This window comes from Sardina pilchardus, chromosome 15 (assembly GCF_963854185.1).
Source record: "Sardina pilchardus chromosome 15, fSarPil1.1, whole genome shotgun sequence".
NCBI lineage: Eukaryota > Metazoa > Chordata > Actinopteri > Clupeiformes > Clupeidae > Sardina > Sardina pilchardus.
This window is the reverse complement of record NC_085008.1, coordinates 23,115,438-23,187,526: the sequence shown is the minus strand read 5'-3', so window position 1 is coordinate 23,187,526 and position 72,089 is coordinate 23,115,438. Positions and strand designations below refer to the sequence as shown.

The 72,089-nt window shown below is 44.4% G+C and overlaps 5 protein-coding genes across 5 annotated transcripts in view; 2 read left to right on the top strand and 3 right to left on the bottom strand.

The window, feature by feature from the left end:
• Positions 1 to 13,649, bottom strand: part of zbtb7a (zinc finger and BTB domain containing 7a) — a gene marked incomplete at its 5' end in the record, with an annotated part of 24,401 nt that extends 10,752 nt beyond the window's left edge. Inside the window, 2 exons of the mRNA XM_062555307.1 lie at positions 1,650 to 2,261; positions 13,491 to 13,649. Coding sequence (XP_062411291.1) covers positions 1,650 to 2,261; positions 13,491 to 13,649 — 771 coding nt within the window. The remainder of the gene's footprint in view (positions 1 to 1,649; positions 2,262 to 13,490) is intronic.
• A 3,497-nt stretch (positions 13,650 to 17,146) lies between these two features.
• map2k2a (mitogen-activated protein kinase kinase 2a) lies at positions 17,147 to 25,997 on the bottom strand. Its single transcript, XM_062555715.1, has 11 exons — positions 25,284 to 25,997; positions 24,699 to 24,909; positions 24,448 to 24,594; positions 23,858 to 23,935; positions 23,500 to 23,551; positions 20,977 to 21,101; positions 20,367 to 20,580; positions 20,082 to 20,146; positions 19,820 to 19,881; positions 19,384 to 19,429; positions 17,147 to 18,837 (listed from the first exon to the last, which is right to left on the bottom strand). Exons 1-11 carry the CDS (start codon positions 25,364 to 25,366, stop codon positions 18,727 to 18,729), a joined length of 1,194 nt encoding a protein of 397 aa, XP_062411699.1. The 5' UTR covers positions 25,367 to 25,997; the 3' UTR covers positions 17,147 to 18,726.
• Positions 25,998 to 27,487: 1,490 nt separating this feature from the next.
• Positions 27,488 to 40,068, bottom strand: pias4a (protein inhibitor of activated STAT, 4a). The gene is made up of 11 exons (XM_062555901.1): positions 39,955 to 40,068; positions 38,612 to 39,014; positions 38,074 to 38,158; positions 37,822 to 37,863; positions 37,351 to 37,441; positions 36,946 to 37,074; positions 36,677 to 36,782; positions 36,285 to 36,358; positions 35,836 to 35,996; positions 32,983 to 33,134; positions 27,488 to 31,381 (listed from the first exon to the last, which is right to left on the bottom strand). Exons 1-11 carry the CDS (start codon positions 39,979 to 39,981, stop codon positions 31,131 to 31,133), a joined length of 1,521 nt encoding a protein of 506 aa, XP_062411885.1. The 5' UTR covers positions 39,982 to 40,068; the 3' UTR covers positions 27,488 to 31,130.
• Positions 40,069 to 43,179: 3,111 nt separating this feature from the next.
• Positions 43,180 to 44,557, top strand: foxq2 (forkhead box Q2). Its single transcript, XM_062555305.1, has 2 exons — positions 43,180 to 43,587; positions 44,204 to 44,557. Exons 1-2 carry the CDS (start codon positions 43,180 to 43,182, stop codon positions 44,555 to 44,557), a joined length of 762 nt encoding a protein of 253 aa, XP_062411289.1.
• A 19,186-nt stretch (positions 44,558 to 63,743) lies between these two features.
• Positions 63,744 to 72,089, top strand: part of onecut3a (one cut homeobox 3a) — a 14,266-nt gene continuing 5,920 nt past the window's right edge. Inside the window, exon 1 of the mRNA XM_062555304.1 lies at positions 63,744 to 64,779. Coding sequence (XP_062411288.1) covers positions 63,744 to 64,779 — 1,036 coding nt within the window. The remainder of the gene's footprint in view (positions 64,780 to 72,089) is intronic.

Here is a 72,089-nt window from a genome sequence, read left to right as displayed (position 1 = left end):
TTGTTTACAAATAGGAAAAAAGTCTTAACATTAGCCCTGGGATCATTCTGTAATATTAGGTTCTAAGCGACTGTTTCATTCTCATCAATCTCAACCTGAGCATAATATAATTTGTCGAGGAATCTTACTGGAACCGTCACCCTTTGACATCTGACATTTCAGGTGACGCTAACCTTTGGCTGACCTGTCTCACTGAGACAAAGCTGTTCATGACTTGTAATGCTGCCAATCCAACAGCCATAGCAAGTTTCTAAACGCATTCCTGCCAGACCAGTACACGCAGGCCCGTTCTTCCAACAAAGTAGTGAGATCCAGTTGGGCCTAATGTCTCTGCAAGGCTACTGATATAGACCTACAGATCAACAAATCCATTGAATTGTCAGTCAAACTGTATATCACTCACCACATAAAGTGTGAAGGACTAAATCAATACTGTCTAACAGAGTTTGTGGAGAAGATATGATAATGACAAAGCATTGGGCTAATGTGAATGTGAGAGATTCTCCAACGACGCAGCAAAAATGAAACAACTGTTTAAGTAATTGATAAGATGATTAGATGATAAACAGCCTCCTTCAAACCCATTTCCAAATATCAAAAAGGTAGATTTTTTTTAATCTTGTCTTTATCTGATCTTGTAGTAAATAAAAAAACATAGACTTGGATAAATTATGATGCATCAATATCATTTTAGAATCAGATCGTTACCATTTGAATCGTAATCAAATCCAATCAGGAAGTCACTGAAAATGCATACCTACTGTTTATAACTTTTCATAAAATCCAGTAGTGACCTCTTACTGAAAACCCTTAACCCTAACATAACATCCATTACCTGTGCCTCCCTGTGTATTACATTTTAAGGCATTACACCAGAACTATCGAGATTATGACCAGGGCATCACATTATCTGGGAAAAAACCCTCAACAATCCAATTATCCAATCTCTTCCAATGAAAACCATTTCCTGGAATACAAACATATCTTACTAGAAAGTGCTGCAGCTAAGTGCACCATACAGTAGAATACTAAAAATGTTCCTTCAGAAAATATTACAGAACACACAACTAATAGTTTTCAGAACATAGTTCATGGAAAAGGCCTGACACGGAGACAGATTGAGTAACATTGTGAAAGGAACCTAATCCACCATCTTGATCAGCTTGAAGTTGAGGCTACTCTCTACTGGTTTTTAGATGATTAAACTACTGCAAAGCTGGTCAAGCATGAGTCAAGCTGGTCTACTCTTAGTGAAGGCATCTGTTGTAGAGCAGTGTACCATGGCTGCTTGCATAATATTATAATGGTGTGTCTGAAGGTTCTTCTGTCTGTGTCTGTGCGTGTGAATTAGCCGTTTTTGTGTTTTTCCTTTTTTTTTTTTTTGAGGGATTATTATTATGGGGTTTAATGGTATGACCTCACTAATCTTAGTTATATGACTTAGTGGTATTAGCAACAGAGGTTGTGCCTCTAAGTGTGCCTGTTTGTGTATAGGTGTGTATATGTCTGCATGCCTGTGTGTGTGTGTGTGTGTGTGTGTGTGTGTGTGTGTCTGTGTGTGTGTGTGTGTGTGTGTATGTAATGTATGTTTTCATGTGCACGTATATTTACGTATGTGTGTGTGGGTTATCTGTGAGCGTTGTGCGTACCGGCGGGGAGAGCACTTTGGTGTCCAGCAGGTGCGTGCAGACATCTTGGACGGGCGAGATCTCCAGCAGGCGCGCGGCGCTCAGGATGTCGGCCACGCTGGTGTGGCTGACGGTCAGCGTGGCCGTGTAGGCGAAGTCCAGCAGCGCCGCCAGCGCCTCGGCGCGCACGAAGTCGAGGGCGTAGACGCTCTGGTGGTTGGCGGCCAGGCCGGAGGTGAAGAGCTTGTGGAAGTAGGCGCTGCAGGAGGCCAGGACGGAGCGGTGCGCGTGGAACTCCTGCTCCTGCACCACCAGCAGCACGTCGCACAGCAGGCCGCTCTGCCGCTGCTTGTTGAGGCCGCCCAGCACGTCGGCGCTGTGCTCGGGGAACGGGATGCCCACCGGGCCCTCCTCCACCACCGCCGCGTCCCCGGAGCCGCCGTAGCCGCCCGAGCTGCCGCAGCTGCCGCCGCCGCTGCCGCCGCCGCCACCACCGGCGCCGCTGTTACGCGACCGCGCATGGCGGCTCCCCCGCCCGCCGGCCCCCGACGACATCTTCCACCAGCCTGCCGCCGAGCCGCCAATCACAGGCCCCGCCCGCGCTTCCGTCCTGCCGTCTGTCCGTCTGCCTGTCTGAAGAAGAGAGAGAGAGAGAGAAAGAGAGAAAGAGAGAGAGAATTTTAAAAAGCCTTTATTACATTCTTGACACAAAGTACTACACGCTCAGTTTGTCATAATGTACAGTCAAAAATAAATAAAAGAGAGAGAGAGAGACAGAGAGAGAGAGAGAGAGAGAGAGAGAAAGGAATCATGTGAGAACTATGGTCATAAATCACGCAAACACAAAACACAACCAAACTGAGGAGAGAAACTGAGGAAGAAGACAACTGCCAAACCGAAACATTCTTACAGAGAGAAAGAGTGAAGCCGGGAACAAATGTCAGCCCAAATGCCCTTGTTTACATTCACATCCAGACAGATGCTGGCTAGAGCTTTGCAGGGCTCACCTGAAACGTTCAAAGTGAAATATACTGGCATTGTTGAAAAACAATCACTGCCAAATAGTGTGGCCTAATGACAGAAAAATGGTTTCCTAAAGTTCAGATACATACAGGATAGTATTTGTCTTTACTAAACGCAATTTGAATCTGCACCGATAACCATACAGTAATCTCCCGCATATAAGCCGCATTGTGTATATTTTCAATTCAATTCTTTATTTATCACAGACACTAGTACATGTCCATAGCAGAGTATAAAAAAAACAGACAGAATAAATAATTTTAAAAACAAGAAGACAAAGAGACAAAAACAAAAACAAAAACAAAAAAAACAACAACAATAAAACAAGACAAACAAAACCATCAAGACAACAATACAACAAGCCATCAAGACAACAAGACAAAACCACCCATCAAACATATAGGCTTTCTCTCCAATGCCTCCTAAGCTTAGAGGAGTACCTCAAGGAGCTCTTAGCTGGGTTCACTAGAGCTTCAATAATGCTATTGTGTGAGAGATCCAGGCGGCACATGAATTTGTACATTAAATTTCTAAGGACTGCCTCACAGGTTGGCACATTGGAGTGGACAAACAAGTAGCTGGCACTAAACCATCTAGGTAGCTGCATCAGCAATCTCATAGTGTCATTATAGGCAACTTTAAGCTTCTGCAGACTGCTTTTCTTATATCTACACCATAGATGAGAAGTATACATAGGTGTACAAAAGGCTTTAAACAAAGAGCATTTGACATTAGAAGAGCACATACTGAACTTGCGTAGTAACATGTTAGCCTGGGCATATAATTTGCGGCGTTGACGATATATATCTTGATCATCACTAAGATCATCTGAGATTATATGACCCAGATACTTTACATCCTTACACACCACAAGTGGGCAATTACACAGATAGAAAACAGGGAAAGTCAATTTTTTATCCTCTCTGCTTCTGACTATCATGACATTGCTCTTTTTCGCATTAAATTTAATGTCATACTCAAGGCCATATTGTGTGCATACTTTAAGTAGTTGCTGCAAGCCAGCACTGCATGGACTAACAATGGCCAAATCGTCTGCATACACAAGATGGTTAATGAGAGAGCTACCAATGAGGCAGCCAGTAGTACACAGACTCAGTTGGATTGACAGATCATTCATATATACATTAAATAGAGCCGGGGATAATAAACCCCCTTGACGAACACCATTTGATACATAGAATGGGGAGGATATTCCACAGCCCCATTTGACCCTCATTGTCTGGTGACTGTACCAGTATACTAGCATCCTGATAATGACCTTTGGTACCCCTCTCTGCAGTAATTTAATAAATAATTTTCCATGGTTGACCCTATCAAACGCCTTGGAGGCATCTAAAAAACACATAAATACGGTCGAATTCTGATCCACATATTTTGCAACCATTTCCTTTAAAGCAAATATACACATATCTGTGCCATGTTTCCTTTTAAAGCCAAACTGATTATGTGATGTTAGTAGAAACGTATCAAGCCTGGTAATGAGGACGCGTTCCAAAACTTTGGATGGAATACTAGAAAGTGCAATTGGTCTGTAGTTGTCAATGCTATTCAGTTTCCCGGCTTTATCTTTTAGGACTGGAACGAGCAATATGGAGAGAAGTGAATCAGGTAGCACTCCATGGATAAGGAGCCCAGTAAAGCACATTGATAATAAAGGACAGAGTTTCTGACTCCCATACTTCAAGTGTTCTGCATAGATATGGTCCATGCCACACGCCTTGTTATCATCTAGCATTGAGATTGCATCTAAAATTTCATCAGGTCTAATTACAAAATTCTCATTTGGTTCAATGTCATTTACAACAAAGGGTTCATTCTTAATACAGTTAAACAGTTCTTGATAATGTTCTCGCCACTTCTCAGCTATTTTCTCAGTACCAGACACTCCCTCTATATCAGAGGGGAGGGAGGTTTTACAGTATAAGCCGCGGGACAGTGTTATATGCAAGTTAAAAGAAACAAAACCATATTAGCACCATATTAACTGCCTCCTTGTTTTAACCTCACAACTGAAGATATTTTGCAAAATCGATGTATAAGCCGCGGCTAATAGTCGGGAAAATACGGTATACACAGCATCCATACAACCATATGACTGGACAAACAAATAATAACATTAAGAGATATCAGAATGGGCTGGGCAGATTACAAAAGTGCCTATTGCTACTGGGAAACTATTGGGAGGGCAGTGCTGGTGCTGGTGCCGCTAATTCATGGTGAAGGATAAGCTATTATAGGAGCAGCCGCTTTTAAGTTCAGGTTTGGGTCAGGCCAGCGAGCGAGTGCAGTGTGAGAGAGTGTGTTAATCTCTTAACTTCTGGTATGTCAGTCTGGTCTACGGCTCCTTTGTTGCGGCAAATATTCCAGCCAAGGCCTGAATTTTATTACGTGCCCATCTCTTGGGTGGGGGGCTGGGGGGCTGGGGGGCTGGGGGGGAGGTGGGGGGGCTGAGGGTTTGTGTACTTGACCAAAATACATATACAGTTATTTCAACAGAGCAGCAGAATTATGCTAAGGAAGAATAACATCAGCAGTGTTTATTTGATCGTCGCAGTTCAATAGAAACCAGTCAATGGCTGACAGCAGCGATAGGATTGAGAAAACGTTCAGGCTGTAGTCCAGCCTGTGCAAACAGAGAGGACCTGGGAGCTGCGGGCTGAGCCCCAAACATAAAAAGTCTACCACAAGACACCCCCGGGGCGCACGGTGCCTTAGCAAACACTTTGCATAGTGTCACTCTAACGACATTATAACAGAGTATCACCTAACAACATTATTTCCTCGTGGCCTATGTCAAACCCACGTGAGGCACAACATTGTTTATGTATATTTTTTTTCCTTTCGCCACGCCGGGAGGACTCTCTGTGTGACCTGGCTGTCTGGCCTACTGTGTGTGTGTGTGTGTGTGTGTGTGTGTGTGTGTGTGTGTGTGTGTGTGTGTGTGTGTGTGTGTGCTGTGCCTGGGCGCTGGTGAAGTGTGGAAGGGGAGGTGCTCTGGGGCAAACTTCTGGAGCGCTAACGTTAGCGTTAGCGTGTGGCTGCGAGGGGGAGTGAAGGGCAACCCAGCACGGCTCGGAGCGGCGCAGCTCGGCAGACTGGGGGGTGGGCAAAGTGGGGGGGGGGGGCATGGGGGGGTCAGAGTGAGAGCACAGAGGAGAGCAGAGGAGAAGAGAAGAGTGGAGGGAGAGCTCTGGGTGTGGGGCTGTGCAGCATGTGCACTCTGTGTTGTGTCAGTTGACTGCTGGGGAAGGGGGAGAGAGAGAGAGAGAGAGAGAACGAGCGAGAGAGCGAGAGAGCGAGAGGGAGGGAGGGAGGGGAAGGGTGAGGGAGTTTGGGGAGGGGTGGCCGAGGGCGAGAGGGGGGCTGCCTGCACGAGAGACTATAGTGGAAAAAACCCACTGGAGGAGGAGGAGGAGGAGGAGTAGGACACGCGCAGCCTGCGAGGGAACAGTATTAAAAGGGAGGTTGTCAATCCGGTCTGAGCCGGTTACCCCACCCTGCGCCCTGTGCCAAGTTTCAGGAAAGGCTGTCCCCTTGCTCACGTGTGGGGGGTGGGGGGTGGGGGGATTAAAATGATCGACTGCAGCCCGAGCAAGGGGGAGGGGGGCTCTGAGAAGCAAACCCTCCCCGATTTGTCCGTTCACTCACTCACTCACTCACACACACAGGCACGCATGCACGCACGCACAAACACACACACACCCACACACACACTCAAACACGGAAGGCAAACAGCTTCGCTCCCACCCCCCCTCCACCACCACCACCACCACCATCACCACCACCCCCCGGCTCCCATCTGCCAGAGAGACCCAGCAGGGGGTTGAGGCCTGGGGGATTATGCTCTATAAGAGCAATGCATTCAAATGACATTCCTCCAGACCAAGCCCCTTGGTATGTACGCCAGACCTGCTCGACCTGGGAGCTCGCGCGCTCGCTCTCACACACACCTTTTTTCGCCATAAACTGGCAGCCCGGCTTCCCACACACAACTGGCACCATTTCAATGTGAACCCGAGGATTAGGTAAAACAACAGATACAAAAAAAAAATACTGGTTTGGTTGGCCCCCTTTTGCTAGCCACTAACTCATCTGCTAACTCAAGAGGGAACTGTCCTAAGCCTAGCAGCAGTGCATTGAAATGAATGCGTTGTTATAGGAAAGACTGAAAAGGTGTGAAAAGGGCCGGGAAGGCTGACAAGGCACATTCTGACTGTGCCACACCTGTATCAGACAATTCCACATGTCCTCCCCTGAGCAAATAAACCATGCCGACAGGTATATGTGTGGGCACGAACGGCTGTTGGGTAGAGCCGCTCACACACACACACACACACACACACACACACACACACACATGCAGTGTCCCTCAAGCCTCTGTGCCATGTCAATGGGTATTTCAGCTCTGTATAGCTTTACTGTTGAGACACACACACACACACACACACACACACACACACATACATACACAGTGCAGGGGCCCTGATAAAGCCACCAGAGCGAGGGCCTAATTTCACTATCCACCTCTCATTTGACTATCTATGAGGCAGGGGAGAGGCAGGGGGCTAACTGACAAGTCCTTGTTATGTGCAGAGAGACAGAGAGAGAGAGGGATAGAGAGCGAGAGAGGGAGGGAGGGAGGGTGAGAGGGAAGAGTTCACTGAGGGCAAAGTCTTTAAGATCTCGAGAGAGCGGCTCATCTGTGTAGCATTCTCTCAAGCCTGCCGTTTTACCTGAATACTCCCAACGCACAAGGCGGCCAAACTGACTCAGGACCTGTCTACTTTTACTTTATTTACTTTCTGGTTTTCTCCCCCCAAGTTTGAACAGGAGGAGAGAGAAATAATAGAATAGTTGTCTTGTCAGTCATCAGTGTTACAGGTGCGTGTATGGGAGCCTGTCCCAGAATAACCCAGCAAGCGCAAAAAAAGAGAGAGAGAGAGAGAGAGAGAGAGAGAGAGAGAAAGAGAGAGAGAGAGAGAAAGAAAGAGAGAGAGAGAGGAAACACCGCAAACAAACCTGATCCTAACACCTCCTCTTGCCTCCAAACATTCCCTATTACTTATTCATGGCTGCGGGTGACGGGGCCCATGACGTGCCCCCGATGTCTCGTTTCAAGGCCTCTCGCATGGCACACGGCAGCACACAGCGTCCGTCGCTGCACGGGGCTGCTGCTATCCGCCGGGCAAGGCAAGCCACTGCTTTGCAAGTCAAACCACAAGCCAGATCTGACCCCCACCACGCCTCCTTCACACTGGCCCTATAATCAGCACCCAGCACCCCCTACTCCGTCAACATCCACCCCCCACCAGCAAACGTCAAGAGCAGGTACACAGATTAGATTTCAGGGATGATCGGCCCTGTTCACCCAAAGCTGAGTATCCAGCTACTGGTTCTCCTCCAGCCAAGAGTAAGAGAGATCTTTTTTTTTTACATTGCCTCAAGCATGTAAACAAGCATGTATTATTTCAGCCTGATGCGAGGTGGTCTGGCTTGCTCCCCGCTGAAGGTAGCTATCAGCTGGACATGATTTGGCAGGGAAAGGCTGCCAAAAAGCATTATGTTTTTATCAGACGCGACATATCAGCTCTCTCGGAGAGAAAAAGAAGGATATCTAAGAATGCAGCGTTCCAGTCGGGCCCGCGCCACATTCCTGGAGCACGCCGGCTCATGACATCAACAAAAACAACTCTTGCAGCCTCACAGCCAGCAGCCCTGTCAGAGGGGCCTGCCTCTGTCTGAACTGTTTTTTTGTGACTGTTTGTTTGTTTGTTTGTTTGTTTGTTTGGTGTGTATGTTTTTGTTTACTGCTATTTACCATAACTGTGTGCTTATTTTCTGAACAGTTTCTAGCGGAGATGGAAGAGTGGGGGGGCTGTAGGAAAGATAAAGATAGAGTGAAAAAGAGAGAGAGAGAGAGAGAGAGAGAGAGAGAGAGAGAAAGCAAGAAAGAAGGAGAGAGCAGGAAGGATTAGAAAGCTCACTGTATGCCTACTGTATATGTCAGCTTTCGAGGGCGCAAAGCCCTGAAACACGACGTAGCGGGAGGCTACGACGTGCCGGCAGGGGGGTGTTCCCCAGCCCGGGAGTCCTGAGAGCGTGCCTGCGATTAACAGCCGCCACGGCCCAGAGGGAGAGGGAGGGGGCCGAGGGGCAGGGCAGGGGAGGGGAGGGGAGGGGAGGGGGATCACTAGCCAGGGGTCAGCAGGGTTCAAGGTCAAGGCCCAGCGGATATTACAGGATAATCGGAAACGCTATGGAGAAAAGGGATGGAGGAGGAGGAGGAGGAGGAGGAGGGGGAGGGGGAGGGGGAGGGGTGTGGGGAGGAGGGGGGTGTGGCGAGTTCCAAGAAGAACAGGATTTCAAGCAAGGCCCTGTGTGCATGTGCGTATGTGTGTGTGTGTGTGTGTGTGTGTGTGTGTGTGTGTGTGTGTGTGTGAGTGCGTGAGTCACTACTGCCAGCGCTGGTAGGAAGCCTGACTGGCCATACAGAGCGTAGGCAGGAAGTAGGGCGAGCAACTGATAAAACTAGAGTTGTGGGGCCCGGCCTGCCAAACTGGAGGGATGTCAGAAGGCTGCCAAAAATCAAGACTTCTCCGCACAATGCCCTGAAAGGTAGTGGGCGAGGCTGTTTAAAACAAACTCGCACCACCACTTCAGCCGAATCCAAGCCTGCGCATGACAAAAAAAAGAAAAAAAAAAAAGAAAAAAGAAAACCCACTCTACGAGACTTATAAAACCACCCTCAGCCCCACATAACCCTGGAGAGACTCAAGAGGGGGGGGAGGAAAAAAATCTTTATAATTTCAATTTCTTATGTCACGCTGGACAATAAAATTTTAGTGAGTCGAAGAAGTCGCCTTTATTATGGAAATCCAAAGGTCAAAGTTCTATCGCCACACATGCCAGTTGCATTGCTTGCCAAGAGCTGTAGATATAATGAGAGGCACAGCCTAGAGGCAGTAGCCCTCGCCTTTACACACGGCTACAGGCAAGCTATCAGAGAACAGGGAACAATCTATTAAATTAATACGCTGTGTTTCTTCAACACATTTACAGCAGTGACAGAACACATAAAATGTTTGCAAACCTATGTAATAGGCCTATTTTTTGGCTCTTGATGAACTGATACCAAATGTGGTGCAACAAAAATGATACTCTTTTAGCACCTGTTCCAAAGACCTTTCAAGTTTTGTGGCCAATTTGAATAGGGAGTTGAGAACTATCGTGACAGCTTTAAAAACCGTGGTGCATTTTTCTGCAGTGACATAACATTGCAGCACATCAGATGAAAATAAAAACACTACAATGAACAAACTGCAGACTGACACTGCAGACCATAAGAGAGTGGCCAACAAATTACAATATTCTTTCTGATTGGAAAACTTTTTGCACATGATCAAGTCAAGAAGCAAGACCCCCCCCCCCCCCCCCTCTCCACAGAGGACAACTGAAGGCCAACTTCAGTTTGTGCACTCATCCTTACGCTACGCCACAGTGGAAGACACCTTGGGAGTTTAAGTGTGAAAAGTAGAGGAAAGGTCTGCCACGCTGGCCAGCTCTCTCTCTCTCTTTCTCCTGCCCTGCCATGCCCTGCCCTGCCCTGCCCTGCCACCTCCATCAGTGCCACCTCTCACTCTGCAGACCCACGCCTGTTATACACACACACGCACGCACACACACACACACACACACACACATACACATATACACTCTCACACACACACACACACGCACACACACACAACCCCCAACCAAAGAGCACTTCCTGTGGTGTAACAGAACCCTCTCTGTTATCAGATGACCAGCTCGCCCAGACACTGCAGTGCGCTGCCCTCTGCCCAGCCCAACCCCTGCCTCGCTCAGCCCACACTGGCCCAGACGACAGACCCACCTCAACTCCCACTTCCTCCTCCTTCGCCCGACGACTCGCCCGGGCGGCGGGGGGGGGGGGGGGGGCGGGGGACGCAGACGCAATATCCAACCAACACCATCTCTGACGAGCATCTACCAGTCTCACCCACACACACACAAACACACCCCACAGACACTATACACACACACACACACACACACACACACACACACACACACACACACCACTGGGCGCTCAGTTAACATTGGGCCTGCCACTCTGCTCACTCACGTTCAGCAACTATTTACAAAGAAACAAAGAATTCCGCCTGATTCCAGGGCACGGTGTGGGAAAATAATGAGTGAAGCCGTCAGTCCCCCGGAGATAATGGAGCCTCCAAGAAAGCCTTTTAAATATGCAACGCGGGCATATAATAAGGGGCGCTCTCTGATTACCGCTGGATAAACCGCGTAGGGGACAGCACGACGTGAGGCTTTGCGAGAAAAATCTCATTCGAGTCGAGTCGCCCTGTTTAGTGTTTACATGACAAACCTGGAAGCCCACCCCGGCCCGGATCACCGGGTCCCTGAACGGAAACACAACACACACCCACAAGACAACACACACACAGAAGGTTGCCCGTCGGTGTGGGTGAGGGAGTTACAAGATTATTTTATTGCTGACGAGTGGAGCTCATTCTTAGTGGGTCGCGAGGACTTCAGTCTGGCCAGCCATGGTGGCTGACAGTGCAACTACAGGGCACATGGATCCAGCCTTCAGTGCCCCACACTCCTCTCATCCAATACATGTAAGCAGTTTACCACCCTCCACCACCAACCAACCAACCTCCACCAGCACCATCCCCAACGCCACGCCTGCACTTTCAAATACTACTCCACTTCCTCACTGGGCCGGTCCCAGTCACACCAGCTACCAAAAATTCCCCCAGTGACTTTGGCGGTTTGTCCGTGTGGTTTGTGCATGTAGTACTTCTTGTGGAAAGTCATAAAACACGTGTGCTATTTTGTTTTCATGGTTCCTCAAAGGCCTACACACGTTGAAAGATCTTTTGTACGACAAATTAGTTAACGACAGCCCTCTCCTAGGAAACTTTCTGGCAAATCCACTTCCTCGCAATGAATTAAACTCTCCAAACGGTACGCTAATTGAGTATGACTGATGTAACGCAAAAAACGGCAGACTCAGACACTTTCGATTCTCGCTTTCGTCTTCAAAGAATTTACAGTGGCTGCCTGCGTGTGGGTTTGCCAGGCAACGTTTCATAAACGTTGCCTCTCCGCATTCTTCTGTAGGTGCCACGACCCGAGTTGACCCTTACACTGCCATTAACTTGCCCTGTGTGTATGGTTAGGCTTTACATCGGGAGATAAAGACAGGCTTGGCCACTGACGGGGACCGGGAGGTCTGTGCACGCATTCACTCAGAGCCACAGACGTCACTCGTGTATAACAATAACAACACAAAAAACTCTCCCAACTCTCTCTCTCTCTCTGTCTGTCTCGCTTTCTCTGAACCAGCAGTCTTCAAAAACGGGTTCTGCAAGTACGAGGTGAGGAAAGGGAGGGCAAAAGCATATGTCCTTAAATACTTCACAATCACAATAGAAAAAATCATTCCAGTTTCCTGCAAAGTCTGTCAGTGTCAACATCAGACTCACACTATTGCTCCATATGCCCCACTGACTTAAACACACACACAGAGACACACACCCACACACAGAGACACACACACAGAGACACACACACACACACACACACACACACACACACACACACACACACACACACACACAGCCTCCCCAAAAACCCGCACACACAAAACACAAATACACACCCATACACAGTCCCCACCACAGAAAACACACACACACACACACACACACTTGTGATGTGCACTTGACATGTCATAAGACAGTGCTGATGAAGACTGTTTTGTGAGGGCAGGGAAGGGAAGTGGGAAGCCTTGGGAGGGGACAGCAAATAGGGGAAGGGGCGAGAAACAGTCAGAACAAGAGAAAGACACACAGAGAGAGAGAGAGAGAGAGAGAGAGAGACTACTGCGAGCTGACACGAGGCACAGCTATGGGAAAAAACGGCTGCCGCTTTCAAAGTCCATGCTGGCATTTGGAGTTGCCAGAAGTGCCACGGACGAGACCGGCACGGGGAAGTGAAACTGTCCGCTAGAGGTGCCGCCGCATTCTCTTGCCTCATACCAGTTCTGTGTCAAAACCACCAGGACCCATGGCACTGTATCACCCCCCTACACACACACACACACACACACACACACACGGCGCATAATACCAGCCAGATGTCATCAAGTCTGCTGACATCACGGACATTATACTTAACTTGACTGTGCTATACAGACAGAGAATGAGTTAAGGAACAGCCGAGACATTTTTAGGGAAACATCTGCTACTCTGGCTGCCTTCAGCGTACACACGCACGCGCACACACGCACACACACACACACACACACACACACACACACACACACACACACACACTCACACACACACACACACGTACACCTGAGCATGTCCAAAAAGTTGTGAGAAGCATCGACACCGACGTCTCCTGTCGTTTTTCAAAAGTACCTGCCACATCCAAGCACTTCTTCATTTCCTCCCCTCCACCTCATCTGCAAGTGGGTCAAGAGCTGAGAACTCGAATCAAGTCCTGTCCCCCTCCCAACACACACACACACACACACACACACACACACATACACACACACACAGCAGCGCCACCACTCCACACACTCCCCCTCACTCCCTCTCACAAAGACCCAGCGAGCTCTTCTCTATCTCTGCCTGTCCTCTGCCAGGCTGTCAGTACAAGAGAGAACAGTGTGTGTGTGTGTGTGTGTGTGTGTGTGTGTGTGCGTGCGAGCACTCTGTGTGTGTGCGTGTGTATGTGTGTGTGTATAGTTGCTCTTACCAGCTGCCCAGAAGTGTGCTTGCCTCCTCCAGCCCTAGTCGCTCTCCCCTTGCCTGCCTGCCTGCCTGCTTTGCCTGCCTGCCTGCCTCCGTGTCTGGGCAGGGCCCTGCCTCGGCACCAGAGCGATCGCGAGACAGGAAACTTCTTGAGTGGCCGTAGTTACACAGGCAAGCCCTTGCCTGATCCCACACAGGCAGGCAGACACCTACCACCTCCTCTCTGCCTCCCCGCCCTCCCCCCTCCCCTCTATTTTCAGCCCACTGCTGTGGCTTTGCTTCCTGCCACGCGATTGGCCTGACGGCTCCTCACTCACCACACCTCCCCGTCGGGATAGGCTGGCGGCTGTTCCCGTTCCTGCATGGCCAAGGGCAAGGCACTCTGGGATGTGGAGTCCTTGAGCGCTATCTGACCTGCTTGCCAGCCCGCCCGGGCGAACTACGAGTCCCAGCGCTCTCCCCCTTGCCACCCCCACATCTCCGAGCCTGCTTCAACGTAAGCACTCAGGGCTGAATTATACACTACAGTGTGTTGCTAGCAGGATGCCAGGTATTAAAAGTACAGACCAGCCATCAAACAGGGCCAAGCTCCGCAGGAAAAAAAAACCCACACCAGACCACTGGTTTCCCCCGAGTCACAAGCAAGCGATAGAATACAATTATATGACACAATGACCCGTTCTGCATTTTACGAAAAACTTCAGCATTCCTGACCTAAATACAGACTTTTTGGAAAGACTGAATAAGACGACACCAGCCGGACAGATCCCCCCGGAAAATAATCCAAATCAGCGCCGAATGGCAAGGGCTTGATGACAACTTTCCCTCCAAACTTAGTTTGGCATGAAATGACAGCATCTGAAAAAGTGGTCCCAGCAGTTATCACTGAACCATGTCCTATGGAATTATTTTTGGTTCCTCGTTCCTTTCAAGCCGACTCCCCCCACACACACACACCCTCCACATACACACACACGCACATCAAAACCCCACCATCCACCTCCTCTCACAGCGACCCCCCCTCCGCTCACGCACACCTCCGTCCAAAAAGTTCACACCTCTCCCAGACCAAAATAAAGTTCCGAAAAATAGAGCAACATCAGCAGGTATATATTTTTGGGAAAAAAAGCGTTGTAGCGAGAAGTTTGGGGGAAAAAACCCCAGCTCAACTACTGACTGTTTAGCTCGCCCCCTCCCTTGCTCTCTCTCTCTCCTCACCCCCCCACCCCACACCACTCACACCCACCTCCACCACTCTCTCTCTCTCTCTCTCTCTCTCCTGTCCCCCTCCCTCATTCCTTTCTCTTCTTCTCCTGTGACTGCTCTCTCCAGTCGGCAGGCCCTGAGCAGTAGTCGCCTGGGCTTGAGGTGGGGGGGTAGGGGGGGGCAAGCGGGGGGCGTCCGGGGCTCACCTGCGATGGCCGTGGTGCTGCTTGCTGTGGGGATAGCTCTGCCCTCCTCTCCTCTCTCCTCCTCTCTGGAGCTCTCTCTCTCTCTCTCCTCTCTCTCTCTCGCTCGCTCGCTCTCTCCTCAACTGTCGTGCAGTTTCAAAGCCCCGTATGCGCTAACCAGGCAGCAGCAGCAGATCAACTCAATTCCCTTCCTGGTTTCTGGAGGGCAAAGAGGTCCCTCCCTTTCTCTCTCTCTCTCTCCCTCTCTCTTAAAGAAACAGCATTCCCCCTTGATGAGCTCTCTTTGGCTCCTCTTCTCTAGGGACTGAAAGAATATTCTCAAGTCAGAAGGGGGTATTTTAAAAAAGCAAAAACAAAAACAAACACAACATAACAACCCTGACAGATAAAAAAAAAAAAAAAAAAATCCAAAACACAGATTACATTTAATCTGCTCCCTTTATACACGACCCGTCCCACAGGAGCAGGTTTGCGTCCAAGGAAATGAGTAAGTGTGTGTTCAAATTATAATTGTAGCGTCTTGTCTTTTCTTGCTCTTGTATCTCTCACATGGTGCTTGAATAGAGGCGCACCCACCCATCCCAGAGCCTGAGGTCATGGTGTCCCACCCCAAAAACAAGCCTTGGCACATTCCAGGACACTCAGGGTCTGCCAGCACCCACCCACCCCCCCTCGCTTCCACTGCTGTCTTCACCCATTCCGAGCGCACGCTGCCTCAAGAGGGGGGCCTTAAAGTCTTAGCACTGACTTCTTAGTGCATTAATCTTCCCTTTCCAAACCAGCCCCAAGCTGTCAGCAACACCTTGGTAACCTCTTCTTCGACCACTTATTCCTGTTCAGAACTATGAAGACATAGTGTTTGTTTGGGTTTTTTTTTTTCTTGCGTCAGGCAATGTGAGACACACACACACGCACCAGTCTAACCACCAGCTAGAAAAGTATGAGTGTGTGTGAGTTTGTGAAAGTCTCTGCACTTCCAGCTCTCAGTATGAAGAACCCAACCTGATCATCATCTCAGCTGAGGGCACTGGACTTTAATCATTTTAACAAGTCCCAGATGACGCCAGCGGAACTTATGTAAAACTATTTGACAGGTCACCTCCACATTAGTGGGGAGGTAGACTCCAGGAGGTCCATGAGATTATCACGGCTTTGCATTTTAGAGGAACCTAGGGGACAGTATGGAGCAGGGACATGACACACACTGGCCATAGAGGGCGCTCTCCGAGGGAGACACACATGGAGGTAACACACCACAGCCCCACGTGGCAATCGCCACTTTAACTATTTCTTACCAGGCACCCAATCTACACCGGCACCGACAGACATGCATCTCTCTCTCTGTTTTTTTTTTTTTTGCGATGATGATGAATCACAGCAGACTATGAGGTGATATTCTGAAAAGGCAGCTGAGAAGCTATGAAACTATTTTGTGTGGGCTGGTTTTTATTTTTGACAACCATACTGCGGGTGGAGTGTTTCACTGGTGTGCATTTCATAACTCACTCACACACATACGCTACGCTCCATAGATTATGCGTATGGCTACAATCTTTCTTGTTTTATTGATATTATTAAATCTAAATCATGCATTTAGCTTAGTGTACACAAAGTAAATCATTTTCTCAATGGCACCACATTAAGAAACAAGAAGGTCCTCATATTTTATGACGTTTTTAATTTGCTGTCCTTGGCCCTTTTTTGTCATGGTTAATTTAGCTGACGTAAGCCATGTTTATTACCCACTGTCCTTGATTTTAAAACAGGCCATTGTAGTTCTATCCCCTACACCCTTCCGCTCTGGTTTTGCCATTAGTGGGCAAGCCCCATAATAAAGGCTGAAATCTTACTTATATGAATACTGCACACCCCATACGGACATGTCCACATACAAGGCCCCATCCTACAAGTTGTCAGGTGTTATTCATGCGTGACGAGGGATTACGACGGAACCAAATGTCTGGCAAAGTAACTGTGTGTGTGTCAACGTCCACAGGGTCTAAAAATATGGAAGTGGTGCCAAGAATCATCATGTAACATGCCATATCAGCAAAAGCAGATTAGGTGCGACCACTGCACACATTACACCTTTAAAATTCCCCACTGAGAGCGTGAGAGTGGTGTCGTTTTTATATAAGCCTGCGATAGCCGCCACCAAATTAAGAAATGCCTCTCACATTTCATTCACATAAAGACACAATACATCCATATGATGTAGCTCAGTGTACATTAAAACAACAACAAAGTAAACCGTTCACAAATAGGTTTTATTTTTATATTAGAACTGTATTCAACATATTTCGTGTGACAATAAAATGACTTTCCCCATTTCCTCTAAACCAGATCAGAAAGAGAGAGAGAGAGAAAAAAGGATTTCTTTAAGACTGCAGACAGTACTTTTGCACTGTTAAGTTAGCTTCACACACCAACGTGTGGCAAAGCTTTCATCTCACTTTTCCCTGTCAAGAGAGTACAGGATAGTGGAGAATAGCAGAGAGCACAGAGCAGGCAAAAAAACGACAGCTTGATCACCACCACCACAAGTGCTGCCCATAGTGAGTGAGGGTCTTCATCACCTAGTGCAAACTCGGACCAGATCACGGAAAGTATAGCACTGAAGCATTTGGCAGACCTCTACTCCCAACAGTTTTGAGAGAAAAAGAAACAACAACAACAACGACGACAGCAACAACAACAAAAAGAGAAAATCAGGCAAAAGAGATAAGAAACATGATTTCAGGCATCTTCCGTAAACACAGAAATAAACCACCATGAATTTAAAGAGTGAAAGAGGCAAGACAATTAACCATGCCAGTCGGAAAGGAAACAAGCATGTTTGACCACGTCCTTAGATTCAAGAGAAGTGACCGATGCTTTGGTCTCTTTTTGAGAGACTAAGCATGATACAGAGTTTCTCCAGTCACAAAATGCCACAATTAAATACAGTACAGTATGGTTTCATCAGGCTTTGTACTTTTAAGAGTAAATTTCTGTTTTTTTGTTGTGAGATTAAGGTCAAAAATATAAGACTTAAAAGCATTTACATCTCATGATATTGGTAGTGGTCACACAGAGGCCAAGAGAAGGCTACTGTGAGACCCTCCCGATCGATCGCCACACACCCCCTCGAGCTTCCCCCAACTGAGCTGCAAGCTCGCCAAGGAAGCCGACAGTAGCCATGAGTCTACATTCATGATATCAAACAACATAACAGCGCGTCACGGCGTGTTCAGTCTGCATTCACGACAGTACCTTCTTTGGTTTGAATTGAACAGGCCAAAAACAAACAATGAAACAAATAAACATATGAGAGACAGAAAAAAAAAGAGATAAGGTCATCTTCCACTGTGGCTTTTTTTTTTTTTTTTTTTTTTACATGACACAGTGCAACATGCCGCTGCCAAACAGCGGTGTTTTGGTGACTGTCTCACATTCATGATATGAATAACCCACCATCACCCATACTGGAGGTCTGCCGACCATGCGGCCCACATCTGACCACCGAAAAACACTGAGGATTCTTATAAGACAACAGAAGGAAGAAAGTACAAACCTAGATGGAAGAGATGAAAGAAAGGAAAGAAAGAAAAAGGCTGGAGATAATTTGGTGTTTTCAAATGAAATGAATCAAAAGGTTTGCTGTGGACCTAATTCATCACAATGCATCTCCAGAGATGGCAGATCGAGTAGCTAAATGATAAACAACAAACATGTGTAGAAGTATGTGTATGTGTGCGTGCGTGTGTGGGTGTGTGTACATGTGTTGCACAGAGAAGGCAAAGGGATCAGAGAAGTGTGAAGCAATCAGGAGTACGAGAAGAGGCTTGGTCATTCGGCACATCGGGTCGGAGTGCTGGGTTGGTTGAGGCCCATGGTTTTGCACAGCCAGCCGGCGAAGTCCACCTTCTCTACCTCGGCGCGCTTGATGAAGGTGTGACTCTGAACGACCACAGGCAGAGACAGAAGATCATCTCACACACGCATCGACCTCAAAAAATGTTACTCAATTCCGACACAACCCTTTAAAAAAAACAGACTCTGAACGGTCGCAGTTGGCTTAGAACTAAACTCTTACAGTCACCATGCAAATGAGAGCGCATTAGAGAGCTGATTTCCAGCCACACTCCTTAAAGGGACACTTCACCGATTAGCATTAAGTTTGGTATCTTTAGAAAACCAGTCATGTTTTTGAATGGTCGTGCATCATTCCCTCAGTTTGCATTGAGACTTCCTGCTTTCAATGATGTCAATCATCATTTTACATCATTGAAAGCAGGAAGTCCTATTCATGGGTTTCATTGAAATCCGTATTTCTCCCATCTCAAGGCAAACTAAGGGAATGATGCACGACCATTCAAAAACATGACTGGTTTTCTAAAAGATACAAAGCCTAATGCTAATCGGTGAAGTGTCCCTTTAATGCTAATCGGTGAAGTGTCCCTTTAAACACAACGGATGAGGATGCAGAAGAACATCACCACTCACCACCAGCATCTTCAGGTCGGCCCGGTCCGCAGGGTTCTTTATGAGGCTAGGAGTACAAAAACAGACCAGTTTTTTTTTTCTTCTTCTTTTAAAAGTGTTTTTTTTTTCTCCTTAAGCCTCAACTTGAACCTGCTCAGTACATGAAAAATACAGGCTTGCTGACAAGCAACTATTCCCTAAATCTCAGAGACCTCTAAATATGACATGCCACACCCTTAAGTGAGTTAAAAAAAAAAAAAACACAAGTTGACCTGAAAGCTCTGACCCATATGAGGTTACGGATCTCATTGGCTTGATGTGCTACTTGTCTGTACTTGTTTCCACATACACGTGTGCGTGCACATACACACACACCCCCACCCACACACCCACACACACACACGAGAGGGAAAAATGGAGTTTTGCATAGCGCCACGAGTGAGTAATCGACTCTTACCATTTGTTCACAAAGTCCTGGAAGTCGGAGGTGTAGACTCCATGTGGCAGCTTGGGCGGAGGCTGTGGAGGAGAATGGGAATAGAGGGGGGGGGGTTGGGTGTAGGGGAGGGGGGGGTCGGGTGGAGGTGGAAGAGGAGCACAACTTGAGAAAGAGTAAGTGAGGGCCGCAGAGGGGACTGCGCAAAAGAAGACAGGGAAAAAAAAAAATTCAGCACAGAAGAGAAAAAGGGGCTGCACCATCAGCACTTTTTTTTTCTGACCTCATTGACAATGTAGTCCAGTAGTTCAAATATAGCCATCGCCGGACGACTGTCCATTCCGTGTCCTGGGGGAGCAGATGGTCACATGTATGAGCAGAGTGACGCCCCCACCCCCAAAAGAGCAGCGCAAGCCCTCTAGTTTACCCCTGCGTCGCTTGCCATGCATGAATGCAGGACGTTTCATGCTGTGAGATTCACGCTAATGTTGCATTCAGTGATTCTGAGCCAATGCACTCTTTTCTCAAATTCGGCGTTTCGTAAACGGGGGGGGGGGAGTGGACTCACCGCTGACAGGCCGTCCAGGGGGCTTGGGCCTCGGCGAGGTGCTGAGCTGCTCCCCGCCGGCCTCGTTGAGCACGCAGCGCCCGAAGATGGCCTCCAGCTCCCGGGCGTCGGGCGGGGGGATGGGGAAGCGGCCGATGGCCAGCTCCACCAGGGACAGGCCCATGCTCCACACGTCCGACTGCACCGAGTAGTGCGTGCCCTGCAGTCTCTCCGGCTGTTGAGGACCACAAGGCGGCAACACCAACGTCACAAACAAGCACGCGCACACACACACACACACACACACACACACACACACAACACACAACACACAACACACAACACACAACACACACACACACACAACACACACACACCCGCCCCCGCCGGGAGCTGCCAAACCCGGGCTGGAGCCAGTACCAGCGCCAGCCTCAGCTCCGAGCGCCACACCCTCCAGGTGCCGGAGAGGAGTGGGCGCAGAGCTGGCAGAGGCCACGTCCGCACCACGCGCTATGTTTCCTGGGCACGGGCACAGGTTCTTGGCAGGGCTCGGGGTGTGTGTGTGTGTGTGTGTGTGTGTGTGTGTGTGTGTGTGTGCGCGCGCAAAGGGGGAGGGGGATAGCTGACTCACCGACATGTAGGAACGGGTTCCCACGAAGGAGTTGGCCATGGAGTCGATGAGCTGGCCGCTCACGCCAAAGTCGCACAGCTTGATCTCCCCTCGCGAGTTCACCAAGATGTTGGACGGTTTGACGTCTGCGTGGGGGAGAGCATCGGAGCCTCAGGTGAGCGTCCACACAGAAAAAGAGCAGCAGCCAGCGTTCCCATCTCATCACCCCCCCGACACACACACACACACACACAAATCCCACCAGCACCACCTGCCCATCCCCATGGCCTGCGCCAACTTGCTCTCAGGCCCACTGCCTTACCGCTGAAAATGTTTCACAATTCACTAGCGACGCTAACAAACACCGAGGATTGCCAAACCTCCCCCGAGTTTGAATTGGGAGCGCACCAAAGAAACCCTCTCTTTTCTTCCACTCGCCGTTTGAAATCACCGGGGCAGGAAAATGTTTCAGGGGCCTAATGCAGAATTTCTGTTTTGTCATTACTCTTTTACAGTAAGTGCCTCACCTCCAAAGTTTTCTTTTCCCCCCTTTTTTTTCAGCGGGGAAGGGACAGAAATAAACAAGTCCATGTGAGAAAGAGAACGAGACAGAGAGAAACAGAGAGAGAGAGAGAGAGATGGCATGAGACAGGGAGAAAAGCAGGGAGGGGGTTGTAGGGCGCGGCCACCATGTAATCACATCTGAGAGGCTGTAATTACTGCCTGGGCTCCCAGACAGCTCTTCAGTCCCTGGCCTTACGACCACATCCACCACCACCACCACCACCACCACCACCACCACCAGGGCACGATAGGCCCCGTCTCTGGGCCCTTCTGCTCCCCACCGGCCACCACTCACTGTCCACCGGCCATCGGCACCGGCCACCACCACCACCCTTCCTACTCTTCTACCAGTTCACACTGGCCAACGACCTCTAGGGGTGAGAAGGACTGTCCCTACTCTCTACCATTAAATCTGCAACCTCCTTATGTCAGTATGTTGGGAGTGGGTGGTGGGTGCTAACAGCAAGGCTAAAAGCCTAGTGTTAAGGGCTATACACACGGCCGGAGACATGATGGCGATTAATGGCTGGTGACTGGCCAAATTAAATAGAATCTATTGAAGTGAATGGGGCAACGCTTACAGCAAATCTCAATCGTCCCCTTCTATTTTTCAAGGCAATTTTGATACGTCATAATAGAAAACAGCTGTATGGTCAGCGTATCTCCGCTGAATCGATGGGTGATCGATCGCGTCGCCAGTAGTATGTGTAGTAAAGCGAAGAAACAGAATTCCACCGTTGCGTTTGACTGTCGCATCGCTGGCTGTGTGTGGTGGGCTTTTAGGCTAGGATTTATCCCACGCCGGCAGGTGACATCAGTACACAATACACCTCTGTCCCCATTGGTCCCCTTTAAAGTCTAATCTCCAACTCTCCCCCTAGATGACAATCCCAGTAAAGGTGCATAACACCAATGTAACCAACTTGCTTGGGAGCTTGGTGTTATCGGGGCAGTGGTATCATAGTGGCTACATACAGTAATGGGCTAGTATGCAAGTATGCAAGTATAGGGCTAGTATGCAATAGCCCTAGATGCCAGTGTTGTGCAACAAGGCACTTAACCCCAAGTTTCTCTGGGGCAACTGGCCCTCCATAAAGACATTTTCTGTGCATTAGCCGCATTGTGTATAAGCCGCAAGACAGTGTTTTATCCAAGTTAAAAGAAACAAAATCATATTAATACCATATAAACTGTCCCTGTGTTTACCCTTATAGCTGAAGACATTTTGCAAAATCAATGTACAGTATAAGCTGTGGCTAATAGTTGGGAAATTACAGCACATCACTTTAGAGTAAAGCATGAGCCAAGTAAATAAGCATATGTCTACTGTATATTTTCTCTTGTCAGGCATAGTAAAGTGACCGTTCATGAGGAGGCTGCGCCTAACAAGTACAGACCACTCGCTGAAATGATGGCTTCGAGAGATGAGCTTTATTAGCTGTGCAGCTTGTTAACCACAAACCAGTGCTACATTTGTCACTAGCCTTGCCAAATAAGCCATATATGATCGTGTTTGATGCAAAAGGACTTTTAACACGTCATTTAATCCCTCCAAAATCTTACTTCCTGCTTTTTACAGCACGCACACTTGACCAGGGCCTTCGAAAGGTCTCCTCCAGCAAGAATTAAGACTAGTGGCACAGGAACAGGTCCATAAAAGAGGGCTCAGTGCAGCTGGGCCTGATGGAGATGGCTAGTGGCTAATGACGGGAATGTGAGGCTACACTACTTCAAAAAAAAAGGATCATGTTTATAGTTTGGGTCGATTTAGAAATGGCTGGCGCCATTAATGCTATAAACTTTCTCCATCAGGATTTGGTGAAGACGTCACTATAGCTTCCCTCAGACATATATGTCGTTAGATACGCAAGACTACATTGGTGACTCCACTGTTCTGCTCTCCCAACTGGAATCCAGCACAATTGCAATTTATCTGATTGCTGACTGTTCACTACCCTATGGTTCATCACCAACTCTTACCTCTATGCATAATTTGATGCTTCTCTCGGAGGTACGCCAGTCCTCTAAGTACCTATGAAAAGAAGGATAACAGCAGTTTAGCTATATGTTAATATTATTAGAATGCTTCCTTTACACCAACAAAGCTAAGATTACCCACGCTAAGGAAAAAGTATACATTACTTCAATGAAAATGTTGAAGTAATTCAATCTGGCAATATCTTATACAGCAGAAAGAGAGAGAGAGAGAGAGAGAGAGAGAGAAAGGGGAAAGAGTGAAAGAGAAAGAGAAAAAGACAGAAAGAAAGAAAAAAAGAAGAGAAAGAGTGCAAGAGAGAGAGAGAGTGAGAAAGAGAAAGAGAGAAAGAAAGAGACTTACAGCTATGCTGACTTTCCCAAGTATTTCTTCTGGGACTCTCTTGGCTTCTTTCAGCACCTGGTCAAGGGACCCTCCATCCTGCGGAGAATGAATGAAAATACAGTCCTTAGAACCATTTAGAAGAAATAGACTCCTTAGAACCATTCAGAACATGACATCACTTGCCGACCTGGCTAATGGGACAAGGAATCAATGCCTCATTCACAAACACTCCAAATCAGTGGCAGTTCTTGGCATGGGATTCAAAGAAGCACACTTGTCTATTATCAAGAGGAAGCTCTTCTCCTCAGTTGTATGTAGAGTTGTATGTTCAAATTTAGATTGCAAAAACTAAACTGCTTGCTCATTACCACAACAACCGAACAGATCTGACGTACTCATTGTGGTCAGTAGTTTCTAATTATTATTATTTTTTTTTAAATTCTTATTTATTGCCATTAGGCTTTACTGTTATTGTACACATTGTGTGTCATATTTATGTTTTGTCTTGTTGTCGTTTGGTGTGTCTTTGTACCGGGTCATATACTTTGAGAAGTCCAAGACAAATGTCCCTATGGGGACAATAAAGTATATATCTATCTAATTCTCACCATATGCTCCATACAGATGCTGATCTCGCCGTCGCTGTAGAAAGCCCCATAGAAGCCCACTATGTAGGGCGAGTTGCACTCGTGCAGCACTTGAAGCTCTCTGATGATCTGGTTCCTGATCGCTGGCTTGATTTCTAAATGGATAAGCTATACCACACCACACATGAAATGACATCCGTTAGGATGCGGTTACTGGAAGCAACCGTATATTACCAAGGCAACAAACAACAGGTTGTAAAGGTATCACTCACCTTCCTTGCCATGACTAGTCCAGAGGGTTTGTGACGGACTTTGTGGACCACTCCACCGTTGCCGGCACCGAGCTCACAGATGAGGTGGAAGTCATCATCTTTGAGTTCGCCCACCTTTGCTTTCTGGGTGAGGAAAGCCTCCAAGCGTTTCCTCTGCTGCTCATCCAAGTCCAGTTCCCCTAACATTTTCGGTAGGTCAACTAGACTGGCCCTAGGTGATGTACAAGCAAAACAAATTATTCAACTTTAACCAAACTATTTACATTTACATCATTTTGCAAATGATAGTACATCAGTTATAAAGAGCATCACAGCTTGAACCCATGCAGAGGGGTGTTTTTTACACACATATATAAAATCCTACCTGTTTTTTTTAGTAACAATATTGCAACGTTACAATAATTCAATTGATTTTAAATTCGAACCCTCAACAAGAACAAGGAGTTCCATAAAAGGTATTACACCCACACCTCATCTATGTTACTGCAGTTGACAGATAGCCTTATCCACATAAAATTTAACTAGATAGAGGAAAAGTCAAAATAATAACATAAAGACAAACTCGACTACAAACAGTTCACTCACTCAATTGCTGCATTGGTTGAAACCGCTTGCCCCTCTCCAGCAGGTGTTATGACAATGGGGCCAGGTCTCTTCTTTGGGGCCATGACTGATAATATACTTCGAAGGTCTAACACGCAAACACTAGTCTGTATTCAGACTAAGTAAAAACTGACAGTAAGTGACTGAATTAGCGGAATTACTTCGAGATAAAGGGAGTGCCACTGGCACTTCGCAAAAACAGTGTGCACTGACCAACTCTGCGAGATAGTTAAGTATTGTAGTTAAGCTAGCTGACTAGCTGTTCAATTGGACGAAAAGATCATGTCCAGAAATCATTTTAGGCTAGTTTCCAGTGGCTTTACAGCTAGGCGCTTCCTCTTGGCAGCAGGAAATCATACAGCCCTTCCAACTGATAGTCCGTATAGAAAATTAAGCAGCAATATACTGTACCACATGTAATAGTAATTTTGCATAATACATCACTGAAATGTCTATATGCTTTCGCTCCCCCAACGAAAATCGTGCTTTGCTCGACGCAAGGTAGACGTGGTGTCTCTCAGCTCTCACGCAGACATGGGCGGCTGCATTACTTGCTGGTGGCACCTTCCTCGAACCCTTGCACGTCTAGGGGCACGGCTGCGGACTCTCCAAAGTAACGGGAAGGGTGCGTGGTTTAAACACTCTGGATTTCACAATATTCGGTGGGGATTCCGGTCCAGGAAGCAGCAAAGCAAACCAAAAAGGAAGCTTTCTCAATCTCGCGAGACGAAGGTTATATACCAGAAATGACTTCCATGAATTATCGCGACAGGCCATTACTGCTACAGTGAGAACGCGTGACACCTAGTGGAGGAAATTTGCCACATCATGGGCTTTTGCTGTAGGCCTAGAATACAAGGTTCCTATTTATACAGTGCAACACATTTTCCATTCCATACTTTTTCCTTTCTCAAATTCCCAGACTTTGCGTTACATTTTCTGAATAAAGTAAATTACAGAGGTGATGAAGTGAAATCTATTTTCTAATTTGCAATGAGGAAAATCATTCAAGTTCAAACAGTAGTGGGTCGTTAGTGGAGACACCTTGCTCCTTGCCTGACTTTGAACTTTGCCTGTCATTTAAATTGAGGCTCTTAACACTTATTTTAATGATAAAATAAATAATTCTGAACACATATTGCCATTTGGGATCTTTACCCAAGCAGGCTTTATATATCTAGTATATAGGGGTCACACCACTGGAAACATGTTTTTTTCTTGTTGGCTCTAGGGCTTATCTGACATCATGCAGTGCTGCACAGATCTGCCTGAATGCGATGCATGCTGGATTGAACACAATGCTTGGTAAGAAATGTTGTCCGACTTACTCTGGTGCAGCAAGACGTCACCAGGGTGTCAACATGTCACATGACCTTAAGACCTCGCTGGGTTAAAGCGCTGGCAGTGAGTTCATCAGGTTGCTTTCCTCTGGCTGCACAAACATGGAATCGCCTCTGTAATGACATAACTTTGGCCTGATTGGGCCTGAAACATCTTACTTTTTTATTAGAAGAATTTCAGATCAGTCGTCCCTGATACAGTGGCAATTTTAGGCTGTTCCCAGTGTGAATACGATGGTTCACTGATGGATGAGGCCTAGAATCACTCCAGGCGTGTTGATTGATTGCAACAATAGGATAATCAGATAACACAGATACCATTTCTTAGTAACTTTTACAAAACGTGAAAAGAAAAGCAAACTACATTTTTTTGTACAAACACAACTTACTAACACTCTAGTGCAGAATACCAGGGTTATGCAAACATACCAGTGCACACATTATATGCACACTATGGTGTTGGACACTTCCCTTGACAACAGCCTTCAACACAGAAACAAATCACAAGGTCACACACACTCACGTCTTCCTTTGCTTCTTTCAAAGTCAACCACATCAAGTTTCTCTGGTCCACCCTCTTGCATATTGATTAAAACATTTTGGCACTTCAATATTTTAGAAGATTAAGAACTGGAAACGGACAAGTCTGGAAGAGCAATCCACACGGGAGATGTGGAAAATACTAAAATCAAATTCTGAACTTTTCCATACTAGGAAGACCTCATCTGGAACCAAAAGATTTCCATTGGGGGAAAAAAAGAACTTTAGTCACGGACTAGGCTTCATTCATGTACAAGAAAACATGCCCAACTTTCCAACAGGCACAATGACACAAGACAAGCACTATAGATTTTAAAATCAGTTTAATCAATTGCACACATAAATGACAGGTGTTAGAATACGATTTCTCAAAATTACATTTCTCAGCCATCTCAACAAGAAACAAATGGAATCAGTTCCCTTCGCCCAGTCTCTCGCTCCCAATGTATGAGCCCGCCCGTTTGTCCGTGCTCTTACAGTATCTGACACGTAAAGTGGCATTGAGGAGTCATGTTTTAAACTGTACTCCCATTTTTTTCTACTTCAACGATTGGAGGCAATTCAAATCTTGATAAAATATTATTTATTCGTTTTTTTATTGGCTTTTAATATGAACATATAAAAAGACACAACGAACAAAAACATTTACATCAAGGATTGCAAGCCACTGCCCATGCTACCTAAAGCATTGTAAGAAAAAGGGATATGCCACAAATTACCACTTGACCCTCCGATTCCTCCTTTGTCTGCATGGCTACGACGACCCCCCCAGGCCCTTTCCGTCTCTGGTTAATCGCGGGCGACTTTCACCATTACCCCCCTACAGGTGTTTCATGGCTCACAGCAATGGCCTACGGTTGGCTTTACGTTCCAGAAAACTACTGGATCCAGACAAAAAAAAAAGCATTGGTCGATTTCTCCTGAATAGACAGACTTCATCAAGTGTTCTTTTAAGCGTGTACAAAATGACAACATTTGGGATATGGGCCTTGTTGACAAAAAATACCCTGCCATCAACTATAACAGATGACGTTAACCATTTGTGTTTAGTCATATCGGTCCAAAATGGGTATTCCAACAAAATGGAAGACCAAATTGTTACGGTACGCCTCTCAAAAGTCGCTCCCTACTTCTAAGTTCATTTTGTTGATTCAGTTATTACTTTGAACAAATGTTGTATTACAGTACTGAGTGTCTATTCAAGTCTGTGCTCAGGTCAGTTTTAGAATGCAGAAACCAAACATGGCGGGAACTAGAGCGGCATTTCTCTCTGAAGATCTACTGAACAAAAAGCAGAGCCTAAGAGGACAGCGGAGCCAACGATAACTAAAAAAATACCAATAAAATTAGAGATAGTCGTTTCCGTAGCACTACCATATATGTAAATCCAGTTCAGATTTGTGTCGTCTTTGTCTAGCTAACTGATGAAGTGCACGTTCTTCTGCACAAAGAACTGTTCTGTGACCAAAAAATGAGAACGTCAACCAAAGAATGGATCAATCAAAAAATGAAAGTTGAAAAGCAGGTCACAACTCATCCCTGAGTCCCCTTCCCTACTGTCTGAACCACCGGGGTCCAACTGTAGAGTGGGGGGCCATATCAACTTCCACTGCAAACATTAGAAGCTCCACCCATCAGACCACGAGGGAATCGCAGCCCTGAAAACTTAAATTGATGTTGGCCCACCAACATTTCTAACTTTAGGATGAGACTGAAATTCAACCAAGAGGACTGCATAAAAGTTGAGGGCAAGAGGGAGAAGGGGGAGGATGGGGGTGCCTCAGTGGGTTAAACCAAAGTTGAAACCTGCTTAGGTGACCTGAAGAGTTAGGCCTAGATGACAATCCAGAGATTCAATTCTTGCGTGTCCTTGAAACTCCCTGGACGGCCTTCAAGCGCTCGGTCTAGCACACCTCAAGAGTGGGGCAGGTGCAGCAAAACTGAGCAGGGCATGACCACCCTCATTGGCGCGCTGATGTTTTAGCAACAACAAGGCTCAACGGAACCAGACCAGGAAGTCCCAGGGTGGCTGAGCAGCCTCGACAGAGCGCACGCATACTGGAGAAAGATAAAACAGCAGCTTCACTCAAGACCAGCAGCACAAGCCTGAACGCCATCAGCTCTCCTCAGTGGGTAGAGTCTGTAGAAACAGCACAGCAATCTCTCCACTGCCACATGTGTGCAAATAATACCTGCTGCCATTCAAAAAACAAAAACAAATAAAAAGCCATGATGAGACAGTCAATAAATACTTTTACTGAACAAAAAAACAACAAAAAAAAACAACAATTAAAAGTCTGCATGATGCAACGACTCAACACCTCGAGAAGATGAAACAGGCTTTAGGCCGGGCTATCCTTTCAGCCCAACCTGGAAAATAAAACATGAAAAAAACCAAACGAACAAACAAAATAAAAGTCATATCAGTCAGTTGACCCTCACTCACTCGAATCGCATCGCATCTGAAGGCTGCTTATTCGAACCGAGACGCATCTTAAGTCACCCCATAAAAAAAGAAACTCCGTCTCCCCCCCACTCCAATTACAATGGCCCAGATGAGTCATGGCTTGATGTAGCGCACGTTACTTCACAAAATTCTACGGCTGAACATGCTTTAAGACCCTCCGTGGGATGTTTGCCTGAATTGCCCATCGCCACATCTATTCCAGAACTCCTTCCCTGGGACTGATTCCACTGCCACCCTCGTACATTCCCTCCTCAAACTACTCGTCCTAATTAGGAGAGAACAAAAAACCCCAACACTTTAAATCAACTCTAAAACTCCCTCCCCCCCGGCTGAACACCATCATCAAGGCTTTCAGTTAGACACGTGTCTGTTCCATGACTCGCTCTCCTGTTCAACTGAGACTGAAGATGGTCGTCTGAACCTAAAGATCGGTCATTTAACTGCACCCACCAGAGACCAGCCAATCAAGTCGGCCGGCAGCCCCCCTGTTCAGTAAGCGAGTTGGGAAAACAGGATGGACAAAAGAAACGAAAGAGAAACAAGAAGAGCATCATCCATCTAGCGTTTGTCTGTTTTTGAAGGTCACCTCTCTAAGGACTACTTGCGATCAAGTTTGCGGTTTGAATTGAGGTAGGTTATTAGCTACTACGGCTTGAAAAAAGAATCGTAATAACTAGGTGGAGGGGTCAGGGTGGGGGTGGGAATATATGGTGAAAATGGTAAAATTTTAGCGCCCAAAAAAAAGAGAGAGAGGATAAAGCCTAAAAGGTCAGGAGATGATGCACAAGTCCACACTTGCGTTTGCTGCTTTACACGTTGACCTTTGAACAGAGTCACAGATGGTGGGATGTCGATGGCGGCGGTCATCCACTCGAGGGTGGTGGACACGGGACAGTAATGGCGTCTAGAGCCTGATGTAGCATTCTGGGACCCAAAACGCCATCATATGTCCACCACAAACTGAAAGGGGAGGGGGGGGGTTGAATGTGGGAAGGCAAATGGAGCTTATTGTGTTGTGATCTCTTAAAGGGAGGACACAGCAGAAGAGGGGAGCACAACAAACTGTTTGCGTGTTTGTTTGTTTGTTTGTTTGTCTTTGGGGTGGGGGTGGCAGGGGAGAAGGGGCGTTGGGACAGGGAGCTGCTCCTGTGGTTTCCAGTGGTGAAGAGGGAAAGGAAGCTCAACCACTCCCCAGAGGTTTTACAGTGCATGTTGGTGTGTGCATTGGGATGTGTGTGTTTGTGTTGCATGTGTTGTGTGTTTGTGTGTGTGTGCGTGTGTGCGTGTGTGTGTGTGTGTGTGTGTGTGAACATGTGTCTCCGCACAGGGTGGGTGTAGAGGAGGATGAGGGAGGGGGGTGTTCAGGGACTTTCCAAAATTCCTTGCCCAAACATCAGGCCTTTGTCCCCCTCTCGTCTCCCCCCCCCCCTCCGACACACCATTATTATCTCAGTCTCGCGAGTCCGTCCGTCTCAAGTCCACTCAGTAGGCCGTCACCAGGTCCTTGTCGTAGTTGTACCGGCCTCGCTTGGGCGACGGGCTGTCCTGGCTGTCGTCCGTGTCGGAGCTGTCTCCTCCCGCGCCGCCGCCCGCCTCCTCGTCGGAGGAGGAGTCCAGCGTCAGGTCCACCACCACGCCCGAGGCCGCCGGGGCCGACGACCCGCCTGATCCCGACTTCGCTGATTGGCTGGTGCTGCTGTGGGCTGGGGAGTGGCCATTCACCTCCGAGACACCTGTGGCCAGTCAAGGAACACGGATATCATTCAGTACAGTCAGTACAGTATGGTGACCAAGATGAACCAATGAAACACACACACACACAGTTCAGATTGACAGCTCCAAGTAGAAAGTGAAGTCTGAAGTATTTAATTTATTACTGTAAGCCATACCATTTTCTTAACTGTCTCCTACTGTCTACCCTGCACTATAGGTCTTCTACTATACTGCACCACCGGTATATACTGTGTACATCACATTGCACTGTTCTGCTTTTTTACACTTCTGGTTAGACGCAAACTGCATTTTGTTGTCTCTGTACTTTCACAAAGATTATTTGTGAAAACATTTTAAAATTGCATCTCATATAAAAGAAGTATTACTCAGCTAAATTACTTTTAAGGGCTTAGTTTTGTTAATATAAATCTGGGAAAACATGGGCAATGTGTAAGAATGTGCAATAAACAGCAAATAAGCATTGTAATGGAAATCATTGGTGACTAAAACAATGTGAATGGTGTCTACAGCAGAGGACATCTTTGCCTATAAAGAGTAAAGTAAGGGCTACTGTCACCACAGAGAGAATGTGGTGGGACAGTGGCTTAAGAGAAGCTTTCCAACATTATTGGAGGGCTTAATGTACTGCTGTGCTTGCTGTTGCTGCATCGTGATGGTATGCACTAAGAGGTTTAGTCTACTCTTTTACACTGTACCAAGTTAGAGCACTAGTGTTTACTTGTTCAACATTCAATAACCAGTTGGAGCCTGTGCTAATGAAACACCTTTGAAAGTCCTTTTCATATTTCATTTCATCCAGTCAATGTCTACATTGTGTGCATTAGGGGAATCTTTCCTCTTAGCTCTTTCCTTGGAATACCATTTTGCCCTGCAGCAACTTTCATCACATAGTTCAATCACCTGCCCACTGCTATTTTAAAACGCCTCTGACAAAAATGTTATCGTAAAGACTAGTCAAAAAATGGATTAAAAGCACCAAACAACTTTGTGTAGGTTCAACTGGGTGAACAGTTCCTTTTTAAACTTTAATTGCTGCATGGATGTTGAGAGGAAGACGCCCTTCTTCAGCGTGATTACGGCAATAATCCGCTTAAAAAAGAACTGTGAGTGCCATCCTTTATTCAAAAACTGTAGTCACTAATTAAATCCTATTGAATCACACAAAGTGGAATGGTCTCTGCTCACAAAGAAAAAAACATGTTGCAATGCTGACCACTGCCCACATTAATGCTGCTTTGCCTCAGTCTCTTGTAGCCAATGTGTCCAAGGGGTTAGTCAGTCTCTGGAATATATTCTAGGGGCCATATTCTCCCAATGATGTCTAACCTTTTTCACACATCCAGTTACGTACTTTTTAGAGAAACACATTCAATAACATATCATACATTAATTCATGTATTAACTTCTCTTCCTTCACAAAGCTTAACACTGACATCTAGTTGTGCCATTTCGAGAGGTCCTATGCTAAAGTAGGAATAACTGGGCACAACAATACCAATCACCATTTGAACTAAACTAGAGAAAGAACATCAACGTATTGGGGGACATATCGGTAGAACAGCAGGATCTTTCAGGATCGCTTGCTTGCTAGAGCACTTACATATGTCTACCAGGGGGTAGACGGGCGTGTGGCTGCGCTCACGCTCCTTCTCCTTGTCCCTCTCGTCTCCGATGGGTCTCCAGGAGCCGTCAGTCAGGTACTCGATCTCCTCAACTTCCTCCTCGGTCTCCTTCAGGATCTCAGAGAGCAACCTGCAGGCAAAGGGCAGTGATGGTCAGAACAGCACATTTAAAGGGCGCTTTGATGCAACACTATATGGCATAAGCACCTTATGCCTACATGGAGTTATTTTTCTCTGTTTGTTCACTGTTGTAATTGTTTGTGGCAGTGGCACAGGGTACAGTATCCATAACGTTGTACAGTATGTGTGTACCTGAGTAGTGTCCATAACATTGTACGGTATTTGTGTACTTAAGTAGCATCCGTAACATCATACAGTACTTGTGTACTTGAGTAGCATCCGCAACATCATACAGTACTTAAGTAGTATTTGTAACAAAAAAAGGTCAGGACAGGATTGATTCCCGGACCCCAACTTCGCAATTCCCTGTTGTTTGGATAATATCCTCTGCTACTCTCAATACCAGTAAAGACATTCTAAATTATGAGACGTTAGCAAGAAACTCTTATAACATGACACTATGGAAACTGTCAAACTGATTTGACTGAATTACATACAAAAAACATTCTATGCAAAAGGAGTATTTGTAATGCAAAAGAGAAGAAAAACAGGTTTGCCCAGCAGATCCAGTAATAAACCGAGATAAAGACATGACAAATATAATTAAAGGTCAGTATGTCTGCATTAACAAGGTTTCATTTTTCTGCAGCCCTGCTTGGCCTGACACTTCTAATTGACTACTTGGATATATCCACTTTTGCTGTTTTTATAAATAGAATCTTCATCAATTTAATTCAACCATTCTTTTTTTTTTTTTTTTACAATAATTTACAAAAATCCCCTCTTTAATGTCAAAGTGAATGCAGACTTCTTCAAAATAATGTTAATGAATTAAAAAATATATAATGCAAAATAAGTGATTGCAGAAATATTCACCCTATTCAAATCAGCGCTGAGTGTATGCACCTTTGGCCAAAATTAAAGCATGGAGTATGGATAGGTCTTAATTCGTCAAAACTGCTGAAGCCAGGTTGGAAGGGGATTGGGTGTGAACAGCCTTTGTTCTAGTCCAGACACAGATTTTCTATAGGACTGAGGCCTGAGGACCGAGTCTGCCTAATGTAGCGTCTAGTCTGATGACCAAAAAGCTACATTTTGGCTTCATCAGACCGACAAGCCTTCTTCCATTTGACCTTGAAGTGACCTTGAAATGTCTTTGGGTGAACTTTACTTGAGATTTAATAAGAGCTTTGCCACTCACCCACAGAGAGTGGTGAAGAACTCTGGCAAAAGCTGTTGTAAATCAGGTTTATAGGCCAAGTGTTTACAAGGAATTTGGTCTCTGCACTTATCCCATCCGTGAATTAGAGAACACACAGTGAGGTGAAGCACACACTAACCAGGGAGCAGTGAGCTGCCTTGCTACAGTGGCACTCAGGTAGCAGCGAGGGGTTAGGTGCCTTGGACATGGGTATGGGAGAGCAGTGCTCAACCACTGCCTAGTGCTGTGCGATACTACGGTATATATCGTTGTACGACAGAAAAATGTCTATCGTACGATACAGTCCTCTACCGTTTATATCGTAATTTCAACGTGTGTGGCTGTGACTGCTCAGACAATTTAACTGCAGGTGCGTTGCCGCTTCTCGCAGCGGGCAACGTAAACAGACTGACTCCAGGGGATGTTCAGTGACTTGAATATTTTTTTGTATCCATCCCCCCATTTATCCTCGTCAATAACCTTGTCTTTGGGTTGTATGAAGTTGTTCCTTTGTATGTTGTATGTTTGTATGTTCTTTTGTCTTCATGGTGGAATTATAGTCAGGAGTACTGATTGAACAGTGACTGGACCTTCCGTCTTTCAATAACTATACTATAAACGTTCGCTGCACTCAGGCGATCTCCATTTCCCCGATTGTGAGACCATTATCACCAACTGGCTGGAGATTTAGAATGCATCGAAACTGTCCATCAAATGGGCTTGAAGTGATCCAATCACTTCCTGTATGATTTTATCTGATCAGTCACACTGCTAACCCAAACGAGTCCCCATCAAAGGAAGGAAATGCTGTGGTCCAGACACTCAGACTGATGATAAATCTCCCTGTCCAGGAAAAACCTAAAGTTGAAAAAATGAAAGTGCCCGCGCAAAAGACAATTTTAATGCCATTCACAATTCGTTGCTTGCACTTAAGGCTCTAATACGGTCATTTGATTTCCGGTGTGTTCGAAACTGCCGCTATTGCTATGGTAATTAGTGTCTACACGGACCCGGTTGGGTGTTGCAACTAGCGAGTCAACACGATACGATAAAGAAGGATTTGTACACATACAAGATATTCCGTGTATTAGTGAATATTTAAGGAGCAGAATATAACAGAAGATGCCGCTTCAACATAGTTAACGCTCCACCGGAAGTCAAACGACAGCACTGAGAGCCTTTAGTGCAAGTAGCGACTCGTTTATGTGCACACAGACAGAGTTACTGCTACTTGGACCAAAGATCCTTCATTACTGACAAGATAGAGCAACATAATGCATCTCTATGGAAGAAAAATTCGAACAGTTCCTGTCTGCTTAAAGAGGCGTGTCGCAAAGACGTCATAGTGGGATATCGATCTCTGTCAGATTGGCAAGCAGTTCAGTTCGAATGTTAGCAGGTCTGCTTAAAGGGGGATTTCGCCCCCCTCCCCTTTGCAAAGACAGAACGCGGAAATGATCGAACGTTTGCGCCTCTCGCTCCGCTTTAACCCTCTCTGCTTGGACCTTACCCGTCAATAGTGAGAAGCTCAAAGGGAGCGGGCTTGTCGCAGACTGGACAGGTCCAGGTGGGCTTCTTCTCGTTCATTTGCAGGAAGAAGACGGCATCGAAACACTGCAGGTGAGCACAGGTGAGCACACGGCACGGCACGCCCAGACGCATCTTCACCAGCTGAGGAGAGACGGAGGAGCAGTCAGCACACACACCTACCAGACAGCGTCATAGCTATCGATTTCAGTCAGTCGGGCCAAAGAATTTGATTAATGCTTCCCAGGCCATCTGCTTTAAAGCTGTATGAAAATACACAGATTGATAAATTGCAAAGCAATTGTGTTGCATTAAAAATGTTTAAATAATTTAATGGACTGCTGACTGAAACTGAAATGAGAGAAATCATCAGACCACTTAAGTAAGCCAAAGTTCACATAGCACTGAATTCATGTTAAGAGTGAAACTTACTGGACAGATCAGGGATACTCGCAATCCCGTGGTGGCGATTTCACTTTCTGGGTCGAAGCGCAACTTATCTTGGACTGCAAAAAAAAAACACACAGCAACAAACAGCGTTACAAGGCAATTTAGAATGCGTCACTTCCTTGAACATTAATATTAATGGCCTTTTTTTGAAAAAGTGAATAGTTGTGGTGAGCTAAACAAGAGGATATCTGCTCAAAGCATCAAGATGATATCTGCTGAGAGCAAGTGTGTGTGTGAGAGAGTAAGCAAAAGAGAAAGAACAAGAGAAAGAGCAAGAGCGAGGGTGAGAGAGCAAGAGAGAGCAAGCAAGAGCGAGCAAGAAAGAAAGAAAGAAAGAAAGAAAGAAAGAAAGAAAGCAAGCAAGAAAGACTTACTGCGCTCGCGACAACGCTCGGCACTCTCCACTGAGCAGTGTTTGAGCTGATTGAAGAGTTCTGCTGACGTGAAGACCCTCACAAGATATATAGCCACCGAGTAGCGCTAGAGACACACAAACACACACAAATAGGCATAAGACAGGCATAAGATTAAAACAGACTCCACTTCCAAAGAATGTTACTCTGGTCAGAATCACACTTTTGACTAAAGGTTAATCCCAAGATCTACTACATCAATCCTACATTAAACGTAAAAGGTCCCTTACCTTGCCAAAGTTGCCCCACGTGATGGTGACTCTGTTGGTAGTGGTGGAGAGATGCAGCCAGGGGGTGATGTTGACGGGGCGGCAGGGGCGGCGTGGCTCCACACCCGGTTTATTAGAGGGGTAGTAACCCTGTGGGGTACAAGCAAACGCTATGGTGAATCTAGCAGCAAAAACACTGGCAGATATCATCCATCCCTCCAGCTGGATACCACACGACATCTAGAGTCCAGTAAACTGGCATTCCCCTACATCTTGAGTCTTAAAGATCAGTATTTCATATCAAATTACAAAGATAAAAGTATATTTGATCTCTCTGTGTATGTATGTATGTATGTATGTATGTATGTATGTGTGTGTGTGTGTGTGTGTACTGTGTACATGCTATGTATACAGACAAGCACTTACTGGTACATGACAGAAGGACTGGTTGACTCTCACAGCAATATTAGGGGGATACTGATCTTCTTGAACACCAATGGAGTCTGTATAACAGATTCTAGGGGAGAAACAACCAAACACTGGACTTTTAATGCTTGTTATAACATCACAAACATGTCACAACACTCTTCCTCCAGGCCCAGCTCATTTTTTGGGGAGACATGTTGATACATGTTGTGCTCAGTGATGAAGCTCAGCAGAGATCTCCAAAAATACTATCTTAAATGTTTATGCAGAATACAGTGGCATAACTTTATGCAAGTATGCATTTGACACAAGTTAAAGTTCAACTTGACTGGTATTTAGAAGATACTTTTATCCAAAGCAACACAAACTCGTGGGTTTGGGAATCAAACGCAGGTCACCCTGTTGCCAGGCGGTGACGTTACCGCTGCTTCATGCATTTGGCAATTTTCTTGAATTCTTGAAGAGACGTACCTGAGAACCACCTGGACAGACTTAATGCCTGGGCGATGTTCACTGTATGGGAGAAAAATAGCAGGTTCATATGGTTAACATAGCAGAGATATTATGAAATACCGAAGATATTTATGGTAGTAGAGAATCATACCAGATACAAGATACTTCTTTTAATGCCGAAATCAATACTTACTGAAACTTCAGCCACACTTGACTGAATATCTCTAAACTTTGAATTTTCTGAAGCCTAACGAAGCAAGTAAAGCTTACCTGGAGTTTCTGACTTGATCCACTTGACTTTGTGTCAGTTCAAATATGCATTGACTGTCCTGCAGTTTCTCATTATTCTGGGCAACTATAAAGAAGACAAATGAAGATGTCAGGCACTGATGAGTCTTAAAAGTTTCTGCAGCAAAAAGATTGGCAACATTTGATGGCTGTATCTAGAGTTATTCAACTCTGCCATCTCATGCTTACGGTCCATATTTACATCGGTGCTAAAACATCTGGTCTTCCATAATCAGAGACACTAGATTTGACAAATTCCTGGATTGAAATAGATCACTTCCTCTCTTAACTTCTCTCCTGGCACTCAGGACACTCCTGACAGGCAACCCTGACCTGATCTGAATGTGGCCTGGTGTGCTGTTATCTATGAAACTTTCACAGTGCACTTTTTCTTTGCAATCATAACCGACAACACGGGAAGACCCAACACAGCCATATCTGCCCAACAACATTTGACTGCTCTCCAGAGCCCTCTTAACCTTCTCCAAAGGGCCACCGGAAGCCTCGGCCGCTGACTCACTTAGCTCTGTGGGGGGCAGCAGCGTCTCCAGGGTCTGGTAGAAAGGCAGCGACACCAGCTTGACCTCGGCTGCGGGGGCGGCCGTCTGCTTGGGGAGGCCGCCGCCGCTGCCGTTGAGGTAGTCTGTGCCCTGCGACTGCGACAGGCCCCTGGTTGCCGAGCTGCTGATGGACGAGTAGCTGACGGGCACGGCCTCCGGGCGGCGTGCCGCCAGCCAGCCCGATGTCTTGGGGAAGCGCGTCTCGTAGAGCTGCCGCACGCTCTTCAGCAGCTCCGGGCTGCACTCCGACTGAACCAGCTTCAGCGCCCGCACCACCAGGTCCTGCTTCAACCCGCTCTTGCTGCGGCCCATAGAGGCCAGCAGTGTCTGCAGGTCAGACACCCGGAAACTCTTCACCATATTCTGGCCAGAAAGAGGAGACACAGAGGACAGATATGTTGAACGTAACACTTTGGTTGATGAACAAAAGTCAACTAGTTTGGTACAATATGGCAAATAAGATCATGTCAATCATACTGGAAGGTACTTTCCTGTCAATATAATAATTGGCAAGGAAAGACAATGCAAGAAAGCCTATGAGGACAGTGAAAAAATCACGTTTTACATTGACAAATTAGTTAGGAAAATGTTTCAGAACATCATGAAATGAATGAACAGCCATTGTTTGTGTTGACTTGCGCCTTGTTATGTTTACGAGGAATGAACGTCAACAACTGAACAAGCAGATGTTATGCGGAGTGCCTCGCGCTTCCACATGGCCTTGGAACCATAAACATGCAGGTGGTAAGATCTCACCACTACACTGGCTATGTCATCTTGTCAAGGATACCGGTAAGGAATTCATGGTTGCAGTCTCGCTAACCAGTTAGCCAAGCCCAAAATGTACTTAATGCGTGTTAGTTTACACCACCGTGTTACCTAACAATTCTTTCAAAGCTCTGTCAGTGGTCTCTCCAACTTGGTTCTGTTCAAGCTGACATGCCCACTTATTCAAATGAATAAGTTCCATTGAGAAATGTGTATGCTTTTCAAAAACGTGGACACACAAACAGTAGTTTCGCGCCTACTCCCTGCATGCTAGCTTGCTAGCCAATGTTTTTAATGGTCTCATCATTCATTTTCCAACGCTTCTTAGCTAGATAGCAAGCTAGCTTAGCCGTGTCTCTTGCCCCGGTGTAGACGCATTTGTCAACGCAGACTTATGATTATTCATAAGCAATATACTGCCGCCACGTTAGGTACTCAAACAATCCATTGTGCCAGACTTCACGTTTGCAAAAATAAAGTCTCTATTTTAAGCAACCCAGTTTCATTCTACTTGAAGGGACGAAGCTTCACTCACCATCGCTTCGACTTGTTCGGCCGCCATCTTCGCTCTGCAGCCCCGCGAGAGCCTGAGGCGCAAGGCCGGCAAAGACCAATGAAAACCGTAGAAGCTTCTCTTCGGTCTCTGTCTGCGTCCAATCGGTGGGCTTTTACATTGAAAAAACCAACACAGTCTTCTTTTAAAAGGCGTGGCCACAGCAATTTAAACTGACAGTGCACTTAAAAAGCAACACTGTGACACAGGTCTTCTCACATGAATAGGCCTCATTATAACGTAAATATATGTCTAGTCAAAATAAGTGGACACACCGCTGAACTGAGCTTAATAGTCTCGAGAAAAAACAGAAATACTTAACTTTTCTGCTGTAAATAGCTTTGGCGGGGAAAACACAAGGTGTTAACAGGAGGCGAGCGCATGGCCTTATTAAATCCGGTCCGCGTATCAAAATCCATTACATAGTGTACATCAAACCATGTTGTGGGAGCAGTTTGCATTGTCTAAAATAAGCCTGTTACCTTAAAATAAATGTAATTCCGTCGATTTATTGGTAAAATACTGATAGATTATTGTCTTACCTGCGTATGAAATCATATTTTAAGACATTGCAGAGAGAATTCTGTGATTTTGAAGTCTGTAACTGTATCACACCAAACGGGTTGAATCCTCAGTGAAATCCATTCCGTGTTTTAGCCTACATGTTAGATGAAGAGTGGGGGAGGGGAACAGTGGAAGAGACACAGAGGATCAATTTGGTTAATGCAACTAATGCAAGGAGCAAAAGAGCGCTGTCGTGATTTGAAGGGTGATTTTATTTTGTTTGGACGCCACGAAATTCTATCAATTTCAGCTATGAGCAGAAATGACCAATCTTACCAGTCTTACCAATGCAAGTTGGCCAGTTAGATGTTGTCAAGTAGGCTTATGAAATCAGTTCTATGTGTAAGGTCTAGCCTTTGTATTAATGTGGTGTGGATTTATTATATCCGTCTTGGTGCGCTTTAAAAACTATTGCGACATTCATTTGCAGTCCAACAATAGCCCATTTCAGTGTAGGCCTACACCGAGAATAGACTCTGTTGTCTTGTTGAAGTGCTACATCATTTCGACACAAGGTGGCGTAAAAGGCCCACGATTAGGTGAACACAGCGGACTATTCGGATCTGAAAGTAGACATGTGAATTCAGTAAGATTAGGCGACCTTTCATGATCAGATGTTCCCCATCCACAAAAAAAAGACAAAGTAGGCTAAAGGCTAGGTCTAATCAACAGATCACACGTTTCATGTTATATCTTCCCAAATAAACACTGTAAGCCTACATGCTGTTTTTATAACATGTAAAGTATGAGCCTAATTGCTTGGCTTCATTCCTATGTGCCCTTAACATGTTTAGCTTAATGACAAAGTTTGCACATTAGGCTACTGGCATGTGTTTCTGCGAGCCCATAGGCCTACTCTTTCAATCTAAGATAGTGATTTCTGCAAGTCTGATAGAAGTGACTTATTGTAGCCTATTCTAGGCTATGTTGTGCTGATGTTATTTTACTCTACAACATGACAATACAGTTGAATATAATCTAATTTAAAAAGTTGGTGTCTTTAAAAAAAAAGTTTTGAAATAGGCTACATTTTGTGAAATTTTATTTGATCATTTTAACAGATATGCTGTTTGATCAAGTTTGTTATAGGGGGAGGGTGACTGACAAGAGACAATCTCAGGTTCAGATTGTCCAAAACAGCAGCACCTATGTCCAAACATATGGTTTTCTAAAAGTTACATTATAAGTCCATCAAGATGACATGCCACCTATATGGAATGATTGATAGATAAATAAGTGTGATTTAACAGATAGCACTGAAGTGACATTAATGCTGAAGGCTAGATTTTGTCATGAAGGAACTGCCCAGAATAATACTTATTTAAATGAAGAAAGGCTGTTAACTCTCCATTCAGCCTTTACTTTGTGCTAATAGTTTAGTGTTCTCAATAATAATAAAAAAGCTTTGGAATCTCATCTGTTTGGATCTCTCATCGGTTTGATTTTCCCTCTGATCTGCATTGACAGCTGTGATACAGCTTTCTCAGTCATGTCCAATAAACAGAACACCAAAGGTGAACTCCAGTGAATGTATAGCAGCATTTGGAATGATCAAGAGCATATAAATATAAGTAGTCAACTCTCAGTATAAGTTTTATATTTTTACTTCAAATTTAAAATCATGTTTTTGTTCTGTCCATTTAGGACTGTCCTTTTTAGACATATACAAATTTGTCCATATAGCAAAATGTGAAGAAAGTGGGTCTGAATACACTCTGAATTCACTGATGCAAAAGGAGGTTAAAGGTTGGGGGTGAAACCTAATGAACTGGTGGATAAAGAATTAAAAATCTCATATAATCCAAAAGGGTCCGCATTATGAAATATCACAGCATCATACTGCATGACCATACTATCTGGCTGAGCTTTCCATGAACATAAAAATCACAGTTAATGATTCATGAAAGAGCTCAAATCCATGTATCTATAGAATATGCGATTTAAAATCCATTCGTTTATCCTTTTATTTATTGTAGCAACATTATTCATTTTGCTTCTTCATTCACACCTATCTAAAGCACTCAAGCGAGATGACCCCATCCAGAGAAGGCCCTTTGGTGAAACAGCCACTCTACTCCATGCCCTAATAAATCAGATTGTGTAATCTCTCCTAATTACAAAGATTTGCTTAAAGTAATAAAATTAATCCCCACCGATGAGACCCCCTACCTCTAACTCTCTGGTCTCCCACGTAGCTGCTATCTGTGAGGGATAAATTCTAGGGTGTTTAAATAGCGCTACTTTGACTCTTTGGGTCATTTAGAAAGCAGCCCCCCAAGACTAACGTCAAGGGCAACAACGCAGAAACCTAGTTGGCCGCTATCTTGGACAGTTGTAGAAAAATATAGAGAGAATTTCCACTACTGAGAGGGTGTCAGAACCTGAAGATGACTTACAGGCAGTTTTCAATGGCTTGAATTTGGAGGTCAGATTACAGCATCTTGCCTGAACCAAATTGACTGAGACAGCGGCAAGGTTCAAGTGCATCAGCAGAGTGACAACAGTAAGCCTTCATTTAATTGTCCGTCAAAGGCAGAGAGGCTGCTTCTCAAAACTCAGGTGTTACTCTCCTGCCGGTGAGACCACGCTTATTGGACTTCAGTCAGGTCTTCACTTTTGTTTGGCAGTGCACACATTTGGATCATGGAGGAAAACGGCATCAATACCGAATCGCGGGGGCTCTTAGGATTACGCTTTACTATTGACTATCTGCTGTTCAACAAAGGCACCAAGACTGAGTGGGAGGGTTCAGAGATGGACGAAGACTCCCCCAACGCCCAGGACAGTCACAGGGAGGAGACCCCTCGAGATGAGGAAGAGTGCCCAAAAAGTTCAACCCCAGAGGTGGGGACAGATGCATCCGAGGAGGACAACGATGAGGAGAGGGTCAAAGGTGAAGGGGCAGAAGGCAGTGACGGCCAAGAGGACAAGCCCACCCAGTCCTACATTGCACTGATCTCAATGGCCATTCTGGCTTCGGAAGAGAAGAAGCTTTTGTTGTGTGACATCTACCAGTGGATCATGGATCACTATCCTTATTTCAAGAACAAGGTAAGGCCAGGCGAATATGAAGGCGGCAATGAAATGAGTTGAATTGATATTAATGCACATAATTTCATCAGCTAAGTGTTGCAAGTGGACCAGTGATGAGCGCTGGAGTAATAGAATACACTAGTGTATTAGTAATAAAGAGTATAGATAAATAGTAGACATACAGAATGATAATGACATGAACATCCTCTTTATGCGAAATTCACCCTGCACTTTAAATTCATTTGGTTACTGTAAATGCAGGCACAAAAATCATATATGGGTATAATATGTTTTATTGTTAGGGAACAGAGTGATCTTGTTGTTGGGTGGTTTATTGACCTACACTCTTGTTAATCCAGTTGATAGGGCATACTGGTAACCTGTTCTATACCAGGACGTTAAACTAAGTCCTTAATTGTTGTAACAAGTGATTTACCTTGAGGGATTAAGGTAGGGTAACATGATTGAGAGTAATGAGGAATATTTAGCCAACAGGCTGTCAACTGAATTGTGTGCATTCTATTGTGAGCGTGACCTTTTGGTGCTTAATTTGTGTTTCCTAGAAACACCCAAGAAAGCACTATTACGTTTGAATTATGATACCTTAAGTGACGATGTGTTCATTCTCTTACAGGACAAAAATTGGAGGAACAGTGTCCGACACAACCTCTCCCTGAACGAATGTTTCATCAAGGCAGGGCGCAGTGAAAACGGCAAAGGCCACTTCTGGGCCATCCATCCGGCTAACTACCAGGACTTCTCCAAAGGGGAATACCACCGGCGTCGGGCTCGCCGGCGGATGCGCCGAGTGGTTGGGCAGCTCCCATACCCCCTCATGTCCCCTTATCACCCCCTCCATCGGCTCAAGGGGGCACCGTGCTGGTGTTGCCCCCCGAACCACCAGCTGCCCTACTTGCCTCCTGGGATCTACTGGGGATGGGCCGCCTTGCAGGCTCGACGCAACACCACCCACCACGCTCTGTTATAGGCTATTTATCTATCACATGCAGGTCAATAGTCTCTTCTATAACTCAAAACAAACTTGTATTAAAAAAAACACAAATGCACCCTATGCACATTTTAAACACAATGTCATGTGATCCTGCACAAAAGTTCTGCTTTATATCTTGACGGGCATGATTGTGCATGAGCACAAGCCCCTGTAAATATATTTGTTTGTATGTTTAATGGGAACCTGAGCTGAAATTCTATTTAACAATGCAATATTTTTATTGAAAGATTTCAAAATATGTCAAATGCTGTCTCTCCACTGATCCAAAGACTTTGTTCTTTATCATATTAGATTTATTATTATTTGAATCAATGAACGAATGAATGAATACAATTGCACAATTTGTACTGAAAAATGTTTTTTTTTATATAAATTGCAAATCAGTTTACACACACTTTAAGTTAAGAAAATACCCCGAGATGTCAGTGAATAAAACTGCATTCATCATTATCATGTTCACAAGCATTCCAATAAACTTACAGATTCATCTATACTATGTGCTTCAATTGTGTTTGTGTGTGTATGTATAGTGTTTGTGCCTGTGTGTGTGTGTGTGTGTGTGTGTGTGTTCATGTATGTGTGTTCACATGTGCTTGCGTGCGCGTGCGCACGCGTGTGTGTATGTGTGTGTTCATGTGTGTACATACACATCATTAAAAGTGAACACATCCTCCTGGCAGGGCCCACTTATGGTGCTAATTAATCATGGTTGTCAGGAGGCCAAATCTTCCGCAGTAAGACCACAAGGCAGGCTGTCCAAAGCTGACTCAGGGGATAAGAAAGAGGATAATCCTGGAAATCTTCAAGTAGTTTCGAAAAATAGGAAGCTTATCACACAGCGTAATCTGGTAACCGCTCCTCGAGAGAGGACTCAGGCCGCGTAGGCTGTAACGACAGGAGGGGAAGCCATACGGCAACGGATGAGTGCAGCTTGATTAGGCCATCAAATGGGATGAGTGACAACAGTAAATTCAAATATACTGTATATATATATATATTTTTAATTTGAGTGGATACAGTAACTTGTCAAATGGAAGTGTTGACACAGGAGAATAAACACAAAGCAGAAGACAAACTTGAATTATTATCTCAGTGAGATGTGAAGGGGGGATATGGAAAGAAATGAATGCTTGAGATTAATACACATCAGTTTTAAATCCACACAATAAACAAGACAAGGAATAGACAATGTGCTTTAAATAGGCCCCAGACTCTTTCAGAGTATTGTCTACCATGCATGTAAACAAACTCTTTTATATTTCCCCATGTAAAGTAAATGATACTGTATGTCCTCTCTTTTTTCATTGAGAGCCTTATTACTGAGAGGAAAATGGGGGTTCACATGTATTTAAGGATCAATATCATTTTGACATGACATTACTGTGCCGGAATAAAAAGAAGTGAGATAAACCACTGACCATAAATATTTTGAAAATGAGACTACTTTTTCAGCTAAATGTAGCATGTGGTTAAATATTATTTACAACCAGACAACGCTCAACATATTTAGAAAGCCCAATTCTGTGGAGGGTAATCAGACTGGGAGCTAGATTTTGTCTGTGTATTTGCTAAGATTGAGCTTAATAAAATGAGTACACATGTACTTGTTCATGGGAAAAAGATTAAATTAAATAAGACTAAATATTTAATTTTATTTAACACTTGTCTCCATGTGACAATTAGAGCAATAAGAAATCCATGTAATTATTTTTTTCTTCACCAAATCTCTGTATCCATTCAGGAAAACCTAATTGGTCCACTAATTTGTTTAATTCCCATGAATTGCACTCTGCATTAAATCCTCTTCAATTCGCCAGCTTTAGGGTTTTAATTCTGTTGCATATGTTTGCCGTATGCTGGTAGGAAACAAGGCACAGAACGAGCTGAGTTCAGCATGTGTGATTAGGCACACACACACACACACACACACACACACACACACACACACACACACACACACACACACTCTCACACATGCATGTGCACACACTCCGCACACACACAATCGAAAAGGCATCACCCACCTACACACAAGCACAAGCACATGCACACACACACGCTCGCACACACACACACACACACACACACACACACACACAAACACACACACACACACGCGTGCACACACACACACACACACACACACACACACACACACACAAACGCACACACACACATATAAATACACTCTTGAATTAAGAACAAAAATTTTACACTCTTATATGTACTTGAGGGATATAGCTAAATTAAAAGCTGAACCTCTGCTTCAAGTGGGATCGAGCCATGCAATTAGTCAAACACCACCTCCCATCCCACACATCTCAGCGCAGTGCTTATCTTCACTTGGTTATTAAACATGAAATAATTAGCGTTAATCAATCACTAAGGGTCCTCCAACTTTAGACCTTTGTGGCTTAAGTGTGGAAACAGTGGGAGGTTTGTAGGGTTTTGTGTTTTATCTTCTTAATCTAATAGGATAGGCGGAAAGGGGGCAGGGGGGCCGAGATTAGAGCCGGGAGCCAGCGCCAGATTAACGGAGAGTGAGGCAAGGCAACGGGTCGTGCTGTGAGGGCAACCAAAACATTCTGTCCTTGTTTTAGTACAGTGACACATTCCACGGCTGATTTCTTATCTTGTGAGCAAAAAGCACGTCCTGTCCATGCGGTGCACCTTCCACCAGGAGCCTCGGGTCCATTGAGTGTGTTTTCAGTTCCAGTGTGCATGTTTTTTTTTTTTAATTTATTTTGATTAATTTATTTTTATTTTTTTAAGAAAAATACCACAAATAAAGCAGGTGCAATTATAAGGACATTCACTTTGTGGTAGATAGTAGTCATCCTTGGTAAATTTGAAAAAAAAAAAAAACCCATTCACAGTATTGAAATAAATCTCAAGTCTCAGAACACTGTCTGGCAAACCTAGCATACTGAGCTGTTTTGGCAGAGATGGTGATGATGTGGTGTTATCTGCTTGGGTCAATTGGGTATGATGGCATAGCAAATGACTTTGTTAAGCCTAGAGAGGACTAGCTTTCTGTGGTCCTCATAGACTCTATTGAGCAGATGATTAAAATGAGACATCTTTCCTTGGTGTCTTTAATGACATGCCTTTTCTTTGCGTAATTGACAATACATTAAGTAGGATGTGTAACATAACCTACTTACCACACTGAACACCAGGACACCAGAGAGCAGGGATACTTAGCCTACTCGAGGTTTGCATTAGCAATAGCGAAGTTGGGTCAAAGGAATTTAAAGGCCTCGGGATTTGGGAGGAGGTCCAATAATGCCAGATCAATAATCATGAATGTGAAGCGAGGCGCGATATTCCTGTATGCAATAATTTGCCTCCCTGTGTAGCGCTGACATCTTTGAAGGCATGTTTTAGTGTCTGCCTTTTCATATGCAACTGTCCTCCCGGAGGTACGCTGTTTGATCTTTGCCTCAAACCCCTCAACTCTCCCCAGGGCGATGTTGACCTGTTGATTGGCAGCTGGGCTCAAACGTATGGTAGAACGAAGCATCGACCGTCAATCCCGAGAGCAAGGTGACGACGAATTGAGGAGGCTGGCAGTCCTCAATTTTTAGTCAGATCACTCTACTGCCACTAGATGGCGCAAGACACAAATGAACTGGCCATGGGGGTCCAGTGCCGTTTCAGTCGGTATCAATTTCAATCGAACTCTATGCGTATTTGTTACGGTCAGTTAACAGCCTCATCCATTATGCTGCAAACTGGAGGGAATATTATGAGAGAAGCGTTTCATCAAAATGTCAAAATCGGTTCTTTCATCAGATCAGCCAAGACTTGGGGAACGTTTTGGGCTCTTTGTCATTCTCAAGCTTGTCTGGTGACAGTAAAGGCAGATGAGGAGGCAGCAGCCTGCACACATCTGCAGTGGTGTGATATACACTCTCTGCTCTCGCATGGACAGGGCTCTGATGCTGTCCGGAGCCCTTTCTCTCTCTCTCTTTCCTCCAGAGACGGTGTGGTTTCCATGGAGATGGCTCCTCGGACCAGGCCAGAAGTGATCCTCTCTGACCCCAGAGAGTGACCTTTGCCCCATAGGCCATGGCCAGGGTCAAGAGGTCAGCAGTGGCCGGAGGGCAATAAGAGCACTTTCATGATTGGCTCTGGGGTTCGGCCACTGCGCTGCCCACTCCTAGGCAGTGTCGTCCATATTTCCTGCAGCTTGTCTTTGTGTAGAAGCACTAACAGAACACCTGACGTGTGTGCGACCAGGAAAAATACGACACTAACGACTTATTCTGATTAAACAGATTAGCCAGAATGAAGGGACATAACACACACAGTGCTCTCATAATATGTTGTAGATCATCATATTTTTTACATCCCGTTTCAAAAGAAAACGAGGAGGAGATATCTTATTATGTGTTATTGTTTTGGTCATTTTCTACCAGGGTGATCTTGACAAAGGCAACCAGGGAAAATATATGCATGTATGTGTCTAGGTGTGTGCGCATGTATGTGAACATGCAAAGAGGGAGAGAGAAGGGGGAAGGGGCCACCCACCATTGCGTTAGTTACCGAGAATAACTATGAAAATCGTGGGCACTAAAACACTCACGTGATCACGTACCCCTCTCTTCTACATCCAAGTCATTTATTCCCCAGCTGATAGGTTGTCAATATTGATTTATTAATTTAATGGCTCGAGCCTGATAAAAGGTACTATGCATAGATAGTGCACTAAGGAACGCATTAAGGATGAAGATTATGGGCGGCCGTGTGACAGAGGGAAAGGGTTAATTGTGTGCAGGAGAGGAGAAAGTCACACAGAGAGAAAATGCGGCAGAGCAACGAAGGGGCCGTATAGTGCACAGAGATGGATTGAAATACTGTACGCTTGTATGTAACGCACGAATACCTGCAGAGACGTGCACTTTATAATGCAGTCGTTTTTTCTGCATTAAGCCACAATGCACAGCACCTGGGGGGGGGGGGGGAATGCACGTACATGGAGATCTATGGGTTGCATTAGCCCGAGCAGCATTTATTCTGAAATAAATAAGCAAACAGAACATCAGCATGTGGAGGAAAGACAAACACGCATATATCCTCACCCTCCTTGACCTTTTCCCACACTTCTTTGAAATGCTAATGAGAAGGTAATAAAACACCAGAGACTGTACACACTCCCACTAACAACCCAGATCCCCACCCCCCCCCTCCCCCACCACCACCCCCAAGTCCTGGGCGCTCTCCTTGCCATTACATAACGTCCGTGGAAGAGGCTAAAAGGTATTTTAACAGGACCCCGCGACCCCTGACCTCCTTACCTTCCTCTGCTAACCCTAACCTTCTGACCCCACTTAAATAAGCAACTGACAGCTCGGCCCCTCAACCTCTACACCTTAGTTGTTTGCAACTAAAACCTTCCATAATTTTACTTCATTAAACATACAATTATGCGGAAATATCGCACTATATATAGGCTATAGTAGATCTGATCTTGCATAAGGAAGATATTGTGTTGGCTCTACATTACTCTTTTATTTACTGTACCCTTTCATAATTCAGCTTCAACACACCGATGTGCATATTTGTAACTATATCTGACCCCCATGGCCATGATTTACAGTAAGAGATTTGGTCTTACAGCAAGGGACTAGTGACAATAATATCTCAGTCTCAACCTTTATGCCTTGCTTGTTTGTAAAACCTTCCATAATTACATTACAATTTCTCTTTATCAAAACATTCAACTAGGCATACAGTATATCTGACCACATATCTGTATTTGACCTCTACAATGTTAAAAGACATACTAATTTATCAACGGTGCATATATTATATAGGGTGGTGGTGGACGTAGTGTTTTTTATGATTAACATGCATGCATTAGAAGGGGCTCGTTATGCTCTTGAGGCTGATTTTCTGAACGGTGTAAGTAACCTGACTCACCCCCAGCCCCCGAACACACACACACACACACACACACACACACACACACACAACGCAGCTTACATCAAGCCGTACTCTGTGGCACACAAAGATTTATTCGGTGTGGTCGTCCGCCTGGTGAAGGCGCCTTGCCTTTGCCTTCAGGGAGCTGTAGCTTTGAGCTGACAAGGGGCCAGGGGAATGGAGTGGGAAAACGTCAGGAGGACAGAGGGAGAGGAGGAGAGAGAGAGAGAGAGACAGAGAGAGAGATAAAGAGAGAGATAGAGAGAGAAAGTGAGAGAGAGAGGGAGAGATGATGGACGGAGGCTAAGAGGTGTCAAGACGAGACGCGAGGAGAGGAGGACTGGAGTGGAAAGGGAAGGAGTGGCGAGGAGAAAAGAGAAGAGAAGAGGAGAGGAGAGGAGAGGAGAGGAGAGAGCTCAAGGACTCTTAAGAGTGAAGTCGGCCCGGCACTCTCTAGCCCTCTCCACTGATTAGCCAACACAGCCCTCCACTTAAACGGCACCCTTCACTTACACACTTGCCACGCTTATACTGTGATGGCCCACACACTGACACCAGGATGTGTCGGGCGGCCGCTAGAAGAGCCCTTTGTTGTGTGGCGTCTCTCACATCAGACTTGATGTGAAGTGGAAGACAGATGTGGTGATATAGAAGTGAGATGTATGGTTCACACACACATTGCTTTGACCAGAGGTCTTCTCTTTTTTACACCACCATACATTGACATATATATATATAGTAGAGATACATTTAATCTGATAAAGACATGAACGACTTTAATAGTATTATTATTATTTTTTCATTAGAGACAAATTTATTTTTTCTAATGTATATTTACAAACTAAGAACAGCTGGATGAAGAAGAAAGACTCCGGACTGTACGGGCGAATCACACCACTGGCTTAAGGGCGAAATTGCATAAGCTCTGATTTGCATCCAGTCTCTGACTTCCTTCTCTCTCTGTCGTTATCCCTCTTCTTCACCTTTGGCCTCTGATTAATCCTGCTACGGTGAATGCATTTGCCTAATTTAGCTCCGCGACCTTTGACCCTCTAATATGATTTAGTGCATCTCTGAAAATGAACCCTACGGGGTCAGGAAATGGCGCCTAAGGAGCTGTCAAAGGATTAGAGCCGAGACATATTCTCCAACGTTTTCCGTATAAGTATCTGTAGCATTGGGCACACAAGGTACTCAGTCAACATTAGTTGTTCCAAGGTACTGTTCTTCGTGGGTCACTGACCACTCAGAGAGTTTCTGGGGACGGAATTTACTGCAGATGGCAGACCTGATGATAACAACTATTCATCACCCCCACCCCCACCCTTTTACATGTGAGATGTGAGGTGGAAGAATGGAAAGATATGGAAAAAGATGGATGCAGATAACAAAGCAGGGATGAAGCGGAGGTGGTGCGGAGGTTGTTGGGGTGTGGAGTGGAGTGGAGGCCGACTAGCCCCTACTCTAGGCGCCACTCCACACTGTTGTTTTATTAGCCCCTGTTAGACGGCAGTTCGGCCTCAACTGTAAACACACACAACGGGCTTAATTAAGAATTTTTGAACGGGGAGACAGTCGAGTCCGGAAACATTAGGGAGGCGCAACTGGGCGCCATAAAGATTGATGGAGACAAAGAGGACGACGGAGACAGACTGAGTTAAGCGGTGGAGAGGAGGCAGGGAAGAGGGGGGTGGGGTGGGGGGGTGGTGGTGTAAAGCATCTCGGGGGCATATTCTTGTGTTGCTCTGCACAGTGCGTGGAGATAGGCCTGGACAGATAGGGCAAGAGATTTTTAATGCCCCTAACAGCCCTGGTTGCATAGGGCAATAACAAGGACGAGATCCGCTCTAAAATGTTTGACATCCTGCACCGAGATCAATGGATTCCCAGCTTCACACATTAGCACAGCATACACACCTAGGCCGTCGTGTGCGCTGATGCTACCAGCACAGATAACACTCACATGCCCCCCTCCACTCAACATTAGGTGGCACAGAAACATATTGATCTTGTTCTGCATGGCACAAACATTTGAGCTCCATTTGCGGTTAATGCAGGTCCCCGGCATAATGGTTTGATTAAAAACACACAGAAAATCCCTGTCTTAGAGTTATTTTATCTGGGTAATGTGGTCATCGGCAATGATTCCGTGGCCGATGACAAAATCAATGTTTTATTCCACTTAGCACACAACATTACTAATGGTAAACTTTCTTTTTTTCTTTTCAGATCGGATGCACTCCCCAAGGAGCAGTAAGAGCAGCATGGCTGTACACATGTACTCACAACTCAGAAAACAAATAAGCTGAGAGAACATTATGATATGCTGTTAAAAGATAAAACATTTTTAAAAACAGCTGCAATTAATGGCTGCCTCCAAACGACGGCCTACTTTCAGTCGACAGTGTTCCAGGGTGACGAGTAAACTATGAGGAGCCCAAAGGACTCCCAATTATCTCAGGTTTCTCTGTCAAAAGCAAGGAATTGAGTGGGGTTTGAAGGACAACACTTATGAACACACTCCACTTTATAGCCTCTTAGCTCGAGTTCTCCAAGAGCCTCTCTGGACGTCAGGTTGTAACGGGCACAATCTCACCACTGACGACAAAAACATGAGCATCCTACACGTGCCTATATGAATTTATCAACACAATATCAACCACGGCACGTCTGAAGATGTGAAGAAATAAACACGAAAGAGGATTTCCTGGAAGATGTCATGAAGTAAAAGACAATAAAAAAATTGGACATGTCGGTTTACCAGTCCTGTCTATTGGACGAGATCTCACAAATGCTCCAGTAAGCAAGGTAATGACCAGGTCTTCAAGCTACACAATGCAAAAAAAGCACTCACTCCCTTTTCAAAGAGAGTATTTGTCATTTTCAGAATAAAGGATTTCAAAAATATATCCCTCAGCCAACCCCCACCCAATCCTCCCCTGTTCTCACTCTCAATTCCCCACTCTCCAGTTCCGATCAATAGAATATCGATCAGCTCTCTCCATGTCCATTATACAGAAGTGACAAAATAGCCTAAAACTGTTGCAGCAAATAGCATACCGCGTGTGTATTTGCAAATGTATAATGTGTGCGATTAATAAACAACACCCATGCAGGGATGAGGAAGGGAGGGGGGGGAGTTAAGCATTCAACACAAAGGCAAATTGCGTTAGACTGTGAGACATTACCGTTCCAGGCATCTCAAAATAAAATATCTTGAATTAGCCTTTGCACAATGGAGAGGGTGAAATTCACTGAGTGGTTTCCTGAAATGCTGTTCTCTCTCTCTCTCTCTCTCTCTCTCTCTCTCTCTCTCTCTCTCTCTCTCTCTCTCTCTCTCTCTCTCTCTCTCTCTCTTTCCCCCCCTGTACATCTCTCTCTATTTCACTTTTTCTTTTTCTTTCCTTCTCTCTCACTCCCTCCTTTTTCTTACCATAGACAATGCTACGGGCAAAATCAATACTTTTTTTTTAAAGAAAAAGGCAGTATTTTTAGCTTCTTATGATCGTGGCTTCTGGATGAAAACATGTGAGGGAGAGAAAGCTGCGGGAGCGTAGGCCAGAGCCGCGCTGGATGGAGGGAACAGACACACACAGACAAAGGAAGAGAGTGAGAGAGAGAGAGAGAGAGAGAGAGAGAGAGAGAGAGAGAGAGAGAGCTGAAGGCAAGCAGTGGAGATAGCCTAATGGAGATGAATAAAACGAGGGCGGTGATAAGATAGAACAACTTAAAGACGATGGATAGAGAGACAAGTAGCCATTTCAGGACACTGAAAAACGAGAGCTTGTGTGTATTCCTTAGAGCAGGGGTTCTCAATGTTTTTGGTTCCAAGGACCCCTTTTAGGGGATAACATTTTTCGAGGACCCCCTTGTAACTGTAACAGTTAACCATTCGTATTCTCTGAAGTTGTGGCCGGGTCCACTATCCCAAGTTATTGTGGTTAGGACCAAATAGACACAATTTGCTTGTTTTATGGGTGAAAAGAGCATCATCTTTTTAAAATGTTAACTTTATAATTTCAAGCAAATTATTTCGCGGACCCCTTGGCTATGGGTCACGGACCCCAAGGGGTCCCCGGACCCCACTTTGAGAACCACTGCCTTAGAGAGAGTGAGACAACGTAACTCAGTGCCATAAACAGTTACTTTATATGGATTTATAAAAAGTATTGTCAAACCATTATCATTATCAACAACAATAGCCAGTCAAATAATGACGATTTTACGTTGTCCATTCAAATACTGAAAATATAGGGCAGCAAGCTTCACACCGTTTCATTCAACTATGAGTCACAGAATTTGATCTTTCAAGTAAAAAAAACAAAAACCCTTCTTAGTCTGTGTGCTTGCATTCCCTCCCTCTGATTTAACTCTGTCTACTTCATGAATAAAAGCTATCTATCAGTCAGAGAGGTGCACTTGTCCCACACTGTGTGTGTATTTAACTGTAACTCCCTGACGCTATGACCACAGAAGCCTCTCACTCCACCCTGCTGCCAACGAGATTCTGATTGACTCCTCTCTCAGGTCTCCGAGACAGTTCACGTCCATTTTGCTGTTAGCCTGTCCAAAATCCCCCCATCACTATTGGTCAACAGGCCCCCTGTTGATCAAACAGCAGGGCGTCCCATTGGCCGGGAGAGCTCAAGGGAAAGGTAAGAATTGATTTATTTGTGGTATTAGGAAATCAATTAATCCCTATTCTGTGTGCCAGCACAGATAGAACACTGTGTCTTGTTTGGAACGGCTTGATTCTGCATGGCCTAGATAAGGCTTGCACATCTCAACAGCATGGTGGCCCAAGGGCAGCTGATTCAAATTTGATCATAAGAAATAGATATAAAAAATGACACAGTATATGCTATTGATAAAAGTTTCCAATTATTTAGACATGTTTCCATTAAGAGGAAGAAGAAATCAACTTCGTCACTCATCTGTGTTTATAAGGTATCTTCAACAGAGAAGTTAATATTACATGTAATGTGAAATTAATATCTCTAGTATTATCTATATTAATTATCCAATCAAAACTAAGAGAGAGATGCATCTGTGTCTGTAAGAGATAGAAAAACATGTTCAGGTAGCACGTGAAAAATAAATAAATAAATAAATAAAGACTCTAAAACTCAGAGGGGGGCGGAAATGTTTTCTGTCGCCCCTCTTACGGAAAAGGACAGAAAAAAAATAGTGGGGAGACGGTGGGTAGCCAGCTCGGCCAAGTGCTAATTCCTACTTTTCAGTTTAAATAAAGATCGGAGCTGGATAAAAGCCATTAAGGGAGAAATCAGACAGGGCCATGCTATGTAGGACAAGGGCTGACTGCGGGGAGGTGAGTGGGGGGATCAATAGGCAGTCGATACTCTCAACACCAGGCTCCACACAGACACATGGAGGGTTGGAGGAGGGGTGGGGGGATGGAGTGATGGTGGTGGAGGGGGGGGTGGGAGGGGGGGGGGTGTAGTGATCGGGTGGTGTGCATCTGGCCGGGATTGTGGACTTCAGCACCCGTGGAAAGGGAAAGGGTGTGAAACGTGCTATTAAAAACGACTTCATCAGCGGGGCAACACTACAACGCCTGCCTGCGCCCAACATTTGAATGGGCACCTCGATTGAGGCTATTGACGAAACGCGAAGGTGGACCGATCGACTGAATGAATTTTCTCGGGTGCTGTGGAGATAGCAACAGACTGAGGGGCTGAAATGATAGCTTGTGATCAGCCAAACGAGTGGGAAGATTTTTAGAAAAAAAGAAAAATATACATACAGTCTCATATGAACTGTCTGCACAGGGCTTCCACTGTCTTCGCCTTTCTTTGACTCTTCCTAGGTCACCCTCCCTCCTTGCTCTCTCTCTCTCTCTCTCTCTCTCTCTCTCTCTCTCTGTCTCTGAAGAATTGATCGACTATGCCTTCTCAATCCATCTCTCCCTCTGTCGCCTAGCAACACCAGTGCTCCATTGAGTGCGGAGGTTGGGATATATGTACAAACACAAACACACACACACACACACACACACACACACACACACACACACACACACACACACACACACACACACACACACACACACACACACAGCCTAGAAATATAGCCTATACGCATATGCAGTCACATACTTGTACTCAGACCCAGCCACACTCAGACACACACACACAAACACACACACACACACACACACACACACACACACACACACACACACACACACACACACACACACACACACACACAAAGCCTAAACGCTCTTTTCACACATGGGATAACATGGCAATACTGTGAAATAAAAAGTCCCCGAAGACATGTTGTTGACACACAGAATACACGCGTTGTACACAGAGAGAAAGCATTGATGAAACATGTACTCTGAGCACATAGGTGACAGTGTCATCAATAAAATCTTACCAAATGAAATTTAAAGCTATCTAACACGAAATAGCTGCTACACTCTGATTACAAAATTAGTCCACAATTGTGGTTAAATCTCAAGAACAGTTAAGTACTTACAACACTCACTACAAAGAAATGTACCTAGCTGAATATTCCATATTTGCACAAATGTTGACAAAGGCAATTACAAAGAACAGAAATTACTTTTTCAAGGTTAATGGGCACATCTGTGTATTACATTACATTTGGCTGATGCTTTTTAACCAAAGTGATTTACAACATTTTAAGCTTTTTAAAGCAATTCTAACAAATGGTATTAATGGTATCTTGTGCCAACCTGTACTGCAGAGATCACATTTCTGCCTCTTTGTATTGGGAACTGTTCCGTTTGTCTCTGAAAAGAGCAGTTATCAGAAGTTATCAGAAGGCAAAACACTTTTAGAATCAGACAGTGCTGTCAATGTCTTACTACACCAAATAAAATTCACCTTATGAAAGTGATGCTATTTGTGAAATTCAAACCACCAGTCCTATTCTGCACAGCTGAAACAAAATCACCATCACCAAACTTGAATGCAACTGAGGTCTGTGATGTGAATATGCAAGTGAATGAATGAGTTAAAAGCATTTTTTCATACCCATAGCATATTAAAAAAAAGCATTTTTTCATACCCATAGCATATTAACATTACCTGACTGCTGTGTGTATTGATGTTGCAGATTGTGATTACAGTCTTTTAGAAATCAATATGAACATGATCTGTGAACAGAAGCACAATAAGAGCGATTCAATTGCTTAATCCAGGTGAAACTATTGCTTAAGTGTCAGCTTCATAAAAATCCAGTGAGATGCCATAATTTCCTCAAGTAGGCCTGTGTTATGTGCACTCAATTCAAGCAACCACAAACAATTACGCATGGAATTGATATTAACTTGAAAGTTTTTTTCTAATATCAGTTTGAATAAACTCCCAAAAAAACCCTGCTGTTTTTATTTGTCTTCGAGATGTTTGAATAATAATTCAAAACATTCATGTAAAAAGCTACTTTCTATTCGGTAGGGTAATGAGGAATGACCACTCTATCTTTGCTTGCTCCAACACCCTGCGGCATAAACATTCTGTCAGATGATGAGTTTTATAGGATATACCGGCCAATAGCTGTAATGCAGGTTTATGTATTTTTAACTCAAATAACTCATATCAATATATCAAAACGGGTCAAATGCATTTCTGGTTGTTATGAATGCAACCCATAATTCGAGAGGAATTAAAGTTCATTTGATTGTTTCGGCTACTTACCTCAACAACACAGAATAACACGAAAATAGCGGAAATTCTCTGCTGGCCATGCAATAAAAGTTACACATACGAAATAAATTAATTCAGTGAGCTAAGTGTGTAAAATACAGATTGAAATAGATAAACGTTCGCACGAACACATTATTTTTCATCAAATTAATTTCTGATAAAATAACAGAAAAGTCGATATGCAAACAATATCTTTTAACGTTTAAACCCATGATGAATGACTATGGTGCACTCTGTTCAATAAACCTTTATGTTTTGGATCAATATATTGATTATCGATAGAATGTTAACAATGTGATATGAGGGAAGAAATGCAAAATGCATTTTACAAATGAAAGAGAAAAATGAACTATTTCCATCACATAGGCCTAGCGGCTACAAACAATACTTTATTAAAAATAATTAATAAATTATTTAAGACTTAAAACGGTGCTTTTTGGCTTTTCGACATTCTTTCCAAATTATATTTACAGACAAATCCCTTTTCATATCATGCTAATATAGTACATCCTGCTTTTAAAAACTCAAAATATATATGCAGGGAGGGATTTAGTTCCTGTATGGCACCATTTCTTCAGAGAATGTGTCCCAATCGATTGGAATGCAGATAGATTGATTTAGTTCCAACGCCATGGATCACGGCAGCACATTTCCGAAGGCCCTAATTAGCTATGCACAGCACACAAATTCTTCACAAAATACATGATTTACTTTGGTGGTCTATGGGCAATTCTGAGTGCAAGTGTTATTTTTTATAAAGCAAGACAAATATTAAAAGATTTATCACATATAGGCACCATCTGAACTATTACGTCTGATAACACTATTTTAGCAAACTCAACTTTGACTTATGATACAGTTCTTAATAGCTAGAAATACACATCCGACCATATGTAAGCTATTCAAACACCGTGATAATCACTGAGAGTGGGTCTGTGCACGGGCGGCCAAAAACATTCCATCTGAGTAACCTAACTAGAGCATGCTAAATGTTATGGCACTCCCAAAGGTCAATTGCCTTTGGCCCTCGTACTAATAAGCAAACTGGTTACTTCAAAAACAGCGCATACGAATGTCATCTGGACGACAAGGAACACGGATGAGGATGTAGTCAGTCCCCTCAACAGATAAAGAAAGAAAGAAATCCTAACATCTACTGCGGCCTGATAGCCCGACTCAGGCTATTTCAGAAGTGAGTTAGCCTAGTCTGGGGACCTGATCAAAGTGACATTACGACTTAACTTTTGCCAATACACAGATTTAAGTAAATATACTTTGGAATAGATTAGAGGTGATGAATCCATCATGGGGAGTTGCTGGGGCAGAGGGAGAGCTGCATATGTCCCTCGCTCTCTTTCTCCCTCTAAGCGCAGAATCAAACAAAACCATTTGTTTGGCAGTGCATCACTCAGTATATTATTTTGCCATGAGTTGCTTCGGTGGCAGAAATCTTGTCACTGTTCATAATGTAGTCACATCCCCGGAAATATGAGCAATAGCCTACTCCTATATGTGGAGAATGGCTAGGCTATACGGACTGTATCTAAAAATCGCTCAAAGTAGGGTACACAAAATCCCGTGAATGTTATATTATACAGCTTACTATTTTCGCTGAAGGACTAACTGTAATCCATGTCCACAAATAAACAATTGATAACAATACAGACACACGAGAGCTTTTGACAACCGCGTGTCAAATGGTGAGTGCATCAGTGGATTTGTTTGTTGTGATTCACCTCTCCCCTTTCATCACACTAAACTTCTGGATAAATCAATGAGTAATAGATAGCTCATGTGGTGTCCACCAGGGATAGTTTTAATGTGTCAAACAGTGTCCTTTGATTTCGATTGAATCTGAGTAGCATTGTGTTCTTTCAACAGGTAGACATCTATTTAACTTTGCAAAATGTGTTTACCGGCTCATAATTAGGTTTACACCTAGGTTTCCCGGTTTTAATGTTGTTAAAGCTCTGATATGGTGAATGCAGCAAGTGTCGTACACTTCCAGTATCTGTACAAATAGACAGTAGGAGCGAGTTTTAATGAGTGTTACGAACAAAGGTTTTAGATAGTCTGCCTTATTGACATTACTCAATGCTAATGAGCTGAACCAAAAAGCTTGATATTAATGTGATAAATTATTCGTGCTCCGAGGCACCCTTTCATCGACATGTTTAATATTTGATAAAGAGCCCACCGTTAGGTAATTCTATAGAATGAAAGGGTTCACTTTTTGAATCGGTGGGGAAAGTGTGATTGTGGAAGATAGATATAGCCTAGGTCTATGGACGCGATAGTGTTTACTAAGGATCAAAAGTTCTCTTCCAAATGCGCACGATAATAGAAACTTAAAAAAATTGATTGATTTTTTTTTTTTTTTTTAATTGCAGTGACTTGCATGGCTAAAATATAACTGAAATAATTTCAGCATTGTGAGGAATAAGTCGATCTCTCGTAAAAAATAAATTAAATAAAATAAAAATAAAGATAAGAGAGAAAGGCAATATGGCGACGATTGGGACAGAGATGGAGAAAATTTACTCCTTTAAAATATGAACTAGGATAAGAAAAAAATACAATACATGCAAATGCATGAATAAATAAATAGCTTGTCCACTTTTTCCCACACACTTCAATGTAATGCAACAGAAAAGATCCATGTGTCAATTACTCAGAGTGTCAGATCCGTTGTCTGACCTATCCATCGACTGGGCAACTGTGCTGGGTCTCTAGTATCCTTTTTTTTTTTTTAGTTCTGTCCGCTGTTTTCAATTTGTCATATTCTATATAATAACATTATTAATTATTATTATTAGTAGTGGCCTAGTAGTTAATATTATTAAGAATGTTGAGAATATCACTGTTGTTGTTCTGCACATGTAGACAAGTGAAATTAAATAATGGAGATGTGAAAATATGAATATTCTAAAATCACGACCATTTATAAAGATGTCATGATTCAATTTGTATCGTAGTATTTAAGGCTAGTTCAAACGTCACGCTACCAAACACTATTTCACTCGAGGTTAGAGGCTCTGTAATTCCAGTTAGGCCTAAATTGATAGCCCTTGCTTGCGCCTTCTCTTATTCCTCGTCTTGGATAAAGCTGAATTCTGTCTGAAACATATTTGTGAGAATAGTTAGAATCTTATTTTAATATTTATTCAAACACCAGCTTTTTCGTTTTCATACAGTTTGGATCCCAGAAGTGGTCACGAGAGCAAAGGATAATACGTCAAGCCATCATTAAAATGGCTACCCCTGCCCATAACCACCCTGTTGCGTTGCGTAGCCTGGATGTGACAGGGTGGTTCGTGATTCATCAAATCAATGGGCTACAAGGGCATCAGCCTGCAACGACAGGCCTGTCTGGTACCCCCATATGAATGCTAACTTTAGCTTTCAAAAGCATCAGGTGACCGAAAATAAGTTTTCTCTGTTACGAAATAGACGTGCCATCTGTCTTACGATAGTTTCAGTGTCATTGTGATGTGAATATTAATTCCAAATTTCTCTCACCCACGTTTCTGTTCCTCCCAGGCCGGGGTGTAGGCCTTCACAACAGTGTTGTCCTATGCATTGCAGGGAAAAAAGGTGAATAAATCGTTAAACAGTATCATTTTTAATATAGAAGTTAATATGGGCTACCAGATGTCAGAATTGGCATTCTCAAACCTGATTTTTCAAGGACATTTTGAGGAAATGATAAGGCCTTGGGCTAGCCTACGGTCAGTCCCACGTTGTAGCCAATAATTGGATTTTAATCTCAAATTTAAACCCACGTCAGGCAAATGGCATCTGCGAGATAGGAAAAAAAGACGATGGCGAAATCTCCCCAAAAGTTAGAGCATCTATACAGGTCACTATCATAGCTTTCACATTCCCTCTATGAGCAGATGCCTGGCGTTGCGCGTGTTTTCCTGTGGCAATATCGACGACTTTGCCCATCAATACCGATCAATTGACACTGATGAATAGCCATTGGTGACCTGAGCTGACGTCAATTGGGCAGTATCTTTAACAACTCCAGAATATCAGGGTATGTGCACATTCGTGAAAACTTTACAATTGTGCATGCAGCGAGCATGCCTTTGACGATGTTCAGTGATTTAGATAGTGGCATATGTTACAATTAAAATATAGCCTAGTCCACCAATTTACTTACGTTGAATGGCGCATATAGGCCGATGATGAAAATGTGCAGGCCGTTTTTTTGAAGAAAGCATCGCATTTCACCAAATGAACACAGCGAAACATTACAATTTGAATTTGACACTAAACATATACGTGAAATACACAATACACTTTTCAAATTAAAGTTATGATACATTGTCCAAATGAGATTTTATGTTGTTACAGCCTAGGTCTGCATATATTTCGAAATAAGCCTTATTCGATTTTTTTATTGCAATGTTTGTAGACTTTTTCGACCACATTGTATGCTTTTAATTGTGTAGTATACGTCAACTCCTTAATTTATCAAGTGATAAATTAATTAGGAAAACGTTTTGATTGACCCATTAGGCCTACCCCATAAAGATCTATGCTTGCGACACAAACTCTCACGACAATCAATGTCGACTTATGTCAAGTCTCTAAAAGGATAGGCCGATGTATTACATAGACATTGACTACAATACCCCTGGAAATCAGAAGGAACTCTTCCTCTTCCCATTTACCTTTCCTTGTTTACATTAAGTATGGCTTAGGCCTATTGGTATTTCTGTTCTGATATGCTATAACAGGTTATGGTAATCTGCCCACCAAAACAACAACAACAACAACAATAACAACAACAACAATAAAACATTCGTAGGCTATTTAATATTTAGAAATATCTCTCTGGTGCCAAGTCAAGCACATTTGGGGAGGAACACCTCCCTTCTTCAGGAATCCAGTATGATTACTTACAGTAGCCTACCCTCTCTACCTACAGTATATGCTACTGATTTGTCTGTACTCTGTACACTTGTTTCTCATAAAAGATTATAGCTACTAACATATTGTATGGGGCGCTTTTCAAATCACAAAGGTAGGCTATGTGCACTACGTTGAGAAAAAAAGAGAAAATGTGACGTCAAGAGTTGTCACCTCAAATAGAGCACCAAGAACACAGTGCGCGTTCACATATGCTACCACATCTTGTCGGACTTGTGCGCGCGCGCGCGCGCAAACACACACAGACACATACACACACACACTGGCTGCCCAGACCTGCCTTGAATAGTGGAGGGTCTTTACAACGAGCGAGGCACACACACAGACGGCGCGTGTGCATTGTCGAGAAATCACGCCTGGGTCTAGCACCGCTGGAAAACGTCAACAATCTACGCTACGCTGACCACGAACTCTATTAGTTCGGACTCTATCCGTATCAATGGCTTGGTTTTGAAATCGTTTACACATATTGGTCTGAAGAAGAGGAGACGGAGGGCTGAGATAACGTGCGCGCGAAAGAGAAGGGGACGAAAGAGGAGAGTGAGAGAGAGCGAGAGAGTAAGAGCGTGAGAGGCAGGGGGTGAAAGGAGACTATCACAATGATGGAACTTACAATGGAGAACATTGGGAACCTCCACGGCGTTCCTCACGGCCATCAAACGGAGGACCTGATGAACTCTCATCACGGACGGCAGTCGTCACACAGAAACCTGGTGTCGCACGGGCGCTCGGCGATGGTTTCCAGCATGGCTTCAATTTTGGAAGGGGCTGGAGACTACCGCACGGACCACGCATTGTCCGGTCCCTTACACCCGGCCATGACCATGTCCTGCGATTCCGGAATGAGTTTAAGCAGTACCTATACTACACTAACGCCGCTACAACACCTGCCTCCCATTTCCACGGTCTCCGAGAAATTTCACCATCATCCCCACCCTCATACCCATCACCATCCGGCTCATCAGCGTCTCACTGCCGGGAACGTTAGCGGCAGCTTTACCCTTATGCGCGATGACCGGAGCCTAGCGTCTATGAGCAATCTTTACAGTCACTACCCCAAAGATATGTCTGGAATGGGACAGTCGTTATCCCCTCTGTCCAACGGGCTTGGGTCTTTGCACAACTCTCAACAGTCTCTCTCGGCCTACGGTCCTGGGACCCATCTTTCAAACGACAAGATGTTGTCCACGGGAGGCTTCGAGAGCCATGCAGCCATGCTGTCTAGAAGCGAGGATCACCTAGCTCGGGGTTTAGGGGGCCATGGTGCTGGCATCATGACCTCTCTTAATGGAATTCACCATCACAGTCACCCACACTCTCAGGCCAACGGGTCTATGTTGAACGAACGGGACAGACAGTCTGTGGGGGGTGGTCAGGGAGGAGGACCAGGGCAGGTGGAAGAGATAAACACCAAAGAGGTGGCACAGCGCATAACCGCGGAGCTCAAAAGGTACAGCATTCCGCAGGCCATCTTCGCCCAAAGAATCTTGTGTCGGTCGCAGGGAACGCTTTCTGATCTGCTCCGGAATCCCAAACCGTGGAGTAAACTCAAGTCTGGACGAGAAACCTTTCGGAGGATGTGGAAATGGTTGCAAGAGCCCGAGTTCCAGAGAATGTCCGCTCTCAGATTAGCAGGTAAGAAGAAAACTGCTTTGGTTTGGTGTAAATACGCAAATACGCAAATACGCAAAAGTTAATAGACGAAAAGAAGTTAGCAGGCCCCTCTTACCCCCCCCCCCCCCCCCCCCACACACACACACACACACACTCACACTCTCTCTTTCTCTCCCCCCCTGTGTGTGTGTGTGTGTGTGTGTGTGTGTGTGTGTGTGTGTGTGTGTGTGTGTGTGTGTGTGTGTGTGTGCGTGTGCGTGCGCGCGCGCGAGTGAGAGAGAGAGATCATCAATACCTAGTTGCCTAATAAGAGTACACATTGTAATCGGTAAAGCTTGTTTTGAGAGACTTTATATTTCTAAGGACTTTGAGCAACCACAGTATGCACTGTTGTGTTGATGAATGCACAGTGCTTTCATAGTGCAGAATATACTTGTGTTGTGACTTTGAAGTCCTAAGAGAAATGTTCTGTTATGCCACTGCACATTTGTCCAACAAATGAATTTTCGGATAATGTGGCATAATCTCAGCAGGTCTATAATTATCCCGGACATGATGCATGAAAGGGCCATAATAACTGCTCATTTTTGGACAAAATTGTGATTCTTTTCATTGTTCTTTTTAATTGTGGTTCATAGTTGCCCAAGGACATAGGCCTGCTTGTGCACTGATTTGAATTGATTGTTCACAAAAAAACTTGCACATGAAATATCCTGTACAAGTTCTAAGAGCTTTGTTCTCTCTCTCTCTCTCTCTCTCTCTCTCTCTCTCTCTCTCTCTCTCTCTCTCTCTCCCTCTCTCTCTCTCTCTCTCTATCTCTCTCTATCTCTCTCTCTCTCTCTCTCTGTGTGTGGGTGGGGTGGTGTGGTGGTGCTGCTGGGGAGGGGGGAGGGGGGGGGCGCTATCATATGTAGCCTACTATAGGCATTTCCCCACATATTTACCAAAACATGGGCCTATATATAGCAAGCACATCTCCTTCATCACAACAGGCCGATAACCCCCTCAATATAGATCCGTTTGGAGATCAGATCTTAAATACATCTCTACTGACACACAAGGCGCTACCAAACGTCAGTCCCTGCTTGTGTTTGCAGTACATCAGTGAGAGTTCAATTAACAGGGCATACTGGCATATTTTAGTTCCAGTCAATGCCCTATTGAAAAGCACTTAATGGAATGTAAATTGTTCCTTTGCACATTTACAGGGGTTCTGGTAAATAAAGATTTAAACACTCCACAATTGTCTCTTTAAGTGCCATTGCTGTTAAACCTAATTGGGCCTGAGGATTTTATATCTTCCTCTCCATAATAAAACCAGGAATCCTTTAGGTTGAAACAAGACATTCTACAAGGTAGAGTTTAAAAGCATGTATGCTTTTCTGTGCCTTTTTTTTTTGACAAAATGGATGCTGGTATTTGCAGAATGCAATATTCAGTTGCATATTTCAAACCAATCTTTTAGAAAATAGAATTGATGTGGCCTGTACTGAGTAAGAATAATCTTGAGTGGTTATTTTATATTGAATGGGAGTTCCTTATTGTTGTTATTTTAATGATAATAATAATAATTATTATTATTACTATTGCTGTTACTGCTGTTGTTGCTTAACATAGGCTATAGCCTATATCAGGGTGCTGTGGTCGACCTTCTGCAGTTGGCCGTTACACCACCACCATGTGCTGTCAGGTGCTACTACGTGAAATCTGGGCTAAATTACTAATGGCTGAAATATGCAAATGCAGGGAACAACATTTTACTTATTGCATTTAAATTTGCTATTATTCCCTGTGGGAGCACAGGTCTGGGTCGGGTGATTGGGGGAGAGAGGATTCGGAGAGAAAGAGAAAGAGGCTGGCGATACTCAGTCGGCCTCATCAATCAATAAATTCAAATTACTATTCCAAATTCATCACAGTCACACAAATCAATATGGTCGCTTTGCTTGGCTAATGCGAAAACGCTGTTAGTTGTATGCGAACGCTATTGTTCCCTCATATTAAAGGCGGTAAAATCAGACCATATTGAGGACGTTGACTTTTCGGAGGCTGTCGCTGTCCATGGTCTATCCTGAAGTACTAAAGTCAAAACGACGCAATGATTATTGCACTCTAACAGGACTTTTGAGGATTTGTGTGGAACCCTTTAGCTTGTTAACTTGGGACTGACCTTTGTTGTACGTTATTGTGCCGGGCAGACAGGCAGACCATATTTTTGAGAAAATTATTCAGACACAGGGCCCATTGTTCATGCTTTATTATTATTATTATTATTATTATTATTATTATTGTTTCCCTTGAATCGAGAAAGGATGAAATAGGCCTACTGATGCCCGAATCCTCTTTATCAAAGCGGCCTTGCGTTTAAGAATTATTGGTAATCAAATAACGAGTAAGTGTAATTTTAGTTAGCAATAGGCGATTGTCATGGACACGTGGAAGTCCACCTAGAAAGAAGGTGTGAGCGGAGGCAGTTAAAGATTGCGTTAACGATGAGAAACAATTCGTCTTTGCATGTGAGCTGAATTCTGCACTCCATCTCAATGTATTTGGTCGGGTCAATAAAGCAGTGATCGATAAAGATAGCCAGTGCATCTATCAATTATTCCGGCTCAGCACTCTCTCCCATTGGAGTCCCTCAGAGGGCTTTGGGGGTGGGGGTCTAGGGAACCGAGTGAGACTATAATGGCCAAAACCTCCACAGTAGGCTACACCTTTTTTCGTCTCCATTGTAATGATGTTACAGTTGATATGTAGACTGGGCATCGTTTGTAGCGTGCCTCTGACATGACCACTGAAGACTCAGTTGCACATATCTTAGATATCCTGGCAAAGATATCAACCCACGCGATATCCCAGAGGTTTAGATCCTACTTTACAGGCAGCCATGTTGTATCAGATGAATAAGAAAAACATACATGCTTTTCAATTAGCATGCTACAGAGAAATCATGTGAAGCGCTCATGGGAAATCAAACAGTAACTGAAAGATCAAATCCTTTTATGATTTCATGTAGCAAGCACCCTTTCGCAGCCTAGCTGGTAAGTGATGCCGTGGCTGTTGGAGAGGCCAGTTCTGGTTTACTATATAAATATATAATCATGGCTAGAGTTTCAACATAATCTTACAGTAGGCTATAACAGAAACGTTAAATTTGGCCTCCTAGGGTTGCTCAAACCTAAGTTCAATAGCCTACTATAGCGACGCACTCCACCCTTACAATAGCCTACATATACTTTAAATCACATAGGCCTAAATAACCTCAAACATTGAAGGGTGGCTCATCAACGTGTTTGTGTTATGCAGAGCCGTACAGTTTGTATTTGGATACAACTTATGCATAGTGTATTGCGCGGGTGATGGAAAGCACGCTTTCTGTACGGTGGAGGGTGGAGGCAGACGGGGAATGTGATCGATATCCACTTTAATAATTGATACTCGAACGTGGGCTATAGGGACAGTGTTTGAACCATGCGGTTGCAGAGCCACTGTTCGGTAACCAAAGTAAAACTCGTGGTAAACACCACCAGATAATGGCTCCAGGAGAACTACAGCCACAGACCGCATCGCTTAACCTCAGACTAAAAGCACATCTAGAACAACTGGCCTAGTTCTATATGTAGGGCTACATGCAACATGCCGCAACAGTAAACGAGGCGCATGGGTAGCATACCCAGACGCGGTTTCTCACCTAACCTCAGACAATAGGATAGGCCTACGTTTAGGTGCATGAGTGCCGTATAGCTTATATGTGACCAGGTTATAAAATGGGTCTACGTCTCCATCAAATGTAGGCTGGCTCGAATCTGTATCGATTTCCACCCCCACCCATCCCCTTCTCACCCCTCCCCGATCGCTTGAGCTGAACCAAACAATCCAACGCTCCTGCCTTCCCCTGCCCCTCCCCCTCCAATTCACTGGAACACATTTTTATCCATGAGCTGCCTACCTTCATAAAACATGCCTACTACCAGAGAATGCTTAATACATAAAAGCCTCAAGCCTCTGTACCCTGGAGAAGAAGTAATCAAATGCCATGCGCGCCCCATTGGTCTCCAGAGCCAGAAGTGGTCAAGTACACGACAACTTGGACATTTCACCATTTCACTTATTAAACGAAATTGGGACTGGGGCCAATGTCAAATGAGCAACGTTAAATGTCATGGCACGATGACCGTTCTTCGTGGAGCACTGCCTTCTTAAAACCGAGGGCTGTGTAAGCTTCTCTGTTTACTCTGTCCCACCTTGCGAAATGGGACAGTAATCACCAACACATTCCACACACACCGTCGCTGGCTCAGTACTGCATAAAATACTGTCTGTTCTATTTCCAATGATCAATTCTTATGCTCCCTTCCCTCCCTAGCCAAACTGGATCGATAAAGGAGAATGACCTTTAAATCAAATTGCTAAGAGACCAAACTGCTCACGAGGTATGCGTCAAGGGGTTAAATTACATTACGTCACCAATTTAAACACTCCTTTTCATCACGAGGAAGTACCGCGATGCATCGTCCTCAGACTTACATGATGAACGTACACACATTAGTAACAATCCGCTTCTTTTTACAGCAATACACAAGTGCTGTTTGCATCTCAACGGCATAGAAGCAACCAAAGTAGGCCAAATGCGTCTGCATGCAATGAAACCCAAAAGTAGTCAGACAGCCATTCAGTCTACCGAGAACACAAGAAGGTGGATAGGGATTGAAACACACTATCGCCTGTCATTCACCCTCCAGCCTTCAGATTGATTGATAGATAACCACATCGGCACCTACAGCGTTACACGATCAGCCAACTGGAAAATCACAATGCAGAACCAACAACCAAAACGTAGTGTGCACTGCAGGTATGTTAAATGTAAATCTGACGTGCAAGAAAATGTGGTCTAAATAAGCAACAAACAAAAAAATCCCGGTGTTAATCGTTGTATATCATTATTTTTGTATTGTAACATTGGGGGAAAGAACAACTTTGCATTGCGTTCTCCCACCAGAGGATGGCGCTCCAACATAGCGCCATCGCTTCATCTGAGCACTGCTGAAAGTTTATACATCAACTATAGCATCAACCTATTTGCAGCGAACATTGTCATGTTTTCAAATCTCTTGGCTCAAATAATTGCAGAGTGACCACTTGCCTCACTTGACTTAACAGGGTTCGATGGACAAACAAGAGGAAATTATCTTAAGTTATACGCTAATTGACCCTTGTGCATGTCTTTAAGCGTTTCTTTTGTCATGACTTTACCCTTTAAATAATCAATAATTATTGATAAAACGTGCTCCTCTATGATATTTACCGAGACTTGGATCTTTGCTTATTCCCGGGTCGTTTAATGTATGTGAAAATCCACTTGGTGCTCTCTTCTTGTGATATAATATTAGAACCATTGTTGATATAGCCTATTCCTAGGGCCTGCAGTGCTTTTTAAAAAGACACGAATAGGCATTTTAATATATTGAATGTCTGTAATATTATTAATAATTAAGATCATCGACGGTCCTAGTTTGTTTAACTAATTCGAACATTTTCAAAAGAAAGATATATTGGGGGAATATAGTAGCCTATATAATTGACATTACGTTGCTGTAGTTGATAAGAGGATATTATCATTTGGAAAGTGATCCACTGAAACATTAAGGCCTGCTACTGTTTTTCGCTTTGGTCACTCGTGGCGCGTAAACGTAAGAGTGCGCTGTTCATCTTGGTAGTGCTGAAATTAGGCTTGGCCTAGACACCCAGCGTCGCGCTACTGTAAGCGCTGACGATATGCATTTCAAATTACAGCAAGATGCACTTCACGCAGAGACTGTAGGAAACAAATAGATTTATGTAACCACAAGTGTGTGTGTGTGTGTGTGTGTGTGTGTGTGTGTGTGTCTGTGTGTGTGTGTGTGTGTGTGTGTGTGTGTGTGTGTGTGTGTGTGTGTGTGTGTGTGTGTGTGCGCGCGCGCGCGCGACTTTGTGCGTCCACGACCTTAAGTTGTAACACTATAGGGAGAACACACAGCACAAGCCAAAATGTAATTTTCTGCAAAATAATATTCAGGTACTTTCAATTTGTGAAATGAAGTCACCCATTTTATGTTATATATTATTGATTATTTAATCAGCGTCTAATGTTCATATGCATGAATCAATACACGGCATTAATTGCTTTTTGGAAGGGTTTCTGCACAGTCATCGACCAACAAACATAATCAGTTCATGCCTGTGCCGGTGGTTCAGAATGAAGAGAGTAAGTATATTGTTGTCAGAAAATGGAAAGTCTTATGAAATACGTATGAAAAAATACATAGATTAAGTATATAGTCTATAGCCAAGTTTTTCAGACAAATGGCTTTGTGTCAGTGTAGTTTAGCTTAATATTTTCCAACTGTAATCTTGGAAAGGTGTGCTTATGAAGATTGCAGCTTGTATTTTCTCGTCCTCCAGTGAATTTGTGTAACACGTTAGAAGTGGGTTAAATTTGATAGCTCATTGAATTAGCCTAAAGATTAATGGAATTAGCTATGACAAATTCAGTCTGAGAGCCGAATTTAAAAATCTAAATATCCTTGTATTTTTTTTTTTTTTTCAAAAATATCCTATTGTCACTTTTTGTATGTGATCCTGTGTAATCTGCTAATTTACTCGGTGTTTTTACCTTAGGCTATAGCGTTTTGTCGTGGTAGCCTATTGCTCATTTACAACAACACAAGTGGTCCAAATTGCTGGAAGATAGATAGAAATAAATAGGGACATACGATGTCATATTAGTAGAAAAATAAGACGTGGGTCCAAGATGGTCGTTAGAAACTATATTTCTCCGTAGAAAATATGTGATAAGGTGCAGGCCTACTGATGTGCATGTCGCAGGAAGGACCCAACTGCATGGTCCGTCCAGGTCGCAATGCATTGCTGTAGGACAGGCACAGCAAGCCTGGGAATGGAACCGATGCATTCATGTAGACCACGCATACCAAATGTTGGATTTGCTCAGGCCTACCAACACATTATGGCACCTGGACCAAACTGTTTTCTTTGAAGTTCATGGCTACGTGAATAGACATTTGATTTCCATGTGTGATCATCTTTGATCGAAAAAAATATTTTGATGGAAGAATAAGCAGAAGGCCCAGTAGCCTAACCTGGGGTCTAATGCCTACGCAGCCCACCCCATGTAGTGTAGCTTACTGTATATGCCGTAACAACAAAATGTCGCACATTTCAGTGTTAGTGTTTTGTACATTCCAAGAATTATACATGCAGCTACCAATGACAGATGACGGACAGGAAGACTAACATTCCAGCACCTGGACGATCCACCGGATCGAGAGAGAGCC

Bases quoted from the DNA above. Each gene is read 5' to 3' on its own strand.
- foxq2 (XM_062555305.1), top strand. From the start codon at position 43,180: ATGGAGGAAAACGGCATCAATACCGAATCGCGGGGGCTCTTAGGATTA. The intron at 43,588-44,203 runs GTAAGGCCAGGC...ATTCTCTTACAG, and splicing joins ATCCTTATTTCAAGAACAAG to GACAAAAATTGGAGGAACAG.
- pias4a (XM_062555901.1), bottom strand. From the start codon at position 39,981: ATGGCGGCCGAACAAGTCGAAGCGATG. The intron at 37,075-37,350 runs GTAAGTGCTTGT...TGTACCCCACAG, and splicing joins AGTCCTTCTGTCATGTACCA to GGTTACTACCCCTCTAATAA. The intron at 35,997-36,284 runs GTAAGTTTCACT...GTCTCTCCTCAG, and splicing joins GAGTATCCCTGATCTGTCCA to CTGGTGAAGATGCGTCTGGG.
- map2k2a (XM_062555715.1), bottom strand. From the start codon at position 25,366: ATGGCCCCAAAGAAGAGACCTGGCCCCATTGTCATAACACCTGCTGGA. The intron at 24,910-25,283 runs GTGAGTGAACTG...TACATCACCTAG, and splicing joins TCAACCAATGCAGCAATTGA to GGCCAGTCTAGTTGACCTAC. The intron at 20,147-20,366 runs GTGAGTCCACTC...CTGCTCCCCCAG, and splicing joins CCCTGGACGGCCTGTCAGCG to GACACGGAATGGACAGTCGT.